Source organism: Procambarus clarkii, unplaced genomic scaffold (assembly GCF_040958095.1).
Source record: "Procambarus clarkii isolate CNS0578487 unplaced genomic scaffold, FALCON_Pclarkii_2.0 HiC_scaffold_513, whole genome shotgun sequence".
Taxonomy (NCBI): Eukaryota; Metazoa; Arthropoda; class Malacostraca; order Decapoda; family Cambaridae; genus Procambarus; species Procambarus clarkii.
In genome coordinates this window covers 74998-147086 of record NW_027189546.1, presented here as the reverse complement: position 1 = coordinate 147086, position 72089 = coordinate 74998, and the positions used below count along the sequence as shown (strand labels likewise).

The window sequence follows — 72089 nt, the reverse complement described above, 5'->3', positions numbered from 1 at the left end:
TTGAAAACTGCAGGGGGGATTGGGACAAATGTGTCCAAACGCTGCTTTCAGTACTTGGCATACGTTGTGTATAAAAAGTCGTAATTTCAAACTGCGAATACGTGCAGAAAGCCAGAATTTGGCTCCAAAATATGGCTCTGGCCTCAAAATTGGGATATTTGGGATATTTTAAAACTGCAGGGGAGTTTGTGCAAAATGTCACTCACTGCCGCTTTCAGGACTTGGCATATTTGCCTATAAAAAGTCGTAATTTCAAACTGCGAATATGTGCATAGAGCCAGAATTTGGCTCCAAAATATGGCTATGGCCTCGAAATTGGGATGTTTGGGATATTTTGAAAACTGCAGGGGAGTTTGTGCAAAATGTGACTCACTGCCGCTTTCAGTACTTGGCATATGTTGGGTATAAAAATCGAAATTTCAAACTGCGAATACGTGAAAGAGAGCCAAAATTTGGCTCCAAAGTATGGCTCAGGCCTCGAAATTGGGATATTTGGGATATTTTGAAAACTGCAGGGGAGTTTGTGCAAAATGTGACTCACTGCCGCTTTCAGTACTTGGCATATGTTGGGTATAAAAATCGAAATTTCAAGCTGCGAATACGTGAAAGAGAGCCAAAATTTGGCTCCAAAGTATGGCTCAGGACTCGAAATTGGGATATTTGGGATATTTTGAAAACTGCAGGGGAGTTTGTGCAAAATGTGACTCACTGCCGCTTTCAGTACTTGGCATATGTTGGGTATAAAAATTCGTAATTTCAAACTGCGAATACGTGCAGATAGCCAGAATTTGGTTCCGAAATATGGCTCAGGCCTCGAAATTGGGATATTTTGAAAACTGCAGGGGAGTTTGTGCAAAATGTGACTCACTGCCGCTTTCAGTACTTGGCATATGTTGGGTATAAAAATTCGTTATTTCAAACTGCGAATACATGCAGAGAGCCAGAATTTGGGTCCAAAATATGGCTCAGGCCTCGAAGTTGGGATATTTGGGATATTTTGAAAACTCCAGGGGAGTTTGTGCAAAATGTGACTCACTGCCGCTTTCAGGACTTGGCATATGTTGGGTATAAAAAGTTGTAATATCAAAATGCGAATACATGCAGAGAGCCAGAATTTGGCTCCAAAATATGGCTCAGGCCTCAAAATTGAGATGTTTGGGATATTTTGAAAACTGCAGGGGGGATTGGGACAAATGTGTCCAAACGCTGCTTTCAGTACTTGGCATACGTTGTGTATAAAAAGTCGTAATTTCAAACTGCGAATACGTGCAGAAAGCCAGAATTTGGCTCCAAAATATGGCTCTGGCCTCAAAATTGGGATATTTGGGATATTTTAAAACTGCAGGGGAGTTTGTGCAAAATGTCACTCACTGCCGCTTTCAGGACTTGGCATATTTTGCCTATAAAAAGTCGTAATTTCAAACTGCGAATATGTGCATAGAGCCAGAATTTGGCTCCAAAATATGGCTATGGCCTCGAAATTGGGATGTTTGGGATATTTTGAAAACTGCAGGGGAGTTTGTGCAAAATGTGACTCACTGCCGCTTTCAGTACTTGGCATATGTTGGGTATAAAAAGTCGTAAAATCAAACTGCGAATATGTGCAGAGAGCCAGAATTTGGCTTCAAAATATGGCTCAGGCCTCGAAATTGGGATGTTTGGGATATTTTGAAAACTGAAGGGAGGTTTGGGACAAATGTGACCAAACGCCGCTTTCAGTACTTGGCATATGTTGGGTATAAAAAAGTCGCAATTTCAAACTGCGAATACGTGCAGAGAGCCTGAATTTGGCTCCAAAATATGGCTCAGGCCTCGAAATTGAGATGTTTGGGATATTTTGAAATCTGCAGGGGGGGGATTGGGACAAATGTGTCCAAACGCCGCTTTCGGTACTTGGCATATGTTGGGTAGAAAAAGTCGTAATATCAAACTGCGAATATGTGCAGAGAGCCAGAATTTGGCTCCAAAATATGGCTCAGGCCTTGAAATTGGGATGTTTGGGATATTTTGAAAACTGCAGGGAGGTTTGGGACAAATGTGACAAAACGCCGCTTTCAGAACTTAGCATATGTTGTGTATGAAAAGTCGCAATTTCAAACTGCGAATACGTGTAGAGAGCCTGAATTTGGCTCCAAAATATGGCTCAGGCCTCAAAATTGGGATGTTTGGGATATTTTGAAAACTGCAGGGAGGTTTGGGACAAATGTGACCAAACGCCGCTTTCAGTACTTCGCATAGGTTGGGTATAAAAATTCGTAATTTCAAACTGCGAATATATGCATAGAGCCAGAATTTGGTTCCAAAATATGGCTCAGGCCTCGAAATCTGGAGATTTATGATATTTTAAAAACTGCAGGGGGAGTTTTTGCAAAATATGACTTGCTGCCGCTTTCAGTACTTGGCATATGTTGGGAATAAAAAGTCGTAATTTCAAACTGCGAATACGTGCAGAACGCCAGAATTTGGCTCCAAAATATGGCTCAGGCTACGCAATTGGGATGTTTGGGATATTTTGAAAATTGCAGGGGAGTTTTGGACAAATATGACCAAACGCCGATTTCAGTACATGGCATATGTTGAGTATAAAAAAGTCGCAATTTCAAACTGCGAATACGTGCAGAGAGCCAGAATTTGGCTCCAAAATATGGCTCAGGCCTCGAAATTTTGATGTTTGGGAGATTTTGAAAACTGCAGGCGAGTTTGGGACATATATGACCAAACGCCGCTTTCAGTACTTGGCATATGTTGGGTATAAAAGTCGTAATTTCAAACTGCGAATACGTGCAGAGAGCCTGAATTTGGCTCCAAAATATGGCTCAGGCCTCGAAATTGGGATATTTCCGATATTTTGAAAACTGCATGGGAGTGTGTGCAAAATGTGACTCACTGCCGCTTTCAGTACTTGTCATATGTTAGGTATAAAAAGTCGTAATTTCAAACTGCGAATACGTGCATAGAGTCAGAATTTGGCTCCAAAATATGGGTCAGGCCTCGAAATTGGGATGTTTCGGAGATTTTGAAAACTGCAGGGGGGATTGGGTCAAATGTGACCAAAAGCCGCTTTCAGTACTTGGCTTATGTTGGGTATAAAAAGTCGTTATTTTAAACTGCGAATACGAGCAGAGAGCCAGAATTTGACTCCAAAATATGGCTCAGGCCTCGAAATTGGGATATTTGAGATATTTTGAAAACTGCAGCGGAGTTTGTGCAAAATGTGACTCACTGCCGCATTCAGTACTTGGCATATGTTGGGTATAAAAATTCGTTATTTCAAACTGCGAATACGTGAAGAGAGCCAGAATTTGGCTCCAAAATATGGCTCAGGCCTCGAAGTTGGGATATTTGGGATATTTCGAAAACTGCAGGGGAGTTTGTGCAAAATGTGACTCACTGCCGCTTTCAGGACTTGGCATATGTTGGGTATAAAAAGTTGTAATATCAAAATGCGAATACATGCAGAGAGCCAGAATTTGGCTCCAAAATATGGCTCAGGCCTCAAAATTGAGATGTTTGGGATATTTTGAAAACTGCAGGGGGGATTGGGACAAATGTGTCCAAACGCTGCTTTCAGTACTTGGCATACGTTGTGTATAAAAAGTCGTAATTTCAAACTGCGAATACGTGCAGAAAGCCAGAATTTGGCTCCAAAATATGGCTCTGGCCTCAAAATTGGGATATTTGGGATATTTTAAAACTGCAGGGGAGTTTGTGCAAAATGTCACTCACTGCCGCTTTCAGGACTTGGCATATTTGCCTATAAAAAGTCGTAATTTCAAACTGCGAATATGTGCATAGAGCCAGAATTTGGCTCCAAAATATGGCTATGGCCTCGAAATTGGGATGTTTGGGATATTTTGAAAACTGCAGGGGAGTTTGTGCAAAATGTGACTCACTGCCGCTTTCAGTACTTGGCATATGTTGGGTATAAAAAGTCGTAATATCAAGCTGCGAATACGTGCAGAGAGCCAGAATTTGGCTCCAAAATATGGATCAGGCCTCGAAATTGAGATGTTTGGGATATTTTGAAAACTGCAGGGAGGTTTGGGACAAATGTGACCAAATGCCGCTTTCAGTACTTGGCATATGTTGGGTATAAATATTAATATTTCAAACTGCGAATACGTGCAGAGAGCCAGAATTTGGCTCCAAAATATTGCTAAGGCCTCGAAGTTGGAATATTTGCGATATTTCGAAAACTGCAAGGGAGTTTGTGCAAAATGTGACTCACTGCCGCTTTCAGTACTTGGCATATGTTGGGTATAAGAAGTCGTAATATCGAACTGCGAATACGTGCAGATAGCCAGAATTTGGCTCGAAAAAATGGATCAGGCCTCGATATTGGGATGTTTGGGATATTTTGAAAACTGCAGGGAGGTTTGGGACAAATGTGACCAAGCGCCGCTTTCAGTACTTCGCATATGTTGGGTATAAAAAGTCGTAATTTCCAACTGCGAATACGTGCATAGAGCCAGAATTTGGCTCCAAAATATAGCTCTGGCCTCGAAATTAGGATGTTTGGGATATTTTGAAAATTGCAGGGAAGTTTGGGACAAATATGACCAAACGCTGCTTTCAGTACTTGGCATATGTTGGGTATAAAAAAGTCGCAATTTCAAACTGCGAATACGTGCAGAGAGCCAGAATTTGGCTCAAAATATGGCTCAGGCCTCGAAATTGGGATGTTTGGGATATTTTAAAAACTGCAGGGGAGTTTGGGACAAATATGACCAAACGCCGCTTTCAGTACTTGGCATATGTTGGGTATAAAAAAGTCGCAATTTCAAACTGCGAATACGTGCAAAGAGATTGAATTTGGCTCCAAAATATGGCTCAGGCCTCGAAATTGAGATGTTTGGGATATTTTGAAATCTGCAGGGGGGGATTGGGACAAATGTGTCCAAACGCCGCTTTCGGTACTTGGCATATGTTGGGTAGAAAAAGTCGTAATATCAAACTGCGAATATGTGCAGAGAGCCAGAATTTGGCTCCAAAATATGGCTCAGGCCTTGAAATTGGGATGTTTGGGATATTTTGAAAACTGCAGGGAGGTTTGGGACAAATGTGACAAAACGCCGCTTTCAGAACTTAGCATATGTTGTGTATGAAAAGTCGCAATTTCAAACTGCGAATACGTGTAGAGAGCCTGAATTTGGCTCCAAAATATGGCTCAGGCCTCAAAATTGGGATGTTTGGGATATTTTGAAAACTGCAGGGAGGTTTGGGACAAATGTGACCAAACGCCGCTTTCAGTACTTCGCATAGGTTGGGTATAAAAATTCGTAATTTCAAACTGCGAATATATGCATAGAGCCAGAATTTGGTTCCAAAATATGGCTCAGGCCTCGAAATCTGGAGATTTGGGATATTTTAAAAACTGCAGGGGGAGTTTTTGCAAAATATGACTCGCTGCCGCTTTCAGTACTTGGCATATGTTGGGTATAAAAAGTCGTAATTTCAAACTGCGAATACGTGCAGAACGCCAGAATTTGGCTCCAAAATATGGCTCAGGCTACGCAATTGGGATGTTTGGGATATTTTGAAAATTGCAGGGGAGTTTTGGACAAATATGACCAAACGCCGATTTCAGTACATGGCATATGTTGAGTATAAAAAAGTCGCAATTTCAAACTGCGAATACGTGCAGAGAGCCAGAATTTGGCTCCAAAATATGGCTCAGGCCTCGAAATTTTGATGTTTGGGAGATTTTGAAAACTGCAGGCGAGTTTGGGACATATATGACCAAACGCCGCTTTCAGTACTTGGCATATGTTGGGTATAAAAGTCGTAATTTCAAACTGCGAATACGTGCAGAGAGCCTGAATTTGGCTCCAAAATATGGCTCAGGCCTCGAAATTGGGATGTTTGGGAGATTTTGAAAACTTCAGGGGGATTGGGACAAATGTGACCAAACGCCGCTTCAGTACTTCGCATATGTTGGGTATAAAAAGTCGTAATTTCAAACTGCGAATACGTGCATAGAGCCAGAATTTGGCTCCAAAATATAGCTGAGGCCTTGAAATTAGGATGTTTGGGATATTTTGAAAATTGCAGGGAAGTTTGGAACAAATGTGACAAAACGCCACTTTCAGAACTTGGCATATGTTGGGTATAAAAAGTTGTAATTTCAAACAGCGTATTCGTGCAGAAAGGCAGAATATGGCTCCAAAATATGGCTCAGGCCTCGAAATTGGGATATTTGCGATATTTTGAAAACTGCATGGGAGTTTGTGCAAAATGTGACTCACTGCCGCTTTCAGTACTTGTCATATGTTAGGTATAAAAAGTCGTAATTTCAAACTGCGAATACGTGCATAGAGCCAGAATTTGGCTCCAAAATATGGCTCAGGCCTCGAAATTGGGATGTTTCGGAGATTTTGAAAACTGCAGGGGGGATTGGGTCAAATGTGACCAAAAGCCGCTTTCAGTACTTGGCTTATGTTGGGTATAAAAAGTCGTTATTTTAAACTGCGAATACGAGCAGAGAGCCAGAATTTGACTCCAAAATATGGCTCAGGCCTCGAAATTGGGATATTTGAGATATTTTGAAAACTGCAGCGGAGTTTGTGCAAAATGTGACTCACTGCCGCATTCAGTACTTGGCATATGTTGGGTATAAAAATTTGTTATTTCGAACTGCGAATACGTGCAGAGAGCCAGAATTTGGCTCCAAAATATGGCTCAGGCCTCGAAGTTGGGATATTTGGGATATTTCGAAAACTGCAGGGGAGTTTGTGCAAAATGTGACTCACTGCCGCTTTCAGGACTTGGCATATGTTGGGTATAAAAAGTCGTAATATCAAAATGCGAATACGTGCAGAGAGCCAGAATTTGGCTCCAAAATATGGCTCAGGCCTCAAAATTGAGATGTTTGGGATATTTTGAAAACTGCAGGGGGGATTGGGACAAATGTGTCCAAACGCCGCTTTCAGTACTTGGCATACGTTGGGTATAAAAAGACTTATTTTCAAACTGCGAATACGTGCAGAAAGCCAGAATTTGGCTCAAAAATATGGCTCTGGCCTCAAAATTGGGATATTTGGGATATTTTAAAAACTGCAGGGGAGTTTGTGCAAAATGTCACTCACTGCCGCTTTCAGGACTTGGCATATTTGCCTATAAAAAGTCGTAATTTCAAACTGCGAATATGTGCATAGAGCCAGAATTTGGCTCCAAAATATGGCTCTGGCCTCGAAATTGGGATGTTTGGGATATTTTGAAAACTGCAGGGGAGTTTGTGCAAAATGTGACTCACTGCCGCTTTCAGTACTTGGCATATGTTGGGTATAAAAAGTCGTAATATCAAACTGCGAATACGTGCAGAGAGCCAGAATTTGGCTCCAAAATATGGATCAGGCCTCGAAATTGGGATGTTTGGGATATTTTGAAAACTGCAGGGAGGTTTGGGACAAATGTGACCAAATGCCGCTTTCAGTACTTGGCATATGTTGGGTATAAAAATTCATTATTTCAAATTTCGAATACGTGCAGAGAGCCAGAATTTGGCTCCAAAATATGGCTCAGGCCTCGAAGTTAGGATAATTGGGATATTTCGAAAACTGCAGGGGAGTTTGTGCAAAATGTGACTCACTGCTGCTTTCAGGACTTGGCATATGTTGGGTATAAAAAGTCGTAATATCAAAATGCGAATACGTGCAGAGAGCCAGAATTTGGCTCCAAAATATGGCTCAGGCCTCAAAATTGAGATGTTTGGGATATTTTGAAAACTGCAGGGGGGATTGGGACAAATGTGTCCAAACGCCGCTTTCAGTACTTGGCATACGTTGGGTATAAAAAGTCGTAATATCAAACTGCGAATACGTGCAGAAAGCCAGAATTTGGCTCCAAAATATGGCTCTGGCCTTAAAATTGGGATATTTGGGATATTTAAAAACTGCAGGTGAGTTTGTGCAAAATGTGACTCACTGCCGCTTTCAGTACTTGGCATATGTTGGGTATAAAAAGTCGTAATATCAAACTGCGAATACGTGCAGAGAGCCAGAATTTGGCTCGAAAATATGGATCAGGCCTCGAAATTGGGATGTTTGCGATATTTTGAAAACTGCAGGGAAGTTTGGGACAAATATGACCAAACGCCGCTTTCAGTACTTGGCATATGTTGGGTATAAAAAAGTCGCAATTTCAAACTGCGAATACGTGCAGAGAGCCAGAATTTGGCTCCAAAATATGGCTCAGGCCTCGAAATTGGGATGTTTGGGTTATTTTGAAAACTGCAGGGGAGTTTGGGACAAATATGACCAAACGCCGCTTTCAGTACTTGGCATATGTTGGGTATAAAAAGTCGTAATTTCAAACTGCGAATACGTGCAGAGAGCCTGAATTTGGCTCCAAAATATGGCTCAGGCCTCGAAATTGAGATGTTTGGGATATTTTGAAATCTGCAGGGGGGATTGGGACAAATGTGACCAAACGCCGCTTTCGGTACTTGGCATATGTTGGGTATAAAAAGTCGTAATATCAAACTGCGAATACGTGCAGAGAGCCAGAATTTGGCTCCATAATATGGCTCAGGCCTTGAAATTGGGGTGTTTGGGATATTTTAAAAACTGCAGGGAGGTTTGGGACAAATGTGACAAAACGCCGCTTTCAGAACTTGGCATATGTTGGGTATAAAAAGTCGTAATTTCAAACTGCGAATATATGCATAGAGCCAGAATTTGGCTCCTAAATATGGCTCAGGCCTCGAAATTGGGATGTTTGGGATATTTTGAAAACTGCATGGGGGGTTTGGGACAAATGTGACCAAACGCTGCTTTCAGTACTTGGCATATTTTGGGTATGAAAATTCGCAATTTCAAACTGCGAATACGTGCAGAGAGCAAGAATTTGGCTCTAAAATATGGCTCAGGCTTCGAAATTGGGATATTTTGAAAACTGCAGGGGAGTTTGTGCAAAATGTGACTCACTGCCGCTTTCAGGACTTGGCATATGTTGGGTATAAAAAGTCGTAATATCAAAATGCGAATACGTGCAGAGAGCCAGAATTTGGCTCCAAAATATGGCTCAGCCTCAAAATTGAGATGTTTGGGATATCTTGAAAACTGCAGGGGGGATTGGGACAAATGTGTCCAAACGCCGCTTTCAGTACTTGGCATACATTGGGTATAAAAAGTCGTAAATTCAAACTGCGAATACGTGCAGATAGCCAGAATTTGGCTCCAAAATATGGCTCTGGCTTCAAAATTGGGATATTTGGGATATTTTAAAAGCTGCAGGGGAGTTTGTGCAAAATGTCACTCACTGCCGCTTTCAGGACTTGGCATATTTTGCTTATAAAAAAGTCGTAATTTCAAACTGCGAAGATGTGCATAGAGCTAGAATTTGGCTCCAAAATATGGCTCTGGCCTCGAAATTGGGATGTTTTGGATATTTTGAAAACTGCAGGGGAGTTTGTGCAAAATGTGACTCACTGCCGCTTTCAGTGCTTGGCATATGTTGGGTATAAAAAGTCGTAATATCAAACTGCGAATACGTGCAGAGAGCCAGAATTTGGCTCCAAAATATGGATCAGGCCTCGAAATTGGGATGTTTCGGATATTTTGAAAGCTGCAGGGAGGTTTGGGACAAATGTGACCAAACGCCGCTTTCAGTACTTCGCATATGTTGGGTATAAAAATTCGTAATTTCAAACTGCGAATACGTGTATAGAGCCAGAATTTGGCTCCAAAATATAGCTCAGGCCTCGAAATTAGGATGTTTGGGATATTTTGAAATTTGCAGGGAAGTTTGGGACAAATATGACCAAACGCCGCTTTCAGTACTTGGCATATGTTGGGTATAGAAAAGTCGCAATTTCAAACTGCGAATACGTGCAGAGAGCCAGAATTTGGCTCCAAAATATGGCTCAGGCCTGGAAATTGGGATGTTTGGGATATTTTGAAATTTGCAGGGGAGTTTGGGACAAATATGACCAAACGCCGCTTTCAGTACTTGGCATATGTTGGGTATAAAAAAGTCGCAATTTCAAACTGCGAATACGTGCAGAGAGCCAGAAATTGGCTCCAAAATATGACTCAGGCCTCGAAATTGGGATATTTGGGATATTTCGAAAACTGCAGGGGAGTTTGTGTAAAATGTGACTCACTGCCGCTTTCAGGACTTGGCATATGTTGGGTATAAAAAGTCGTAATATGAAAATGCGAATACGTGCAGAGAGCCAGAATTTGGCTCCAAATATGGCTCATTCCTCGAAATTGGGATATTTGGGATACTTCGAAAACTGCAGGGGAGTTTGTGCAAAATGTGACTCACTGCCGCTTTCAGTACTTTGCATATGTTGGGTATAAAAAGTCGTAATATCAAACTGCGAATACGTGCAGAGAGCCAGAATTTGGCTACGAAATATGGCTCAGGCCTTGAAATTGGGATGTTTGGGATATTTTGAAAACTGCAGGGAGGTTTGGAACAAATGTGACAAAATGCCGCTTTCAGAACTTGGCATATGTTGGGTATAAAAAGTTGTAATTTTAAACAGGGTATTCGTGCAGAAAGGCAGAATATGGCTCAGGCCTCGAAATTGGGATATTTGCGATATTTTGAAAGCTGCATGGGAGTTTGTGCAAAATGGGACTCACTGCCGCTTTCAGTACTTGTCATATGTTAGGTAAAAAGTCGTAATTTCAAACTGCGAATACGTGCATAGAGCCAGAATTTGGCTCCAAAATATGGCTCAGGCCTCGAAATTGGGATGTTTGGGATATTTTGAAAGCTGCATGGGGGGTTTGGGACAAATGTGACCAAACGCTGCTTTCAGTACTTGGCATATGTTGGGTATGAAAAGTCGCAATTTCAAACTGCGAATACGTGCAGAGAGCCTGAATTTGGCTCCAAAATATGGCTCAGGCCTCGAAATTGGGATGTTTGGGAGATTTTGAAAACTGCAGGGGGGATTGGGACAAATGTGACCAAACGCCGCTTTTAGTACTTGGCTTATGTTGGGTATAAAAAGTCGTTATTTTAAACTGCGAATACGAGCAGAGAGCCAGAATTTGACTCCAAAATATGGCTCAGGCCTCGAAATTGGGATATTTGAGATATTCTGGAAACTGCAGGGGAGTTTGTGCAAAATGTGACTCACTGCCGCATTCAGTACTTGGCATATGTTGGGTATAAAAATTTGTAATTTCAAACTGCGAATACATGCAGATAGCCAGAATTTGGATCCAAAATATTGCTCAATCCTGGAAATTGGGATATTTTGAAAACTGCAGGGGAGTTTGTGCAAAATGTGACTCACTGCCGCTTTCAGTACTTGGCGTATGTTGGGTATAAAAATTCGTTATTTCAAACTGCGAATGCGTGCAGAGAGCCAGAATTTGGCTCCAAAATATGGCTCTGGCCTCAAAATTGGGATATTTTGGATATTTTAAAAACTGCAGAGGAGTTTGTGCAAAATGTCACTCACTGCCGCTTTCAGGACTTGGCATATTTTGCCTATAAAAAGTCGTAATTTCAAACTGCGAATATGTGCATAGAGCCAGAATTTGGCTCCAAAATATGGCTCTGGCCTCGAAATTGGGATGTTTGGGATATTTTGAAAACTGCAGGGGAGTTTGTGCAAAATGTGACTCACTGCCGCTTTCAGTACTTGGCATATGTTGGTTATAAAAAGTCGTAATATCAAACTGCGAATACGTGCAGAGAGCCAGAATTTGCCTCCAAAATATGGATCAGGCCTCGAAATTGGGATATTTGGGATATTTTGAAAACTGCAGGGAGGTTTGGGACAAATGTGACCAAATGCCGCTTTCAGTACTTGGCATATGTTGGGTATAAAAATTCATTATTTCAAACTGCGAATACGTGCAGAGAGCCAGAATTTGGCTCCAAAATATGGCTCAGGCCTCGAAGTTGGGATAATTGGGATATTTCGAAAACTGCAGGGGAGTTTGTGCAAAATGTGACTCACTGCCGCTTTCAGTACTTGGCATATGTTGGGTATAAAAAGTCGTAATATCAAACTGCGTATACGTGCAGAGAGCCAGAATTTGGCTCGAAATATGGATCAAGCCTCGAAATTGGGATGTTTGGGATATTTTGAAATCTGCAGGGGGGGATTGGGACAAATGTGTCCAAACGCCGCTTTCGGTACTTGGCATATGTTGGGTATAAAAAGCCGTAATATGAAACTGCGAATACGTGCAGAGAGCCAGAATTTGGCTCCAAAATATGGCTCAGGCCTTGAAATTGGGATGTTTGGGATATTTTGAAAACTGCAGGGAGGTTTGGGACAAATGTGACAAAACGCCACTTTCAGAACTTGGCATATGTTGGGTATAAAAAGTCGTAATTTCAAACTGCGAATACGTGCATAGAGCCAGAATTTGGCTCCAAAATATGGCTCAGGCCTCGAAATTGGGATGTTTTGGATATTTTGAAAACTGCATGGGGGGTTTGGGATAAATGTGACCAAACGCCGCTTTCAGTACTTGGCATATTTTGGGTATGAAAAGTCGCAATTTCAAACTGCGAATACGTGCAGAGAGCCTGAATTTGGCTCCAAAATATGGCTCAGGCCTCAAAATTGGGATGTTTGGGATATTTTGAAAACTGCAGGGAGGTTTGGGACAAATGTGACGAACCCCGCTTTCAGTACTTCGAATAGGTTGGGTATAAAAAAGTCGTAATTTCAAACTGCGAATACGTGCAGAGAGCCAGAATTTGGCTCCAAAATATGGCTCAGGCCTCGAAATTGGGATATTTGGGATATTTTGAAAACTGCAGGGGAGTTTGTGCAAAATGTGACTCACTGCCGCTTTCAGTACTTGGCATATGTTGGGTATAAAAAGTCGTAATTTCAAACTGAGAATACGTGCAGAGAGCCAGAATTTGGTTCCAAAATATGGATCAGGCCTCGAAATCTGGATATTTGGGATATTTTGAAAACTGCAGGGGAGTTTGGGACAAATTTGACCAAATGCCGATTTTAGTACATGGCATATGTTGAGTATAAAAAAAGTCGCAATTTCAAACTGCGAATACGTGCAGAAAGCCAGAATTTGGCTCCAAAATATGGCTCAGGCCTCGAAATTTTGATGTTTGGGATATTTTGAAAACTGCAGATGAGTTTGAGACATATATGACCAAACGCCGCTTTCAGTACTTGGCATATGTTGGGTATAAAAGTCGTAATTTCAAACTGCGAATACGTGCAGAGAGCCTGAATTTGGCTCCAAAATATGGCTCAGGCCTCGAAATCGGGATGTTTGGGAGATTTTGAAAACTGCAGAGTGGATTGGGACAAATGTGACCAAATGCCGCTTTCAGTACTTGGCTTATGTTGGGTATAAAAAGTCGTTATTTTAAACTGCGAATACGAGCAGAGAGACAGAATTTGACTCCAAAATATGGCTCAGGTCTCGAAATTGGGATATTTGAGATATTTTGAAAACTGCAGGGGAGTTTGTGCAAAATGTGACTCACTGCCGCATTCAGTACTTGGCATATGTTGGGTATAAAAATTCGTAATTTCAAACAGCAAATACGTGCATAGAGCCAGAATTTGGCTCAAAAATATGGCTCAGGCCTCGAAATAGGGATGTTTGGGATATTTTGAAAACTGCAGGAAGGTTTGGGACAAATGTGACAAAACGCCGCTTTCAGAACTTGGCACATGTTGGGTATAAAAAGTCGTAATTTTAAACTGCGAATACGTGCAGATAGCCAGAATTTGGTTCCAAAGTATGGCTCAGGTCTCGAAATTGGGATATTTGGGATATTTTGAAAACTGCAGAGGAGTTTGTGCAAAATATGACTCACTGCCGCTTTCAGTACTTGGCATATGTTTGGTATAAAAAGTCGTAATTTCAAACTGCAAATACGTGCATAGAGCCAGAATTTGGCTCAAAAATATGGCTCAGGCCTCGAAATAGGGATGTTTGGGACATTTTTGAAAATTGCAGGGGAGTTTGGGACAAATATGACCAAACGCCGCTTTCAGTACTTGGCAGAATTTGGGTATAAAAAAGTCGCAATATCAAACTGCGAATACGTGCAGAGAGCCAGAATTTGGCTCCAAAATATGGCTCAGGCCTCGAAATTGGGATATTTTGAAAACTGCAGTGGAGTTTGTGCAAAATGTGACTCACTGCGCTTTCAGTACTTGAAATATGTTGGGTACAAAAAAGTCGCAATTTCAAACTGCGAATACGTGCAGAGAGCCAGAATTTGGCTCCAAAATATGGCTCAGGCCTCGAAATTGGGATGTTTGGGATATTTTAAAAACTGCAGGGGAGTTTGGGACAAATATGACCAAACGCCGCTTTCAGTACTTCGCATATGTTGGGTATAAAAAGTCGTAATTTCAAACTGCGAATACGTGCAGAGAGCCTGAATTTGGCTCCAAAATATGGCTCAGGCCTCGAAATTGAGATGTTTGGGATATTTTGAAATCTGCAGGGGGGGATTGGGACAAATGTGTCCAAACGCTGCTTTCGGTACTTGGCATATGTTGGGTATAAAAAGTCGTAATATCAAACTGCGAATACGTGCAGAGAGCCAGAATTTGGCTCCAAAATATGGCTCAGGCCTTGAAATTGGGATGTTTGGGATATTTTGAAAACTGCAGGGAGGTTTGGGACAAATGTGACAAAACGCCGCTTTCAGAACTTGGCATATGTTGGGTATAAAAAGTCGTAATTTCAAACTGCGAATACGTGCATAGAGCCAGAATTTTTCTCCAAAATATGGCTCAGGCCTCGAAATTGCGATGTTTGGGATATTTTGAAAACTGCATTCGGGGTTTGGGACAAATGTGACCAAACGCCGCTTTCAGTACTTGGCATATTTTGGGTATGAAAAGTCGCAATTTCAAACTGCGAATACGTGCAGAGAGCCAGAATTTGGCTCCAAAATATGGCTCAGGCCTCGAAATTTTGATGTTTGGGATATTTTGAAAACTGCAGGTGAGTTTGGGACATATATGACCAAACGCCGCTTTCAGTACTTGGCATATGTTGGGTATAAAAGTCGTAATTTCAAACTGCGAATACGTGCAGAGAGCCTGAATTTGGCTCCAAAATATGGCTCAGGCCTCGAAATTGGGATGTTTGGGAGATTTTGAAAACTGCAGAGGGGATTGGGACAAATGTGACCAAACGCCGCTTTCAGTACTTGGCTTATGTTGGGTATAAAAAGTCGTTATTTTAAACTGCGAATACGAGCAGAGAGACAGAATTTGACTCCAAAATATGGCTCAGGTCTCGAAATTGGGATATTTGAGATATTGTGAAAACTGCAGAGGAGTTTGTGCAAAATGTGACTCACTGCCACATTTAGTACTTGGCATATGTTGGGTATAAAAATTCGTAATTTCAAACTGCGAATACGTGCAGATAGCCAGAATTTGGTTCCAAAATATGGCTCAGGTCTCGAAATTGGGGTATTTGGGATATTTTGAAAACTGCAGAGGAGTTTGTGCAAAATATGACTCACTGCCACTTTCAGTACTTGGCATATGTTTGGTATAAAAAGTCGTAATTTCAAACTGCAAATACGTGCATAGAGCCAGAATTTGGCTCAAAAATATGGCTCAGGCCTCGAAATAGGGATGTTTGGGACATTTTGAAAATTGCAGGGGAGTTTGGGACAAATATGACCAAACGCTGCTTTCAGTACTTGGCTTATGTTGGGTATAAAAAGTCGTTATTTTAAACTGCGAATACGAGCAGAGAGACAGAATTTGACTCCAAAATATGGCTCAGGTCTCGAAATTGGGATATTTGAGATATTTTGAAAACTGCAGAGGAGTTTGTGCAAAATGTGACTCACTGCCGCTTTCAGTACTTGGCATATGTTTGGTATAAAAAGTCGCAATTTCAAACTGCGAATACGTGCAGAGAGCAAAAATTTGGCTCCAAAATATGGCTCAGGCCTCGAAATTGGGATATTTTGAAAACTGCAGGGGAGTTTGTGCAAAATGTGACTCACTGCCGCTTTCAGTACTTGACATATGTTGGGTATAAAAAGTCGTAATATCAAACTGCGAATACGTGCAGAGAGCCAGAATTTGGCTCCAAAATATGGATCAGGCCTCGAAATTGGGATGTTTGGGTTATTTTGAAAACTGCAGGGAGGTTTGGGACAAATGTGACCAAACGCCGCTTTCAGTACTTCGCATATGTTGGTATAAAAAGTCGTAATTTCAAACTGCGAATACGTCCATAGAGCCAGAATTTGGCTCCAAAATATAGCTCAGGCCTCGAAATTGGGATGTTTGGGATATTTTGAAAATTGCAGGGAAGTTTGGGACAAATATGACCAAACGCCGCTTTCAATACTTGCCATACGTTATGTATAAAAAAGTCGCAATTTCAAACTGCGAATACGTGCAGAGTGCCAGAAATTGGCTCCAAAATATGACTCAGGCTTCGAAATTGGGATATTTGGGATATTTCGAAAACTGCAGGGAGTTTGTGTAAAATGTGACTCACTGCCGCTTTCAGGACTTTGCATATGTTGGGTATAAAAAGTCGTAATATCAAAATGCGAATACGTGCAGAGAGCCAGAATTTGGCTCCAAAATATGGCTCAGGCCTCGAAATTGGGATGTTTGGGATATTTGAAAACTGCATTGGGGGGTTTGGGACAAATGTGACCAAACGCCGCTTTCAGTACTTGGCATATGTTGGGTATGAAAAGTCGCAATTTCAAACTGCGAATACGTGCAGAGAGCCTGAATTTTCTCCAAAATATGGCACAGGCCTCGAAATTGGGATGTTTGGGAGATTTTGAAAACTGCAGGGGGGATTGGGACAAATGTGACCAAACGCCGCTTTTTCAGTACTTGGCTTATGTTGGGTATAAAAATTCGTTATTTCAAACTGCGAATACGTGCAGAGGTCCAGAATTTGGCTCCAAAATATGGCTCTGGCCTCGAAGTTGGGATATTTGGGATATTTCGAAAACTGCAGGGGAGTTTGTGCAAAATGTGACTCACTGCCGCTTTCAGGACTTGGCATATGTTGGGTATAAAAAGTCGTAATATCAAAATGCGAATACGTGCAGAAAGCCAGAATTTGGTTCCAAAATATGGCTCTGGCCTCAAAATTGGGATATTTGGGATATTTTAAAAAACTGCAGGGGAGTTTGTGTAAAATGTCACTCACTGCCGCTTTCAGGACTTGGCATATTTTGCGTATAGAAATTCGTAATTTCAAACTGCGAATATGTGCATAGAGCCAGAATTTGGTTCCAAAATATGGCTCTGGCCTCGAAGTTGGCATGTTTGGGATATTTTGAAAACTGCAGGGGAGTTTGTGCAAATGTGACTCACTGCCGCTTTCAGGACTTGGCATATGTTGGCTATAAAAAGTCGTAATTTCAAACTGCGAATACGTGCATGGCGCCAGAATTTGGCTCCAAAATATAGCTCAGGCCTCGAAATTAGGATGTTTGGGATATTTTGAAAATTGCAGGGAAGTTTGGGACAAATATGACCAAACGCCGCTTTCAGTACTTGGCATATGTTAGGTATAAAAAGTCGCAATTTCAAACTGCGAATACGTGCAGAGAGCCAGAATTTGGCTCCAAAATATGGCTCAGGCCTCGAAATTGCGATGTTTGGGATATTTTGAAAACTGTAGGGGAGTTTGGGACAAATATGACCAAACGCCGCTTTCAGTACTTGGCATATGTTGGGTATAAAAAAGTCGCAATTTCAAACTGTGAATACGTGCAGAGAGCCAGAAATTGGCTCCAAAATATGACTCAAGCCTCGAAATTGGGATATTTGGGATATTTTGAAAACTGCAGGGAAATTTGTGCAAAATGTGACTCACTGCCGCTTTCAGTACTTTGCATATGTTGGGTATAAAAAGTCGTAATATCAAACTGCGAATACGTGCAGAGAGCCAGAATTTGGCTCCAAAATATGGCTCAGGCCTTGATATTGGGATGTTTAAGATATTTTGAAAACTGCAGGGAGGTTTGGGACAAATGTGACAAACGCCGCTTTCAGAACTTGGCATATGTTGGGTATATAAGCCATAAATTCAAACAGCGTATTCGCGCAGATAGCCAGAATTTGGCTCCAAAATATGGCTCAGGCCTCGAAATTGGGATGTTTGGGATATTTTGAAAACTGCAGGGGAGTTTGGGACAAATATGACCAAACGCCGCTTTCAGTACTTGGCATATGTTGGGTATAAAAAGGTCGTAATATCAACTGCGAATACGTGCAGAGAGCCCGAATTTGGCTCCAAAATATGGCTCAGGCCTCGATATTGGGTTGTTTGGGATATTTTGAAAACTGCAGAGGGGATTGGGACAAATGTGACCAAACGCCGCTTTCAGTACTTGGCATATGTTGGGTATAAAAGTCGTAATTTCAAACTGCGAATACGTGCAGAGAGCCTGAATTTGGCTCCAAAATATGGCTCAGGCCTCGAAATTGGGATGTTTGGGAGATTTTGAAAACTGCAGAGGGGATTGGGACAAATGTGACCAAACGCCGCTTTCAGTACTTGGCTTATGTTGGGTATAAAAAGTCGTTATTTTAAATTGCCAATACGAGCAGAGAGACAGAATTTGACTCCAAAATATGGCTCAGGTCTCGAAATTGGGATATTTGAGATATTTTGAAAACTGCAGAGGAGTTTGTGCAAAATGTGACTCACTGCCACATTCAGTACTTGGCATATGTTGGGTATAAAAATTCGTAATTTCAAACTGCGAATACGTGCAGATAGCCAGAATTTGGTTCCAAAATATGGCTCAGGTCTCGAAATTGGGGTATTTGGGATATTTTGAAAACTGCAGAGGAGTTTGTGCAAAATATGACTCACTGCCGCTTTCAGTACTTGGCATATGTTTGGTATAAAAGTCGTAATTTCAAACTGCAAATACGTGCATAGAGCCAGAATTTGGCTCAAAAATATGGCTCAGGCCTCGAAATAGGGATGTTTGGGACATTTTGAAAATTGCAGGGGAGTTTGGGACAAATATGACCAAACGCCGCTTTCAGTATTTGGCTTATGTTGGGTATAAAAAGTCGTTATTTTAAACTGCGAATACGAGCAGAGAGACAGAATTTGACTCCAAAATATGGCTCAGGCCTCGAAATTGGGATGTTTGGGATATTTTGAAAACTGCATGGAGTGTTTGGGACAAATGTGACCAAACGCCGCTTTCAGTACTTGGCATACGTTGGGTATAAAAAGTCGTAATTTCAAACTGCGAATACGTGCAGAAAGCCAGAATTTGGTTCCAAAATATGGCTCTGGCCTCAAAATTGGGATATTTGGGATATTTTGAAAACTGCAGGGGAGTTTGTGCAAAATATGACTCACTGCCGCATTCAGTACTTGGCATATGTTGGGTATAAAAATTCGTAATTTCAAACTGCGAATACGTGTAGATAGCCAGAATTTGGTTCCAAAATATGGCTCATGCCTCGAAATTGGGATATTTTGAAAACTGCAGGGGAGTTTGTGCAAAATGTGACTCACTGCCGCTTTCAGTACTTGGCATATGTTGGGTATAAAAATTCGTTATTTCAAACTGCGAATATGTGCAGAGAGCCAGAATTTGGATCCAAAATATAGCTCAGGCCTCGAAGTTGGGATATTTGGATATTTCGAAAACTGCAGGGAAGTTTGTGCAAAATGTGACTCACTGCCGCTTTCAGGACTTGGCATATGTTGGGTATAAAAGTCATAATATAAAAATGCGAATACGTGCAGAGAACCATAATTTGGCTCTAAAATATGGCTTAGGCCGCAAAATTGAGATGTTTGGGATATTTTGAAAACTGCAGGGGGGATTGGGACAAATGTGTCCAAACGCCGCTTTCAGTACTTTGCATACGTTGGGTATAAAAAGTCGTAATTTCAAACTGCGAATACGTGCAGAAAGCCAGAATTTGGCTCCAAAATATGGCTCTGGCCTCAAAATTGGGATATTTGGGATATTTTAAAAACTGCAGGGGAGTTTGTGCAAAATGTCACTCACTGCCGCTTTCAGGACTTGGCATATTTTGCGTATAAAAAGTCGTAATTTCAAACTGTGAATATGTGCTTAGAGCCAGAATTTGGCTCCAAAATATGGCTCTGGCCTCGAAATTGGAATGTTTGGGATATTTTGAAAATTGCAGGGGAGTTTGTGCAAAATGTGACTCACTGCCGCTTTCAGGACTTGGCATATGTTGGCTATAAAAAGTCGTAATTTCAAACTGCGAATACGTGCGTAGAGCCAGAATTTGGCTCCAAAATATTGCTCAGGCCTCGAAATTAAGATGTTTGGGATATTTTGAAAATTGCAGGGAAGTTTGGGACAAATATGACCAAACGCCGCTTTCAGTACTTGGCATATGTTGGGTATAAAAAAGTCGCAATTTCAAACTGCTTTTACGTGCAGAGAGACAGAATTTGGCTCCAAAATATGGCTCAGGCCTCGAAATTGGGATGTTTGGGATATTTTGAAAACTGCAGGGGAGTTTGGGACAAATATGACCAAACGCCGCTTTCAGTACTTGGCATATGTTGGGTATAAAAAAGTCGCAATTTCAAACTGCGAATACGTGCAAAGAGCCAGAATTTGGCTCCAAAGTATGGCTGAGGCCTCGAAATTGGGAGATTTGGGATATTTCGAAAACTGCAGGGGAGTTTGTGCAAAATGTGACTCACTGCCGCTTTCAGGACTTAGGCATATGTTGGGTATAAAAAGTCGTAATATCAAACTGCGAATACGTGCATAGAGCAAATATGGCTCAGGCCTCGATATTGGGTTGTTTGGGATATTTTGAAAACTGCAGAGGGGATTGGGACAAATGTGACCAAACGCCGCTTTCAGTACTTTGCATATGTTGGGTATAAAAAGTCGTAATTTTAAACTGCGAATACGTGCAGAGAGCCAGAATTTGGCTCCAAAATATGGCTCATTCCTCGAAATTGGGATATTTGGGATATTTTGAAAAATGCAGGGGAGTTTGTGCAAAATGTGACTCACTGCCGCTTTCAGGACTTGGCATATGTTGGCTATAAAAAGTCGTAATTTCAAACTGCGAATACGTGCATAGAGCCAGAATTTGGCTCCAAAATATTGCTCAGGCCTCGAAATTAGGATGTTTGGGATATTTTGAAAATTGCAGGGAAGTTTGGGACAAATATGACCAAACGCCGCTTTCAGTACTTGGCATATGTTGGGTATAAAAAAGTCGCAATTTCAAACTGCGAATACTTGTAGAGAGCCAGAATTTGGCGTCAAAATATGGCTCAGGCCTCGAAATTGGGATGTTTGGGATATTTTGAAAACTGCAGGGGAGTTTGGGACAAATATGACCAAACGCCGCTTTCAGTACTTGGCATATGTTGGGTATAAAAAAGTCGCAATTTCAAACTGCGAATACGTGCAGAGAGCCTGAATTTGGCTCCAAAATATGGCTGAGGCCTCGAAATTGGGAGATTTGGGATATTTCGAAAACTGCAGGGGAGTTTGTGCAAAATGTGACTCACTGCCGCTTTCAGTACTTGGCATATGTTGGGTATAAAAAGTCGTAATATCAAACTGCGAATACATGCAGAGAGCCAGAATTTGGCTCCAAAATATGGCTCAGGCCTCGAAATTGGGATGTTTGGGTTATTTTGAAAACTGCATGGGGGGTTTGGGACAAATGTGACCAAACGCGGCTTTCAGTACTTGGCATATGTTGGGTATGAAAAGTCGCAATTTCAAACTGCGAATACGTGCAGAGAGCCTGAATTTGGCTCCAAAATATGGCACAGGCCTCGAAATTGGGATGTTTGGGAGATTTTGAAAACTGCAGTGGGGATTGGGACAAATGTGACCAAACGCCGCTTTTTCAGTACTTGGCTTATGTTGGGTATAAAAAGTCATTATTTTAAACTGCGAATACGAGCAGAGAGCCAGAATTTGACTCCAAAATATGGCTCAGGCCTCGAAATTGGGATATTTTGAAAACTGCAGGGGAGTTTGTGCAAAATGTGACTCACTGCCGCTTTCAGTACTTGACATATGTTGGGTATAAAAAGTCGTAATATCAAACTGCGAATACGTGCAGAGAGCCAGAATTTGGCTCCAAAATATGGATCAGGCCTCGAAATTGGGATGTTTGGGATATTTTGAAAACTGCAGGGAGGTTTGGGACAAATGTGACCAAACGCCGCTTTCAGTACTTCGCATATGTTTGGTATAAAAAGTCGTAATTTCAAACTGCGAATACGTGCATAGAGCCAGAATTTGGCTCCAAAATATAGCTCAGGCCTCGAAATTGGGATGTTTGGGATATTTTGAAAATTGCAGGGAAGTTTGGGACAAATATGACCAAACGACGCTTTTTCAGTATTTGGCTTATGTTGGGTATAAAAAGTCATTATTTTAAACTGCGAATACGAGCAGAGAGCCAGAATTTGACTCCAAAATATGGCTCAGGCCTCGAAATTGGGATATTTGAGATATTTTGAAAACTGCAGGGGAGTTTGTGCAAAATGTGACTCCCTGCCACTTTCAGGACTTGGCATATGTTGGGTATAAAAAGTCGTAATATCAAAATGCGAATACGTGCAGAGAGCCAGAATTTGGCTCCAAAATATGGCTCAGGCCTCGAAATTGGGATGTTTGGGATATTTTGAAAACTGCATGGGGGGTTTGGGACAAATGTGACCAAACGCCGCTTTCAGTACTTGGCATATGTTGGGTATGAAAAGTCGCAATTTCAAACTGCGAATACGTGCAGAGAGCCTGAATTTGGCTCCAAAATATGGCACAGGCCTCGAAATTGGGATGTTTGGGAGATTTTGAAAACTGCAGGGGGGATTGGGACAAATGTGACCAAACGACGCTTTTTCAGTACTTGGCTTATGTTGGGTATAAAAAGTCATTGTTTTAAACTGCGAATACGAGCAGAGAGCCAGAATTTGACTCCAAAATATGGCTCAGGCCTCGAAATTGGGATATTTGAGATATTTTGAAAACTGCAGGGGAGTTTGTGCAAATGTGACTCACTGCCGCTTTCAGTACTTGGCATATGTTTGGTATAAAAATTCGTTATTTCAAACTGCGAATACGTGCAGAGGTCCAGAATTTGGCTCCAAAATATGGCTCAGGCCTCGAAGTTGGGATATTTGGGATATTTCGAAAACTGCTGGGGAGTTTGTGCAAAATGTGACTCACTGCCGCTTTCAGGACTTGGCATATGTTGGGTATAAAAAGTCGTAATATCAAAATGCGAATACGTGCAGAGAGCCAGAATTTGGCTCCAAAATATGGCTCAGGCCTCAAAATTGAGATGTTTGGGATATTTTGAAAACTGCAAAGGGGATTGGGACAAATGTGTCCAAACGCCGCTTTCAGTACTTGGCATACGTTGGGTATAAAAAGTCGTAATTTCAAACTGCGAATACGTGCATAAAGCCAGAATTTGGTTCCAAAATATGGCTCTGGCCTCAAAATTGGGATATTTGGGATATTTTGAAAACTGCATGGGAGTTTGTGTAAAATGTCACTCACTGCCGCTTTCAGGACTTGGCATATTTTGCGTATAAAAAGTCGTAATTTCAAACTGCGAATATGTGCATAGAGCCAGAATTTGGTTCCAAAATATGGCTCTGGCCTCGAAATTGGCATGTTTGGGATATTTTGAAAACTGCAGGGGAGTTTGTGCAAAATGTGACTCACTGCCTCTTTCAGTACTTGGCATATGTTGGGTATAAAAAGTCGTGATATCAAACTGCGAATACGTGAAGAGAGCCAGAATTTGGCTCCAAAATATGGATCAGGCCTCGAAATTGGGATGTTTGGGATATTTTGAAAACTGCAGGGGAGTTTGGGACAAATATGACCAAACGCCGCTTTCAGGACTTGGCATATGTTGGGTATAAAAAGTCGTAATATCAAACTGCGAATACGTGCATAGAGCCCGAATTTGGCTCCAAAATATGGCTCAGGCCTCGATATTGGGTTGTTTGGGATATTTTGAAAACTGCAGAGGGGATTGGGACAAATGTGACCAAACGCCGCTTTCAGTACTTGGCATATGTTGGGTATAAAAAGTCGCAATTTCAAACTGCGAATACGCGCAGAGAGAGTGAATTTGGCTCCAAAATATGGCTCAGGCCTCGAAATTGGGATATTTGAGATATTTTGAAAACTGCAGGGGAGTTTGTGCAAAATATGACTCACTGCCGCATTCAGTACTTGGCATATGTTGGGTATAAAAATTCGTAATTTCAAACTGCGAATACGTGTAGATTGCCAGAATTTGGTTCCAAAATATGGCTCATGCCTCGAAATTGGGATATTTTGAAAACTGCAGAGGAGTTTGTGCAAAATGTGACTCACTGCCGCTTTCAGTACTTGGCATATGTTGGGTATAAAAATTCGTTATTTCAAACTGCGAATATGTGCAGAGAGCCAGAATCTGGCTCCAAAATATGGCTCAGGCCTCGAAGTTGGAATATTTGGATATTTCGAAAACTGCAGGGAAGTTTGTGCAAAATGTGACTCACTGCCGCTTTCAGGACTTGGCATATGTTGGGTATAAAAAGTCATAATATAAAAATGCGAATACGCGCAGAGAGCCATAATTTGGCTCTAAAATATGGCTTAGGCCTCAAAATTGAGATGTTTGGGATATTTCGAAAACTGCAGGGGGGATTGGGACAAATGTGTATAAACGCCGCTTTCAGTACTTGGCATACGTTGGGTATAAAAAAGTCGCAATTTCAAACTGCTTTTACGTGCAGAGAGCCAGAATTTGGCTCCAAAATATGGCTCAGGCCTCGAAATTGGGATGTTTGGGATATTTTGAAAACTGCAGGGTAGTTTGGGACAAATATGACCAAACGCCGCTTTCAGTACTTGGCATATGTTGGGTATAAAAAAGTCGCAATTTCAAACTGCGAATACATGCAGAGAGCCAGAATTTGGCTCCAAAGTATGGCTGAGGCCTCGAAATTGGGAGATTTGGGATATTTCGAAAACTGCAGGGGAGTTTGTGCAAAATGTGACTCACTGCCGCTTTCAGGACTTAGCATATGTTGGGTATAAAAAGTCGTAATATCAAACTGCGAATACGTGCATAGAGCAAATATGGCTCAGGCCTCGATATTGGGTTGTTTGGGATATTTTGAAAACTGCAGAGGGGATTGGGACAAATGTGACCAAACGCCGCTTTCAGTACTTTGCATATGTTGGGTATAAAAAGTCGTAATTTCAAACTGTGAATACGTGCAGAGAGCCAGAATTTGGCTCCAAAATATGGCTCATTCCTCGAAATTGGGATATTTGGGATATTTTGAAAAATGCAGGGGAGTTTGTGCAAAATGTGACTCACTGCCGCTTTCATGACTTGGCATATGTTGGCTATAAAAAGTCGTAATTTCAAACTGCGAATACGTGCATAGAGCCAGAATTTGGCTCCAAAATATTGCTCAGGCCTCGAAATTAGGATGTTTGGGATATTTTGAAAATTGCAGGGAAGTTTGGGACAAATATGACCAAACGCCGCTTTCAGTACTTGGCATATGTTGGGTATAAAAAAGTCGCAATTTCAAACTGCGAATACGTGCAGAGAGCCTGAATTTGGCTCCAAAATATGGCTGAGGCCTCGAAATTGGGAGATTTGGGATATTTCGAAAACTGCAGGGGAGTTTGTGCAAAATGTGACTCACTGCCGCTTTCAGTACTTTGCATATGTTGGGTATAAAAAGTCGTAATATCAAACTGCGAATATGTGCATAGAGCCAGAATTTGGCTCCAAAATATGGCTCAGGCCTCGAAATTGGGATGTTTGGGATATTTTGAAAACTGCATGGGGGGTTTGGGACAAATGTGACCAAACGCCGCTTTCAGTACTTGGCATATGTTGGGTATGAAAAGTCGCAATATCAAACTGCGAATACGTGCAGAGAGCCTGAATTTGGCTCCAAAATATGGCACTGGCCTCGAAATTGGGATGTTTGGGAGATTTTGAAAACTGCAGGGGGGATTGGGACAAATGTGACCAAACGCCGCTTTTTCAGTACTTGGCTTATGTTGGGTATAAAAAGTCATTATTTTAAACTGCGAATACGAGCAGAGAGCCAGAATTTGACTCCAAAATATGGCTCAGGCCTCGAAATTGGGATATTTGAGATATTTTGAAAACTGCAGGGGAGTTTGTGCAAAATGTGACTCACTGCCGCTTTCAGTACTTGGCATATGTTTGGTATAAAAATTCGTTATTTCAAACTGCGAATACGTGCAGAGGTCCAGAATTTGGCTCCAAAATATGGCTCAGGCCTCGAAGTTGGGATATTTGGGATATTTCGAAAACTGCTGGGGAGTTTGTGCAAAATGTGACTCACTGCCGCTTTCAGGACTTGGCATATGTTGGGTATAAAAAGTCGTAATATCAAAATGCGAATACGTGCAGAGAGCCAGAATTTGGCTCCAAAATATGGCTCAGGCCTCAAAATTGAGATGTTTGGGATATTTTGAAAACTGCAAAGGGGATTGGGACAAATGTGTCCAAATGCCGCTTTCAGTACTTGGCATACGTTGGGTATAAAAAGTCGTAATTTCAAACTGCGAATACGTGCAGAAAGCCAGAATTTGGTTCCAAAATATGGCTCTGGCCTCAAAATTGGGATATTTGGGATATTTTAAAAACTGCATGGGAGTTTGTGTAAAATGTCACTCACTGCCTCTTTCAGGACTTGGCATATTTTGCGTATAAAAAGTCGTAATTTCAAACTGCGAATATGTGCATAGAGCCCGAATTTGGCTCCAAAATATGGCTCAGGCCTCGATATTGGGTTGTTTGGGATATTTTGAAAACTGCAGAGGGGATTGGGACAAATATGACCAAACGCCGCTTTCAGTACTTGGCATATGTTGGGTATAAAAAAGTCGCAATTTCAAACTGTGAATACGTGCAGAGAGCCAGAAATTGGCTCCAAAATATGACTCAGGCCTCGAAATTGGGATATTTGGGATATTTTGAAAACTGCAGGGAAATTTGTGCAAAATGTGACTCACTGCCGCTTTCAGTACTTTGCATATGTTGGGTATAAAAAGTCGAAATATCAAACTACGAATACGTGCAGAGAGCCAGAATTTGGCTCCAAAATATGGCTCAGGCCTTGAAATTGGGATGTTTGGGATATTTTGAAAACTGCAGGGAGGTTTGGGACAAATGTGACAAAACGCCGCTTTCAGAACTTGACATATGTTGGGTATAAAAAGTCGTAATTTCAAACAGCGTATTCGTGCAGAAAGCCAGAATTTGGCTCCAAAATATGGCTCAGGCCTCGAAATTGGGATGTTTGGGATATTTTGAAAACTGCAGGGGAGTTTGGGACAAATATGACCAAACGCCGCTTTCAGTACTTGGCATATGTTGGGTATAAAAAGTCGTAATATCAAACTGCGAATACGTGCATAGAGCCCGAATTTGGGTCCAAAATATGGCTCAGGCCTCGATATTGGGATGTTTGGGATATTTTGAAAACTGCATGGAGGGTTTGGGACAAATGTGACCAAACGCCGCTTTCAGTACTTGGCATATGTTGGGTATGAAAAGTCGCAATTTCAAACTGCGAATACGCGCAGAGAGAGTGAATTTGGCTCCAAAATATGGCTCAGGCCTCGAAATTGGGATATTTGAGATATTTTGAAAACTGCAAGGGAGTTTGTGCAAAATATGACTCACTGCCGCATTCAGTACTTGGCATATGTTGGGTATAAAAATTCGTAATTTCAAACTGCGAATACGTGTAGATAGCCAGAATTTGGTTCCAAAATATGGCTCATGCCTCGAAATTGGGATATTTTGAAAACTGCAGGGGAGTTTGTGCAAAATGTGACTCACTGCCGCTTTCAGTACTTGGCATATGTTGGGTATAAAAATTCGTTATTTCAAACTGCGAATATGTGCAGAGAGCCAGAATTTGGCTCCAAAATATGGCTCAGGCCTCGAAGTTGGGATATTTGGATATTTCGAAAACTGCAGGGAAGTTTGTGCAAAATGTGACTCACTGTCGCTTTCAGGACTTGGCATATGTTGGGTATAAAAAGTCATAATATAAAAATGCGAATACGTGCAGAGAGCCATAATTTGGCTCTAAAATATGGCTTAGGCCTCAAAATTGAGATGTTTGGGATATTTTGAAAACTGCAGGGGGGATTGGGACAAATGTGTCCAAACGCCGCTTTCAGTACTTGGCATACGTTGGGTATAAAAAGTCGTAATTTCAAACTGCGAATCAGTGCAGAAAGCCAGAATTTGGCTCCAAAATATAGCTTTGGCCTCAAAATTGGGATATTTGGGATATTTTAAAAACTGCAGGGGAGTTTGTGCAAAATGTCACTCACTGCCGCTTTCAGGACTTGGCATATTTTGCGTATAAAAAGTCGTAATTTCAAACTGTGAATATGTGCTTAGAGCCAGAATTTGGCTCCAAAATATGGCTCTGGCCTCGAAATTGGGATGTTTGGGATATTTTGAAAATTGCAGGGGAGTTTGTACAAAATGTGACTCACTGCCGCTTTCAGGACTTGGCATATGTTGGCTATAAAAAGTCGTAATTTCAAACTGCGAATACGTGCATAGAGCCGGAATTTGGCTCCAAAATATTGCTCAGGCCTCGAAATTAAGATGTTTGGGATATTTTGAAAATTGCAGGGAAGTTTGGGACAAATATGACCAAACGCCGCTTTCAGTACTTGGCATATGTTGGGTATAAAAAAGTCGCAATTTCAAACTGCTTTTACGTGCAGAGAGCCAGAATTTGGCTCCAAAATATGGCTCAGGCCTCGAAATTGGGATGTTTGGGATATTTTGAAAACTGCAGGGGAGTTTGGGACAAACATGACCAAACGCCGCTTTCAGTACTTGGCATATGTTGGGTATAAAAAAGTAGCAATTTCAAACTGCGAATACGTGCAGAGAGCCAGAATTTGGCTCCAAAGTATGGCTGAGGCCTCGAAATTGGGAGATTTGGGATATTTCGAAAACTGCAGGGGAGTTTGTGCAAAATGTGACTCACTGCCGCTTTCAGGACTTAGCATATGTTGGGTATAAAAAGTCGTAATATCAACTGCGAATACGTGCATAGAGCAAATATGGCTCAGGCCTCGATATTGGGTTGTTTGGGATATTTTGAAAACTGCAGAGGGGATTGGGACAAATGTGACCAAACGCCGCTTTTAGTACTTTGCATATGTTGGGTATAAAAAGTCGTAATTTCAAACTGCGAATACGTGCAGAGAGCCAGAATTTGGCTCCAAAATATGGCTCATTCCTCGAAATTGGGATATTTGGGATATTTTGAAAAATGCAGGGGAGTTTGTGCAAAATGTGACTCACTGCCGCTTTCAGTACTTTGCATATGTTGGGTATAAAAAGTCGTAATATCAAACTGCGAATATGTGCATAGAGCCAGAATTTGGCTCCAAAATATGGCTCAGGCCTTGAAATTGGGAAGTTTGGGATATTTTGAAAACTGCAGGGAGGTTTGGGACAAATGTGACTCACTGCCGCTTTCAGTACTTGGCATATGTTGGGTATAAAAAGTCGTAATATCAAACTGCGAATACATGCAGAGAGCCAGAATTTGGCTCCAAAATATGGATCAGGCCTCGAAATTGGGATGTTTGGGATATTTTGAAAACTGCAGGGAGGTTTGGGACAAATGTGACCAAACGCCACTTTCAGTACTTCGCATTTGTTGGGTATAAAAAATTCGCAATTTCAAACTGTGAATACATGCAGAGAGCCAGAATTTGGCTCCAAAATATGGCTCAGGCCTCGAAATTGGGATGTTTAGGATATTTTGAAAACTGCAGGGGAGTTTGGGACAAATATGACCAAACGCCTCTTTCAGTACTTGGCATATGTTGGGTAAAAAAAGTCGTAATATCAAACTGCGAATACATGCAGAGAGCCAGAATTTGGCTCCAAAATATGGATCAGGCCTCGAAATTGGGATGTTTGGGATATTTTGAAAACTGCAGGGAGGTTTGGGACAAATGTGACCAAACGCCACTTTCAGTACTACGCATTTGTTGGGTATAAAAAAGTCGCAATTTCAAACTGCGAATACGTGCAGAGAGCCAGAAATTGGCTGCAAAATATGACTCAGGCCTCGAAATTGGGATATTTGGGATATTTCGAAAACTGCAGGGGAGTTTGTGTAAAATGTGACTCACTGCCGCTTCAGGACTTGGCATATGTTGGGTATAAAAAGTCGTAATATCAAAATGCGAATACGTGCAGAGAGCCAGAATTTGGCTCCAAAATATGGCTGAGGCCTCGAAATTGGGAGATTTGGGATATTTCGAAAACTGCAGGGGTGTTTGTACAAAATGTGACTCACTGCCGCTTTCAGGACTTAGCATATGTTGGGTATAAAAAGTCGAAATATCAAACTGCGAATACGTGCATAGAGCCCGAATTTGGCTCCAAAATATGGCTCATTCCTCGAAATTGGGATATTTGGGATATTTTGAAAACTGCAGGGGAGTTTGTCCAAAATGTGACTCACTGCCGCTTTCAGTACTTTGCATATGTTGGGTATAAAAAGTCGTAATATCAAACTGCGAATACATGCAGATAGCCAGAATTTGGTTCCAAAATATGGCTCAGGCCTCGAAATTGGGATATTTTGAAAACTGCAGCGAAGTTTGTGCAAAATGTGACTCACTGCCGCTTTCAGTACTTGGCATATGTTGGGTATAAAAATTCGTTATTTCAAACTGGGAATATGTGCAGAGAGCCAGAATTTGGCTCCAAAATATGGCTCAGGTATCGAAGTTGGGATATTTGGGATATTTCGAAAACTACAGGGGAGTTTGTGCAAAATGTGACTCACTGCCGCTTTCAGGACTTGGCATATGTTGGGTATAAAAAGTCGTAATATAAAAATGCGAATACGTGCAGAGAGCCAGAATTTGGCTCCAAAATATGGCTCAGGCCTCAAAATTGAGATGTTTGGGATATTTTGAAAACTGCAGGGGGGATTGGGACAAATGTGTCTAAACGCCGCTTTCAGTACTTGGCATACGTTGGGTATAAAAAGTCGTAATTTCAAACTGCGAATACGTGCAGAAAGCCAGAATTTGGCTCCAAAATATGGCTCAGGCCTCGAAATTGGGATATTTGCGATATTTTGAAAACTGCATGGGAGTTTGTGCAAAATGTGACTCACTGCCACTTTCAGTACTTGTCATATGTTAGGTATAAAAAGTCGTAACTTCAAACTGCGAATACGTGCAAAGAGCCAGAATTTGGCTCCAAAATATGGCTCAGGCCTCGAAATTGGGATGTTTGGGAGATTTTGAAAACTGCAGGGGGGATTGGGACAAATGTGACCAAACGCCGCTTTCAGTACTTGGCATATGTTGGGTATAAAAAGTCGTAATTTCAAATTGCGAATACGTGCAGAGAGCCAGAATTTGGCTCCAAAATATGGCTCATTCCTCGAAATTGGGATATTTGGGATATTTTGAAAACTCCAGGGGAGTTTGTGCAAAATGTGACTCACTGCCGCTTTCAGTACTTTGCATATGTTGGGTATAAAAAGTCGTAATATCAAACTGCGAATACGTGCAGAGAGCCAGAATTTGGCTCCAAAATATGGCTCAGGCCTTGAAATTGGGATGTTTGGGATATTTTGAAAACTGCAGGGAGGTTTGGCACAAATGTGACAAAACGCCGCTTTCAGAACTTGGCATATGTTGGGTATAAAAAGTCGTGATTTCAAACAGCGTATTCGTGCAGAAAGCCAGAATTTGGCTCCAAAATATGGCTCAGGCCTCGAAATTGGGATATTTGCGATATTTTGAAAACTGCATGGGAGTTTATGCAAAATGTGACTCACTGCCACTTTCAGTACTTGTCATATGTTAGGTATAAAAAGTCATAATTTCAAACTGCGAATACGTGCATAGAGCCAGAATTTGGCTCCAAAATATGGCTCAGGCCTCGAAATTGGGATATTTGATATATTTTGAAAACTGCAGGGGAGTTTGTGCAAAATATGACTCACTGCCGCATTCAGTACTTGGCATATGTTGGGTATAAAAATTCGTAATTTCAAACTGCGAATACGTGTAGATAGCCAGAATTTGGTTCCAAAATATGGCTCATGCCTCGAAATTGGGATATTTTGAAAACTGCAGGGGAGTTTGTGCAAAATGTGACTCACAGCCGCTTTCAGTACTTGGCATATGTTGGGTATAAAAATTCGTTATTTCAAACTGCGAATATATGCAGAGAGCCAGAATTTGGCTCCAAAATATGGCTCAGGCCTCGAAGTTGGGATATTTGGATATTTCGAAAACTGCAGTAAATTTGTGCAAAATGTGACTCACTGCCGCTTTCAGGACTTGGCATATGTTGGGTATAAAAAGTCATAATATAAAAATGCGAATACGTGCAGAGAGCCATAATTTGGCTCTAAAATATGGCTTAGGCCTCAAAATTGAGATGTTTGGGATATTTTGAAAACTGCAGGTGGGATTGGGACAAATGTGTCCAAACGCCGCTTTCAGTACTTGGCATACTTTGGGTATAAAAAGTCGTAATTTCAAACTGCGAATACGTGCAGAAAGCCAGAATTTGGCTCCAAAATATGGTTCTGGCCTCAAAATTGGGATATTTGGGATATTTTAAAAACTGCAGGGGAGTTTGTGCAAAATGTCACTCACTGCCGCTTTCAGGACTTGGCATATTTTGCATATAAAAAGTCGTAATTTCAAACTGTGAATATGTGCTTAGAGCCAGAATTTGGCTCCAAAATATGGCTCTGGCCTCGAAATTGGGATGTTTGGGTATTTTGAAAATTGCAGGGGAGTTTGTGCAAAATGTGACTCACTGCCGCTTTCAGGACTTGGCATATGTTGGCTATAAAAAGTCGTAATTTCAAACTGCGAATACGTGCATAGAGCCAGAATTTGGCTCCAAAATATTGCTCAGGCCTCGAAATTAAGATGTTTGGGATATTTTGAAAATTGCAGGGAAGTTTGGGACAAATATGACCAAACGCCGCTTTCAGTACTTGGCATATGTTGGGTATAAAAAAGTCGCAATTTCAAACTGCGAATATGTGCAGAGAGCCAGAATATGGCTCCAAAGTATGGCTGAGGCCTCGAAATTAGGAGATTTGGGATATTTCGAAAACTGCAGGGGAGTTTGTGCAAAATGTGACTCACTGCTGCTTTCAGGACTTAGCATATGTTGGGTATAAAAAATTCGTAATATCAAACTGCGAATACGTGCATAGAGCAAATATGGCTCAGGCCTCGATATTGGGTTGTTTGGGATATTTTGAAAACTGCAGAGGGGATTGGGACAAATGTGACCAAACGCCGCTTTCAGTACTTTGCATATGTTGGGTTTAAAAAGTCGTAATTTCAAACTGCGAATACGTGCAGAGAGCCAGAATTTGGCTATAAAATATGGCTCATTTCTCGAAATTGGGATATTTGGGATATTTTGAAAAATGCAGGGGAGTTTGTGCAAAATGCGACTCACTGCCGCTTTCAGGACTTGGCATATGTTGGCTATAAAAAGTCGTAATTTCATACTGCGAATACGTGCATAGAGCCAGAATTTGGCGTCAAAATATGGCTCAGGCCTCGAAATTGGGATGTTTGGGATATTTTGAAAACTGCAGGGGAGTTTGGGACAAATATGACCAAACGCCGCTTTCAGTACTTGGCATATGTTGGGATTAAAAAAATTCGCAATTTCAAACTGCGAATACGTGCAGAGAGCCTGAATTTGGCTCCAAAATATGGATCAGGCCTCGAAATTGGGATGCTTGGGATATTTTGAAAACTGCAGGGAGGTTTGGGACAAATGTGACCAAACGCCACTTTCAGTACTTCGCATTTGTTCAGTATAAAAAAGTCGCAATTTCAAACTGCGAATAGGTGCAGAGAGCCAGAAATTGGCTGCAAAATATGACTCAGGCCTCGAAATTGGGATATTTGGGATATTTCGAAAACTGCAGGGGAGTTTGTGTAAAATGTGACTCACTGCCGCTTTCAGGACTTGGCATATGTTGGGTATAAAAAGTCGTAATATCAAAATGCGAATACGTGCAGAGAGCTAGAATTTGGCTCAAAATATGGCTGAGGCCTCGAAATTGGGAGATTTGGGATATTTCGAAAACTGCAGGGGAGTTTGTACAAAATGTGACTCACTGCCGCTTTCAGGACTTAGCATATGTTGGGTATAAAAAGTCGAAATATCAAACTGCGAATACGTGCATAGAGCCCGAATTTGGCTCCAAAATATGGCTCAGGCCTCGATATTGGGTTGTTTGGGATATTTTGAAAACTGAAGATGGGATTGGGACAAATGTGACCAAACGCTGCTTTCAGTATTTGGCATATGTTTGGGTATAAAAAGTCGTAATTTCAAACTGCGAATAAGTGCAGAGAGCCAGAATTTGGCTGCAAACATATGGCTCATTCCTCGAAATTGGGATATTTGGGATATTTTGAAAACTGCAGGGGAGTTTGTCCAAAATGTGACTCACTGCCGCTTTCAGTACTTTGCATATGTTGGGTACAAAAAGTCGTAATATCAAACTGCGAATACATGCAGATAGCCAGAATTTGGTTCCAAAATATGGCTCATGCCTCGAAATTGGGATATTTTGAAAACTGCAGGGGAGTTTGTGCAAAATGTGACTCACTGCCGCTTTTAGTACTTGGCATATGTTGGGTCTAAAAATTCGTTATTTCAAACTGCGAATATGTGCAGAGAGCCAGAATTTGGCTCCAAAATATGGCTCAGGCCTCGAAGTTCATGGGTGAGGTGATATGGTACCAAAGTTTTGGGTAAGGTGATTGACATTTACACAAGATAAAACACGAACCAATGGGAATAAAAACATAAGAATGGAAGTAACTGCAGAAGGCCTATTGGCCCATAACACAAGCACTTCCTCTTGATGCTTCTATATTGGTTCGGAGTCTTGAAGCTATAATATATATATATATATATATATATATATATATATATATATATATATATATATATATATATGCACACTAGTGCATATAGTGTGGTTCTCGCTTTAGGTACGACATAAACGTATACCTAAGTTGAGAGAGAAAAAGATTCGCACTCAAACATGCATATCGATTGCCAGTCCTGAATTCTGGGTAGATATTCGTGTCCTCCCTTTTCATTTACCATCATTTGGATACTATCAAAACAGCTCTGAGAAGGATAAAATGAATAAAACGGGTAGCTCACTCATGTAAAAAGGAAGAGTTGGGAAAGATCTCTCTCTCTCTCTCCCCCTCCCCACCAATGATCCTGCTCTGCTAGTATATAACGTAACAAACCTTCCCCCCCCCCCCCTCCCTCCCCCAATCAGAGTCCCTTTAAGCATGCGAGGATAAAAAATAGATTTCATAAGACCCAATGTGCTAGCTGATATCAAAACAATTTATGTTATCGTCTATTAAGCCCTTCAGTAAAAAGTATAGGGACCTAATTAGGTCCCGTTTTGAGGTGGTGGTGGGTGGAATCGATGGATTAGCCAAGCTCTTATCCGCCGAATCCGTAGAGGGTACGACCCTGGCGCTTCAGAGCGTACACCACGTCCATGGCAGTGACGGTCTTCCTCTTGGCGTGTTCCGTGTAGGTTACAGCATCACGGATGACGTTCTCGAGGAACACCTTCAGGACGCCACGGGTCTCTTCGTAGATGAGACCCGAAATACGCTTGACGCCGCCACGACGAGCTAAGCGACGAATAGCGGGCTTGGTGATGCCCTGGATGTTGTCACGTAGCACCTTACGATGACGCTTGGCGCCACCCTTTCCGAGTCCCTTGCCTCCCTTGCCGCGTCCAGTCATGGTGTTGTAGTTGTGTGAATCGAATTGACGAATGCCCGCACGATTTCCCGACTATATCCCATCAAGCGGACGTACTAGTAGCATTGCAACTCCTGCCTGCCCTTACTTTACGCTTGTGGTCGAATAGACACGGCTTTCTCACAACGCTTTCAAAACTGCAGTTGCCTACTCGTCTGTTTCACGTCCCTGTGAAATGACTTTTGCACAAATCCAAAAATAGAGCAAAATCAGCGATAATAGTGATTGAGGTGAGCCGCCTGTTGGCTGCAGCCAGAGGAAGGAGGGGAGGGGCAACGGGGTGACGTAGGCGAGTCGAGCAGCCAATGGCGCTCGAGCAAGCGCCTCGAGACGGCGTATATAAGCAAAAATTTTTCGGCGCCGGCCATCACAAACCACAGTTGTTCACCATGGCTCGCACCAAGCAGACTGCTCGCAAGTCCACGGGAGGCAAGGCTCCTCGTAAGCAGCTGGCCACCAAGGCAGCACGCAAGTCTGCTCCTGCCACAGGGGGTGTGAAGAAGCCTCACCGTTACAGGCCCGGAACGGTCGCCCTGCGTGAGATCCGTCGTTACCAGAAGAGCACCGAGTTGCTCATCAGGAAACTTCCCTTCCAGCGTCTGGTGCGCGAGATTGCCCAGGACTTCAAGACCGATCTTCGCTTCCAGTCGTCTGCCGTCATGGCTTTACAGGAGGCATCCGAGGCTTACCTGGTCGGTCTCTTCGAGGACACTAACCTCTGTGCCATCCACGCCAAGCGTGTCACCATCATGCCAAAGGACATTCAGCTTGCTCGCCGTATCCGTGGAGAGCGTGCATAAGCTAAATCGACCACCCTAGTATACACCAAACTCGGCCCTTCTCAGGGCCAAAATATCCTTCTAAGGAGATTTCAGACATTCCTAGCATCAGTCATATGAATTAACCTTCATCTACACATATAATAAATAAATAAATAAATAAATAAACAATACACTAATTTAGGTGTCATACATACACGTGATATCAATAAATCAAGTCATTTGTAGTACAACCTGTTCTCTTACAAACAAAACGCCGTCGCTTTTCGCTCTTATGCACTGTCAAGGATCACCCACCCCCCCCACCCCCCCAAAATAAAAATTGTCATACTGTACTAGAAATAAAAGCAGCTTGTATAAGTGACATACTGTCCAGTCCTGTTTTATTCTGTTTTCGGTCCTCTGGCTTAATCTGTTAAGTTAGGAGATGACATTTTAAATTAACCGTTTTCTTGACATTTTCAAACCTAAGAGGGTGGCCTGCATAGTAATCCTAATGTGGAACATAACAATGAATCTCTAATCTCTAGAAAAAGATACCGAGTGCTTATATGTGTTGAGAGAGAGAGAGAGAGAGAGAGAGAGAGAGAGAGAGAGAGAGAGAGAGAGAGAGAGAGAGAGAGAGAGAGAGAGAGAGAGAGAGAGAGACACAGACAGACAGACAGACAGACAGACAGACAGACAGACAGACAAGACAGACAGACAGACAGACAGACAGACAGACAGACAGACAGACAGAGACTGAGAGAGAGAAACACACACAGACAGTTTCATAAATATTCTCATTTTATAGCTATTTGCTTTCAGTGACAGAGGTTTTTGTTATAATAGTATTGGTGTCTAACACTCACAATCTCTTTAGAAATTAAAGTGTGGCTCCAATGGAGCCGAGTTTGTTGGTTTGAGGCCAAGCCACCACCACAGGGCAGTAAGTAAGCCGTTTACTTGGAGGAGGTGTACTTGGTGACGGCCTTAGTGCCCTCAGAGACGGCGTGCTTGGCCAGTTCTCCGGGCAACAGGAGCCTTACAGCCGTCTGGATCTCCCGACTGGTAATGGTGGAACGCTTGTTGTAGTGGGCCAGGCGAGAAGCCTCGGCGGCGATGCGCTCGAAGATGTCGTTCACGAACGAGTTCATGATCGACATGGCTTTGGAAGAGATACCAGTGTCGGGGTGGACCTGCTTCAGCACTTTGTAGATGTAGATGCTGTAGCTCTCCTTCCTCCTGCGCTTCTTTTTCTTATCGCCCTTGGCAATGGCCTTCTGGGCCTTTCCGGCCTTCTTGGCAGCCTTTCCAGATGCCTTGGGTGGCATGATGATGCTCGTGCTGGCTGGCGTTGCGATACAATAATGAACTTTTGCGCGAGTCGAGCTTTCCTTTTATATCCCGCTCGCGACTCAGCTCAGAGCGGGTCGCGTGGCGGAGCGCGCTGATTGGTCAGTGGCGGACTCCCTTGATCCTGAGCGGGGTATATAACACGAAGCTCGATCTGCGGGACCACAAACCCACAACAGCAGCAGCAATGTCAGGACGCGGCAAGGGAGGCAAAGTGAAGGGCAAGTCAAAGTCTCGCTCCAGCAGGGCCGGACTTCAGTTCCCCGTGGGCAGAATTCACCGTCTGCTGCGTAAGGGCAACTACGCCGAACGCGTCGGTGCTGGCGCTCCTGTCTACCTGGCAGCCGTCATGGAATACCTCGCTGCCGAAGTTCTCGAGCTCGCCGGTAACGCCGCACGTGACAACAAGAAGACCCGTATCATCCCACGTCACTTGCAGTTGGCCATCCGCAACGACGAAGAACTCAACAAACTTCTGTCTGGCGTAACCATTGCACAGGGAGGTGTTCTTCCAAACATTCAGGCAGTTCTTTTGCCAAAGAAGACAGAGAAGAAGTAAGCACTTCTGCCACCCACCGCGACAAATACCATAACCAGGCTCCATCCGGAGCCACACACACTTTAATAGAGAGATTCAAGTAGACAATCAACTTTCAAACATTAATAATAACATTTATATTGATTTCATTTGGAATGTGTACATAACAAACAAACAAAACAAAATTATAGGGGATATTCAGCATCACTTGGAATATTAACCAATCATATAAATCCAATATATATTTTATATTTTACTTTAAGCGAGGAATTCATATTCTATCCATTTTTAATCATACAAATGAACAAAAGCAATTCTTCACTAGACGTAATGAATGAATAAATGATCAAGGTTTTAATGTGTTTCATGAATATATATATATATATATATATATATATATATATATATATATATATATATATATATATATATATATATATATATATATATATTAATACTTGTGAACCAGAATATGTTTGAGCAGCAGCGATCGTGCCTGCCATTGGCCGAAGTGCAACAATTCAAATAATTTAAAGGGCCTGCTCGGGTATATTAAGAGAGGCTGGGAGACTGGGGCCGGTGATGGGTGATGAGTGATGGTGTGGTGTGGTGTGGTGTTGTTAAGAGTTGATTTACGGCCAGCCAGCCAGCCAGCCAGCCAGCCAGCTGCAGCCAAGGCAAGGCAAGGCAAGGCAAGGCAAGGCAAGGCAAGGCAAGGCAAGGCAGGCAGGCAGGCAGGCAGGCAGGCAGGCAGGCAGGCAGGCAGGCAGCCAGGCAGCCAGACAGGCAGGCAGGCAGGCAGGCAGGCAGGCAGGCAGGCAGGCAGGCAGGCAGGCAGGCAGGCAGCCAGGCAGCCAGGCAGCCAGGCAGGCAGGCAGGCAGGCAGCCAGGCAGGCAGGCAGGCAGGCAGGCAGCCAGCCAGCCAGCCAGGCAGGCAGGCAGGCAGGCAGGCAGGCAGGCAGCCAGCCAGCCAGCCAGCCAGCCAGCCAGCCAGCCAGCCAGCCAGCCACTCTCACTTTGTATTTATATGCATTCAATTTATATTCAAACATTATATATGTTAAGGGCCTTGTTTTAGTGTTTATTTTAAAAATGACAAACATCGAGTCGTTTTACCAGTCCTTTAGCGTTAACGGTGATGCATTTTAAAACTGAACATAAATCGCCTTTTCTGGATATATCAAATATCGAATCCGCTTAATGTGCCTACAATACAATCATTCAAAAAATACATAATTTACATTATGCCTTTTCATAGAACAGACAATAAGATTTGTACATGCAAAAAAAAACAAAAAAAAAAAAATCCTTTAAGTTATCAATACAATGTGAGAGAACTTTACTTTTATAACTAAAGTTGCACAATTATACCAACTCTATGGTGGCTGGGTGGTAAGGTGTGTGGCTGGTGTTTTGGAAGTCGCGAGTTCGAACGACCCAATGGGAATAATACTTTTTTTTTTTTTGCCATACAATCTTCCTAATACTATTATGTAGGTGTGTGTGTGTGTGTGTGTTTTTATTCATTCTTTGGTTTTATAGATGACATACATATTGACTCCTTTTACCGGTCCTTAATTAGGCTCTGGGGAAGCAATGGTGGTGGTGGTGCATTTAAAACTAAACCAAAAATCACCAGTTCTGGACGCGTCAAATATCATATCCGCTTAATGTGTCTACAACCTAATTACTTAAAACTACACTATTTAATTCATTCATATCATGTGCATATTGGTCATTATGCTCATACAACCGACATAACAATTTATTTTCATTATTAGAATCATACATTTCATCAAGTAATACAGATACAAAGAGATTTTCTTTCTGAGAAGACCGTTAGTATTGGCTGGCAGGCAGGCAGGCAGGCAGGCAGGCATTTGAGGGTTATTATTTCGCCTGTTGATTGGGGGGAGGGTTGATGTGTTAGGGGGTTTTCGGTTAGGTGTGGTGGTGGTGATTGGTGGTGATTGGTGGTGATTGGTGGTGATTGGTGGTGGTGGTGAGTGGTGGTGAGTGGTGGTGAGTGGTGGTGAGTGGTGGTGGTGGTGGTGGTGGTGGTGGTGGTGGTGGTAGTGGTAGTAGGTGGGAGGGGGGAAGGGGAGGGGAATGATGGTCTGTGGATTCCTTCTCCGTACCCCTTACATATAAGCAAAAATATGCCTTCCTGTGGGTATAGAAACATTAACACAAATTATATCAGTAACTGATATTGTAGCCTTTTAAACAGAAAAGATTTGTACATACAAATACTTTTAAATTATCATTTATTTGTGGAAATGGCATTTACGTCATTAAATTGATACCTCAGCATCAAGTGTCCTGCAGCAGTGGTCCAGTGGTAAAGTGTATATAAGTGATGCGTATTCTTGGAGTTGCGAGTTCAAACCCGGATTAAGCTATATATATATATATATATATATATATATATATATATATATATATATATATATATATATATATATATATATATATATATATATATACACAAAACATGTTTGGTTTTGGTTGTTTATTTTTGTATAAAGCCTCACACACTATCTATATTAAGCGAGTTTGTTTTAAACATGACATACATATTAATTCATTTTACCAGGCCTTATTCCACACAACTCCGTGAATTTCCCGTGGAGCCAGCCATTCAAACAAAAACAAAACGAAACAAAACAAAAAACATTATTGCCAACAGCATTTGGTGTTCCCAGGCGGTCACCCATCCAAGTACTAACCAAACCCAACGTTGCTTAACTTCGCTGATCGGACGAGAAGCGGTGTTCTCAACGTGGTATGGCCGTTGGCATGAGACTGCCTACACATTGTGGCTAATAACCAACTCTTTTAGTCATCACGGCAGGATACGGACCTGCTTGTGGTGTCTTAATGGTAATTGTATCCTAACATATTTTTGTCTCCTTGGCATGGATATTTAACATCGTTTATTCAGTCTTGGGTTTATGTTCTTTCGCCATTTACAGACATTTTACATCTACCTACTTCCTCAGCCTGCCCTGCCAATTTCTAATGAATTTGTGGATTTTCTTTTGTAATACAAACATGTGTGTGCTCATCTGCTCTTCAGTTTTTATGATATTTGTCTCATCTGTCCTGCTTTATGATACTTTTACAAAGAACATGAACAAATGCTTCTATTTTAGAGAAGATATGGGATCCAGGTTTCGGAGCCGTAAAACCAACCGTCGTGATTGGTGGACGAGTTGCCAGGTTGCAGCTTCTGTACCGTGCCGGCACATAAATAGGTTCGGCTCAAGCGGCGGCAGCATCATTCCCCCGTGACTGTCTGAGCGTCTCTCATCACCTTGGTTGGTTCATCATCATCATCATGGTAGAAGCAAAGCCTACCAAGAAGGCTGCGGCTGCTGCTGCTGTGGTGGCCACCACCAGGAAACCTCGCGTCCAGGTTGCTCACCCGAAAACTAGTCAAATGGTTCTAGCCGCGGTCGCAGCACTCAAAGACCGTAAGGGCTCGTCTCTACAAGCAATCAAGAAGTACGTTGTTGCCAACAACAAAGTCGAGGCTGCCAAGATCGCCATTTACATCCGAAGATTTCTCAAGAAAGCAGTGGCTGACGGCATTCTTGTTCAGACCAAGGGAAGTGGAGCTAGTGGATCATTCAAGCTGGCCGTAGCAGAGAAGAGGGCCGTTCTAACTCCCAAGAAAGCCACCACAACCAAGAAACCATCTACAGCAGCAAAGAAGGCCGTGGTAACTCCCAAGAAAGCCGCCACAAGCAACAAACCACCTACAGCCTTGAAAAAGAAGCAGCAGCAGCAGCAGCAGCTTGTTGTTGGGAACAAAAAGCCCAAAATAAAGAGAGCTTCAAAATCTCCCAAACCACCCAAGGCAAAGAAAGCTGTCAAAAAAACAACAAAGGCAAAATAAACGACGACATGCAAGCAGCATGAATACACATGACAATAAACATCCAGGCCTCCCCCCTCAGTGGAGGGGCCTCATATGATTCCAAAAAAGAGTTTAGTTTTGTAGACAAATAAATCATTACTTTTGGGGTAGATTTACTCTGTATATTATATATATATATATATATATATATATATATATATATATATATATATATATATATATATATATATATATATAATATACATCTATATTATATATATATATATATATATATATATATATATATAATATACATCTATATTATATATATATATATAATATACATATATATATATATATATATATATATATATATATATATATATATATATATATATACATGGGTGAGGTGATATGGTACCAAAGTTTTGGGTAAGGTGATTGACATTTACACAAGATAAAACACGAACCAATGGGAATAAAAACATAAGAATGGAAGTAACTGCAGAAGGCCTATTGGCCCATAACACAAGCACTTCCTCTTGATGCTTCTATATTGGTTCAGAGTCTTGAAGCTATAATAATAATAATATATATATATATATATATATATATATATATATATATATATATATATATATATATATATATATATATATATATATATATATATATATATACACACAAAACTAAATAGTCTTGTTAGACAAATTGCCCCTATTAGAGGCAAGTTGACTAACAAGCCGAATGACTGGCAATTGTTTTGAATTTGAGTTAAATCTAACATAGAAATGTAATCAAACCTAACCTAACCTATGCTAACCCAAGCTAAGCTAACCTAACCTAACCTAAGCTAACCCAAGCTAAGCTAAGCTAACCTAACCTAACCTAAGCTAAGCTAACCTAACCTAACCCAGCAATTCATGATCTTAATATAATACTGTTAATTGGATAAACCAATTTGGAAAGAAATGTTCGAAAATAACAAAATTAACTGTGCTTGTTAGGAAAATTGGGCCTTGCATACTTGTCCCAATAGTGTGGTTCTCGCTTTTAGGTACGACATAAACGTATACCTAAGTTGAGAGAGAAAAAGATTCTCACTCAAACATGCATATCGATTGCCAGTCCTGAATTCTGGGTAGATATTCGTGTCCTCCCTTTTCATTTACCATCATTTGGATACTATCAAAACAGCTCTGAGAAGGATAAAATGAATAAAACGGGTAGCTCACTCATGTAAAAAGGAAGAGTTGGGAAAGATCTCTCTCTCTCTCTCTCCCCCTCACACCCCCCCCCCCCAACAATGATCCTGCTCTGCTAGTATATAACGTAACAAACCTTCCCCCCCCCCCCCCCAATCAGAGTCCCTTTAAGCATGCGAGGATAAAAAATAGATTTCATAAGACCCAATGTGCTAGCTGATATCAAAACAATTTATGTTATCGTCTATTAAGCCCTTCAGTAAAAAAGTATAGGGACCTAATTAGGTCCCGTTTTGAGGTGGTGGTGGGTGGAATCGATGGATTAGCCAAGCTCTTATCCGCCGAATCCGTAGAGGGTACGACCCTGGCGCTTCAGAGCGTACACCACGTCCATGGCAGTGACGGTCTTCCTCTTGGCGTGTTCCGTGTAGGTTACAGCATCACGGATGACGTTCTCGAGGAACACCTTCAGGACGCCACGGGTCTCTTCGTAGATGAGACCCGAAATACGCTTGACGCCGCCACGACGAGCTAAGCGACGAATAGCGGGCTTGGTGATGCCCTGGATGTTGTCACGTAGCACCTTACGATGACGCTTGGCGCCACCCTTTCCGAGTCCCTTGCCTCCCTTGCCGCGTCCAGTCATGGTGTTGTAGTTGTGTGAATCGAATTGACGAATGCCATTCATTCATTTAAATATAGGTCAAGATACCCTAATGGGTGAGCGTGGAAGTGGGGATAGGGGAAGAATTAGTGGGGGTGAGAGGAAGGGTTTTCAGTATGAGGTAAAGTGCCAGGGCTAGACCCAGCTGCATGGCATTGAAATCGTTATGACCAGACTAGGCAGTGAAGGCAAGGAATCGGATCTGTGACAACATTTCGTCTTTTCTGAGCACCCACGGAGACAGCAGTCCTCAGCTGGGTGTGCCCTGGAGGCTCACACCAGATGTGGTCTTTGATCTGTTAATCAGCATCGCGGCCCACCCAAGGCACCAGAAAACGGGAGCTAGTTGGTCCCCCCCTAAAGAGGGGGGAGAAGAGTTAGGAGGTTATAGTTGGAAGTTTGGTGATTTGAGTAGTGATATTATAGGAGAGGGGTTATGTAAAGGACGGAGCAGGAGGTGGATCGTCGATCAGGTTAAAGAGGTTGTGCGTATGTCTGGGTCTGCTTAGGACGTTTCTGAGGAACGTGTCGTAGTTGTCATGATAGGTGAGAATTCTGTCAATCTGTTTCTTCCCCATAGTATCCCAGGTTATGTTCAGAGGTGGGATGTTCGCCCTCTCATGCAGGGCCTCACTGGTGGTGAAGTCCTGCCAATGGGTATCGAACACCCATCTCAGAGCCCTGTTCTGGGTACGCTGGAGTTTCTTCCTATTTGTTGGTGCTGCAAGTGTGAGTGGGATCGGTGCATATGTTAGGAGTGGGAGAATAAGTGTTTTGTATAAGTAGAGCTTGGTGGCTTGGGAGGCATGTTTAAGTGGGTAGAGTTTTGATAGGGCGTTTGAGGCTATAGCTTTCTTGGGTGTTATGTGTGTGTGAAAGCGAAGGTTAAAGTCTAGTGTGAGTCCAAGTACTGTGGTTTTGTTGACTCTTGGGATCTGTGTTGCATCTGGTGATTGAGAGTAGAGTTTTACTGGGTCAGGGTTACGTCGTTTGTTGTAGAAAAAGTATGTTATTTTTGACTTGTTGGGGTTTGTTTTTATTCGCCAGTCGTGTTCCCAGAGGGTGACTTTGTCTATTTCTTGTTGTGCTTTCCGTGTGAGGGCGTTAATCGTATAGTCTGTGATCAGTTGGGTTACGTCGTCAGCGTAGCAAAGGGTCATTGATGTCCAGTATACTGGGTCAGGGATGTCGTTTATATAGAGTATGTATAAGGTTGGTGAAAGAACTGAGCCCTGAGGGACACCTGCATTTAGGTTGAAATAACCCGACAGCTTGCTGAGGAACTTGATCTGCATCTTTCTATTTGTTAGAAAGCTGCAAAGTAGCCTCTGCATGTTATCAGATAGTTGAAACAGAGTGCAGAGTTTGTAACGCAGGCCGTCGTGCCATACGGTGTCAAAAGCTTTTTCGACGTCCTTTGCAATGAGGGCCGTCTTGGCCCTTTGGTGTTTATTTATGGAGAGGTAGTTTGTTATTATGTTCAGTGCGTCTTGTGTTGAGCGGTGTTGTCTGAAGCCAAATTGTTTGTCTGTCAATATGTTTTTGTGTTCTAGGTGATTCCTGAGTTTATGATTAATGAGTTTTTCGTATACTTTTCCTAATGTCTCTAGTAAGCTGATCGGTCTGTAGTTCTTAGGGTCTGTCGGGGATTTTTGGGGTTTTGGAATGAGGATTGCTGTGGCTTCTTTGAATGGGCTTGGGAAATATCCTGATGCTAGTGAGGCGTTGTAGACGTCTGTGAGTGCAAAGATTAGGGGGTCTGGAAGTTGCTTGAGGAGAGCTTGGCCAATGCCAGAGGCTCCTGGGGCTTTACGTCTGGTGTTCTTGAGCATGAGTTTAACTTCTTCAGGTAGTATTGATTCTGTGAGGTCACTTTCTAAGTCGTCTAGTGTCGTGAGGTCAATGGTAGGGTAGTGTGTGATGGCATGAGGGTTGTGTCGTATCCATGTTTCTACTCTGTTTATGTTTTGTATTGCTGTTGGTTGTGGGGGGTGGGGATTGAAGATGTCCTGCCAGTGTTGTTTAAATATGCCTATTACTTCTGAGGGATCGGTGTAGTTTTGATTGTTGTGAGTGATGTATGTAAAGGCAGAAGAGGAGGAGTTTCCTCTGATCCTCTTTATGAAGTTCCAGAATTGTTGTGGAGTTGTTTTTCTTTGTATTTCAGCTTTATGTATGAGTTTCTCCCAGTTGTTAGCATGGTCTTGGTCAAGGCTGTTGAGTATGTGGTTTTTGAGTATAGTGAGGTCTGTGTTTACTTGATTGTATCTGTGAAGGTTGTGGGTGAATCTGTTGTGATAGCAGGAGAGTAGCCTTTTTGTTCTGATCGAAGGAAAAAAGGAGTATCTAGTTTTGTGGGTTGTTTTTGGAATGGTAGCATCAGCTGCTTGTATGATGTTATTCTGGATGGTGAGGACTTGGGAATCTATGTCTGTGTGTGGTTTGTCTTGGAAGTTGTAGGGCTGTGTGCTGGCAGTTAGGTGTTGTTTGAAGGCTTCCCAGTCTGCATTTTGATAGTCATATTGTGGGGTGGCTGGGATGAGTATGCCAGAAGAACAGAATAATACAGGAGAAGATGCCCATAGGGGCGAGCTTGGAAGTGGGGACAGAAGAAGATAAGGGGGGGTGAGAGGAAGAAGATTTGTAAGAGAAAAAGTGCCAGGGCTAAACCCAGCTGCGTGTCGTTAGGTTGCGGCTTTCGAGGCAGGGACTCAGTCGGGTGTTTTCAGTGACAACATCGGGACATCACAAACTCACAACATCACAGTGATTGGCTCAAGAGCGTCAGGGCTGAACTTTTTTACGGATTGTTTGTGCTGGTTGTTGAGAGCTGAATATGTAATGATAGTGGATGCTGGGTGTTGAGAGCTAAAGTTTAACGAAATACAGAGTTAGGAAGAGGATCATGGATGGTAGAGAAGAGGTCATGATTGTTTCGTGGTAGTCTGAGAGTGTGTAGGAGAAAATCAATGTGTTGTTCATGATGAGTGAGTAGTCTATCGATTTGTTTGTCTGATAGAGTTTTCCAGTAGGTATTTAGGGCAGGAATGTTAGTACTTTCATGGAGACTTTGATTGGTATTTAACTCTTGCCATCGGGTGTTGAGTACCCATCTTAGTGCTCTGTTCTGTATTCTTTGAAGTTTTATTTTGTTAGTGCGTGCAGATAGAGAAAGAGCTAGTGGAGCGTATGTTAGGAGAGGTCTAATGAGTGCTTTGTAAAGGTGCATTTTTGTGTCAGGTTTTGCAAATCTAAGTCTGTATAGTTTCTTCATGGCTTGAAGAGCTATTGCATGTTTCTGTGTTATGTGTGTGTGAAAGAGTAGTTGTCGATCAAATGTGAGTCCCAGGACTGTGGAGGAGGGAGATACAGAGATGTAAGTAGGATTTTGAGTGTATGAATAGAGTTTGAGAGGAATTGGGCGAATAGTTCTTTTACAGAAAAAGTAGGTGATTTTAGATTTGCTGGAGTTGGTTTTTATACGCCATTTGTACTCCCACTCAGTGACAACATCAAGTTCTGTTTGTGCTCTGTTTGTTAGTGTATCAATGGTGTTGCTGGTGACAAGGTGAGAGACATCATCAGCATAACATATGGTTAATGAAGTGTGATGAACAGGGTCAGGAATGTCGTTTATGTATAGGATGTAGAGTGTTGGGGCAAGAACAGAACCTTGGGGAACACCGGCGTGTAAGTTGAAGTAGTCAGAGTGTTGTTGGAGGAACTTAATTCGCATTGTCCTATTGTCTAAGTAGTTCGAAAGAAGTTTGGTGGTGATGAGAGGAAGATTAAAGTTGTTGCATAGTTTGAATTTTAAGCCGTCATGCCAAACAGTGTCAAAGGCCTTCTCAACGTCCTTAGTGATGAGTGCAGTCTTAAGTCTTTGGTGCTGATTGATACTGAGGTAGTTAGTCATGATGTTTAAGGCGTCGTGAGTGGACCGGTGAGGCCGAAATCCAAACTGTTTGTTAGTGAGTAAGTCATTGTGTTCAAGGTGCGTTCTAAGTCTCTGGTTGATCAGCCTTTCAAAGACTTTGCCAAGTGTCTCTAGAAGGCTGATGGGTCTATAGTTCTTTGGGTCAGTGTGGGGTTTCCCAGGTTTTGGAATAAGAACGGCTGTGGCAGACTTAAAGTTGAGTGGAAAGTACCCAGAGGCAAGGGAGGCGTTGAATAGGTTAGTGATAGCAGTAATGATAGAAGCAGGGAGTTGTCTAAGAAGGATATGTCCAATGCCAGACGCACCAGGGGCTCTACGACGAGTGCCCATGAGAGCTGTCTTGACATCAGCTAGAGTTAGGGGAGTCTGTAGTTCAGTGTTTGAATTGAGATTTTCAAGGTGAATGAGGTCGTCTGGTGTAGTTGCTTGTCTATTTTGGTGTATCCAGTCTTCGACTATTTCAATGTTGGGGCGTGCAAATGGTTCAGGAGGATGTGGGTGAAAGATTTGTTCCCAGTGGTGTTTAAAAATGTTGAGAACTGCTTCAGGATCAGTGATTTTGTTGTTATTATTTAGAAGGTATTTAAACGGTGTGTGAGTTGATCCTTGTAATCGTTTGATTCGTTTCCAGAATTCTTGAGGTGTCAGTTTTCTGTATTGTTCTGCTTGTTCTATAAGGTGTTTCCAATGTTTTGTGTGGTCTTCATCTAGGCTGTTAAGGATATGGTTTTTTAATGCTGTTAGGTCCCATAGTATTTGTCCATGACGATGTATGTTTTGTAAGAATCTAGTGTGATAGCAAGCTAAGAGGCGTTTGGAGCGAATGGAGGGGGTGAAAGTGAAATGTGGTTTGTGTGCTGTTTTAGGGATGGAGATGTTTGCTGCATGAATGATGGTGTCTTGTATGTTGCGTGCTTGTGTGTCGATGTCAGTGTGATGTTTGTCATTGTATTCATAAGTGAGATCAGTGTCATCAATGTGTTGTTTGAACATGTCCCAGTTTGCCCTATGGTATGAGAATTGAGGAGTGCTGGGGATGAGAATAGGATTTGTGGAGACTGTGAGAATTAAGGGAATATGATCAGAGCCCGTAATGGGCCCTGGTGAAATGAAGTGTTGCAAGTTGCTGCCGTGTCTGTTGGTGAATATGAGATCAGGCCGGCCAGAACCTGTATGTGTGAAACAAGTGGGGAAATCAGGGCCAAGAAAGAATAGATGTTTTTGGGTGTATATTTGGTGAAGCTGTCTGCCATGCTGATTTGTGGTATTGTGGTGGAATGTAGGGTGTTGTGCATTGAGGTCTGCAAGCAGAAAAACAGGCAAGTGAGAGTTGTTGAAGAGAGTTATGAAATCTTGCATGGGAATGTCGGTGTTAGGACGGGTGTAGGTTGTGCAGATGATGAGAGACCCCATTTGTGTATGAACTTTAATGGCTAGGAAATGTTTGTGAAGCCAATGAGTGTGTAAGAGTTCGTGTTTGTATGAAGAACGGATGAGTATTGCAACTCCTTCATGTGCTTCATCTGGTGACTGGTAAGAGGTGTAGCCATAATGTTTGATTTTATATGAGTTCGTGATGTATGTGCTATTTAATAATAGCACATCAGGTCTCTCGATCTCAATAAAATCTGACACCATGTGTCTAATGTTGAAATATGCCCGCACATTAAACTGTATGATCTTTATGAATTTTTAGGTTTTGATGGGGTGCTGGTGGGGTTTTGTGCATGTACAAGAGCATGAGGGTTGCGTGATTCAATGAGTTGGGCAGTTATTGAGGAGGGTGCATCTTGGAGGATGGTGGTAGGAATTGTAGGATATTTACAGCGGGAGGTGGGAGTAAGACAACGGGTTGCTGAACGGGCTCGGGACGAGACAAGATGAGTTACAGAAGAAATGACTGAAGTTGTTGGGGGATGGAGGGAGACAGAAGGCTTGTTGACAGGGACCGGGTGAGAGGTATCAGAGGTTGTAGTGTTAGTAGTCAGATTGGAAGTGGAGAGGACAATGTTGGGAGAAGAGGTTGAAAGTGCCTTTGACATGGATGCTTCAGTTTGGGATAGTCCAGGATGTGCTGTTTGGTCAGTGGCACCGTTTTCTGTAGCAGTCAGGAGTGGGTTGGTAGGAGATTGTGGGGGAACTGTAGTATTTTCTTCAGCTGAAGTCATGGTGTTTTGTGGAGTGAGGACTGTGGGCGAGAATGGAGCAGAGCGCAATAGTTGAGTAGGAGGAACAGAGATACTAGGAAGGCCGTTATGAGTGAGAAAGATTGGAAGATAGTCAGCAAAGTCACGGCCATCGTCCTTGGCCTTCAAGTAAGCAGCTTGTACACAGGCAGTGACTCGTTCATATGCAAGGTTCTGAAGAGGAGAATAAGGTGGAGGTGGTGGGTGAGGGAAGAGAGGTGGAGAGGACTGAGTTTGTTGTGCAGTATTATGATGATGTTGCTGGTGAGGTGAAGCATTAAGGACACTGGCATAGGACATTGATGTGGCTGATGCTGTTTGGTGATGAGATAGGTTATGGGAGGTTGAAGAAGAGGAATGAGGGTGTGCTTGAGTGCGAGGTTGGTTATTGCGAAGAGATTTTAGGGTTTGCTTTCTCAAAGGGCAAGATTTGTCAACTGCTGAATGACCTCCTTGGCAATTGATGCATTTTAAAGTGTTGGCAGAGCACTGAGTGTAAAAATGGCCTTCTACAGAACATTTTGAACAAATTTGTGGGCTTTTACATTTCCGGGTTTCATGACTGTATTTGTAGCATTTAAAGCATTGCAGCAAAGGAAGATAGTCAACTGGACTAATGAGATAGGGAGGAGTGCTGGTGTGGAGGATTTTAATTCCATGGTGCAAGAGTTTTTGAGCTTCTGTAGGGGAGGAACATTGGATCTTGAGGTGTTTTGTATTGGGCACTGGGTATATCTCCATTACAGTAATAGCATTCCTGTGAGAGATGTCTTGAGAGAGATTGATAGTAGTAGGTGCTGAAAGGACAGAGCTGTCGACATTTCTTACAAGTACAGAGCATTTAGTTTTTTGTTCAATAGTGAGAACAGGAGTAAGTGAAGCTTGTGTGAGTTTTCTGAAAGTAGGTTCCTTGAAACAGGCAAAAAGGTCGTCTTCAGAGGCAATGAGAAATTTGATGGTGTTTGTGTTGGCATGTTTTATATGGTTAGTGGCTGGTGTGCCAGTGGCATTGTAAAAGGTAGTGATGCAGTCAACTGTGTCTATGGGTGTATTCCCAGTGTAGGTCATCCGTAGACAGTGAGCCATTGTGACTCACTGTCTACTGACAGTCCCGTGTCTTGTGCCAATCACTGCGATTCCATTAGCTCAGTGGGGGGGTCAGTGTGCTCGTGAGCTGTGGGTTGGAGCTCGGTTGTCAGAGGCGTAATTCCGGGTTCCTAGCAGGCTAATTGAACCCGGTTCGGCACAAATACAAAGTATTCGTGAGTCCTGAAGGTGTTACTCAAGGGCAACCCCCACTGCTAGTTGACTCGCACTATCACGAGGTTCTAGCAGTGGATCGGCATAGCAAACAAGCCAGGCAGGGAGACACAGGGCGCAAGCACGTGCTGTGACCCCACCTGGGAGGAAAGGACGAATACCCCACTGCACTTTCACCGCACAGGGGGTAGGTCCCGGCCTGAAGAGGAAGAAATGTTTAGCAGAGGAGAGAAAGAGTGCTATGCACGGCAATACACATTACGTAAGTTAGGCCATCCAGCTGTCCCTGGTTTTATTCAGGGTGGCAGTACGGGTTGGCCCACTAGGGTAATGTATCTTTGCACGTTATATCACTGATAGAGCTGTAACATAAACCGTGAACACGCCGAGAGGAAGAGCCGTCGTTGCCTGAAAAAGAGGTGTGTGCCAGTTTGCCTGGGTGTTGCCTTGGATGGAAGATGGCTGTGATAAGGATGTGGCCCCAGGTAGGGTTACCACGAGAGTATGCTCGTCTGGGCCGACCAAGCGGCCCTGACCTTGCAAGTTAGCAACAGGTGCTACTAGCGCTCTGCATCTCTGGCTGTTGTTAAATCGATGCTGTTGGATCACTGTGGTGGTTGTGATGTCAGATGCCTCAAAACGGTGGTCCCATGTAACTGCAATAATGCAGAGGCAGGTGGTTGCAGGTGCGGGGGCGCTCAAACAGCGTATCGCCTAGATCTCACTGCGAGCGCGACGTGCTGCTGCTTCCGTTGCCAATGAAAAGATGTGAGTATGCCCGCACGATTTCCCGACTATATCCCATCAAGCGGACGTACTAGTAGCATTGCAACTCCTGCCTGCCCTTACTTTACGCTTGTGGTCGAATAGACACGGCTTTCTCACAACGCTTTCAAAACTGCAGTTGCCTACTCGTCTGTTTCACGTCCCTGTGAAATGACTTTTGCACAAATCCAAAAAATAGAGCAAAATCAGCGATAATAGTGATTGAGGTGAGCCGCCTGTTGGCTGCAGCCAGAGGAAGGAGGGGAGGGGCAACGGGGTGACGTAGGCGAGTCGAGCAGCCAATGGCGCTCGAGCAAGCGCCTCGAGACGGCGTATATAAGCAAAAATTTTTCGGCGCCGGCCATCACAAACCACAGTTGTTCACCATGGCTCGCACCAAGCAGACTGCTCGCAAGTCCACGGGAGGCAAGGCTCCTCGTAAGCAGCTGGCCACCAAGGCAGCACGCAAGTCTGCTCCTGCCACAGGGGGTGTGAAGAAGCCTCACCGTTACAGGCCCGGAACGGTCGCCCTGCGTGAGATCCGTCGTTACCAGAAGAGCACCGAGTTGCTCATCAGGAAACTTCCCTTCCAGCGTCTGGTGCGCGAGATTGCCCAGGACTTCAAGACCGATCTTCGCTTCCAGTCGTCTGCCGTCATGGCTTTACAGGAGGCATCCGAGGCTTACCTGGTCGGTCTCTTCGAGGACACTAACCTCTGTGCCATCCACGCCAAGCGTGTCACCATCATGCCAAAGGACATTCAGCTTGCTCGCCGTATCCGTGGAGAGCGTGCATAAGCTAAATCGACCACCCTAGTATACACCAAACTCGGCCCTTCTCAGGGCCAAAATATCCTTCTAAGGAGATTTCAGACATTCCTAGCATCAGTCATATGAATTAACCTTCATCTACACATATAATAAATAAATAAATAAATAAATAAACAAATACACTAATTTAGGTGTCATACATACACGTGATATCAATAAATCAAGTCATTTGTAGTACAACCTGTTCTCTTACAAACAAAACGCCGTCGCTTTTCGCTCTTATGCACTGTCAAGGATCACCCACCCCCCCCACCCCCCCAAAATAAAAATTGTCATACTGTACTAGAAATAAAAGCAGCTTGTATAAGTGACATACTGTCCAGTCCTGTTTTATTCTGTTTTCGGTCCTCTGGCTTAATCTGTTAAGTTAGGAGATGACATTTTAAATTAACCGTTTTCTTGACATTTTCAAACCTAAGAGGGTGGCCTGCATAGTAATCCTAATGTGGAACATAACAATGAATCTCTAATCTCTAGAAAAAAGATACCGAGTGCTTATATGTGTTGAGAGAGAGAGAGAGAGAGAGAGAGAGAGAGAGAGAGAGAGAGAGAGAGAGAGAGAGAGAGAGAGAGAGAGAGAGAGAGAGAGAGAGAGAGAGAGAGAGAGAGAGAGAGAGAGAGAGAGAGAGAGAGACACAGACAGACAGACAGACAGACAGACAGACAGACAGACAAGACAGACAGACAGACAGACAGACAGACAGACAGACAGACAGACAGACAGACAGACAGAGACTGAGAGAGAGAAACACACACAGACAGTTTCATAAATATTCTCATTTTATAGCTATTTGCTTTCAGTGACAGAGGTTTTTGTTATAATAGTATTGGTGTCTAACACTCACAATCTCTTTAGAAATTAAAGTGTGGCTCCAATGGAGCCGAGTTTGTTGGTTTGAGGCCAAGCCACCACCACAGGGCAGTAAGTAAGCCGTTTACTTGGAGGAGGTGTACTTGGTGACGGCCTTAGTGCCCTCAGAGACGGCGTGCTTGGCCAGTTCTCCGGGCAACAGGAGCCTTACAGCCGTCTGGATCTCCCGACTGGTAATGGTGGAACGCTTGTTGTAGTGGGCCAGGCGAGAAGCCTCGGCGGCGATGCGCTCGAAGATGTCGTTCACGAACGAGTTCATGATCGACATGGCTTTGGAAGAGATACCAGTGTCGGGGTGGACCTGCTTCAGCACTTTGTAGATGTAGATGCTGTAGCTCTCCTTCCTCCTGCGCTTCTTTTTCTTATCGCCCTTGGCAATGGCCTTCTGGGCCTTTCCGGCCTTCTTGGCAGCCTTTCCAGATGCCTTGGGTGGCATGATGATGCTCGTGCTGGCTGGCGTTGCGATACAATAATGAACTTTTGCGCGAGTCGAGCTTTCCTTTTATATCCCGCTCGCGACTCAGCTCAGAGCGGGTCGCGTGGCGGAGCGCGCTGATTGGTCAGTGGCGGACTCCCTTGATCCTGAGCGGGGTATATAACACGAAGCTCGATCTGCGGGCCGGCATTATCTGCAGATCAAACTTCTACCAGGCAATCTTATGCAATCCATACTCAACCTATTCAACGCTATGCTGGCATCGGGTCACATTCCTGTAGCATTCAAGTCAGCCAAGATGATATTCATTCCCAAACCCAAGAAAGACCCCCACCAACCTGGCAACTACCGACCAATCTCACTCTTAGACTCAATAGGCAAGTGCTTTGAAAAAATCATGTCAAACCGCCTTAACTACTACATGGAGTACAACAACCTCTTCACAGAAAAGCAGTTTGGCTTTCGAGCACATAGATCAACCCAGCACGCAATTAACATCATCTACGACGCCTTAAGCTCAATTCGCAAGCAAAAACAGGTAGCCTTGATTGCGACGAGGGACGTACACAAGGCCTTCGACAGCCTGTGGCACGATGGTCTGGTGTACAAATTAGCAGACTTACCAGCGCAAAACTGGACCCTCCTCAGGCTGATCAGTAATTTCCTTAAGAATAGGCAAGTTACCCCCAGCTTCAAGGCAAACGAGGCCGCAGCCTTCACCCCAACAGCTGGAGTCCCCCAAGGATCATGCTTGAGCCCGGTTCTCTTCAACATCTTTGTAAATGACCTGCCCCAACCAGAGTATAGGGACACCATTATCGTGCAATTTGCGGACGACGTAACACACGTAATAACATCTAACCCTAGCAGCCAAGCGGCCAAACACGCAACTGCAACCCGTAAGGCAAACGTAGAACTAGCAAGGACTGCTAACTGGGAAAGGAAATGGAGGATCACCACTAACCCAGAAAAGATTCAAATAAGCACTGTCGGCTGTATGGCCTTCTCAATTGAAAATGAGGGGGGAATAAGAATCAGGGGTGAACCCATAGCCATCTCAAACTCCAACACAGTGCTCGGTTACAACTTCAACAGGCTACTCAACTCCTCCCAGTACGTATCCCAGAAGACAGCGATGGCCCGGGGCTCACTGGCGAGGCTCTTCCGTTTCAACCAAGCCCCATCCCACATCAAGCTCCACCTGTACAGAATGATCATAAGGCCTAGCTTGGAATACCCATACGTTCCCCTGAACCTCACCAACAAATCCAACATGTTGAAGATTCAACGAGTACAAAACAAAGCACTTCGCTTTGCAGAGGGCCTGACTCTGAGGGACAGGGTGAGAACCGACCTGATCCATGAGACGCTCAACATGAAGCCAATGAACATTAGGCTCAGCTACCTGGCCAGAAGACAGCTGTACCGTATGAAGAACATGTATGTCCCAGACCCAGAAGATCCCTTCGTAGCAGAAAACACCACCAGCGACTACGAGATCCACGAACCACCACACAGAACCAGAAGAATCACTCTCCAACAAAAAGTGATCAGACATATCCATGATGAGGCCTTCCCAAGCCCTCAGATACTAAGCGGTCTGCCAGACGATCCAGATGAGTGGCCCATCCCGGACCCAATCTACACCAAATGAAGAATAAAGAAAGAAAGAAAAGAAAGAAAAAAAAAAAATAATAAATATAAAAAAAAAAAAAAAAAAATAAAAAAATAAATAAATAAATAAATAAATAAAAAAAAAAAAAAAAAAAAAAAAAAAATATATATAAATAAAACACCTACAAAAAAAATATAAAACCAAAAAACCATTTGTCGTGGCGTCAGAAGTGTAACTACCCTGATGTTTCTAAGATTAGCCTCCTTCAGCCAACTCCATCGGCTCTAGTGCTTTAGGACACCAACAAGGTCACAAACACTAGCCACCCCAGCCAATGTACTGACAACCCAACATAACACACACGCAAACAAACAACACATACAAAAATGTCAACCCATGGTGGACAGGCCACCGAACTTTCAAACCTCCTCTCTCTCTACACCCGCATCCTCTTCCTGAATTTCATCTCCCCATCCCTCTACCTCCCCCATCCTTTCCATTCCCTATGGACATCAAAGCAAAGCCGGCATTAAAACACCACAAACCCACAACAGCAGCAGCAATGTCAGGACGCGGCAAGGGAGGCAAAGTGAAGGGCAAGTCAAAGTCTCGCTCCAGCAGGGCCGGACTTCAGTTCCCCGTGGGCAGAATTCACCGTCTGCTGCGTAAGGGCAACTACGCCGAACGCGTCGGTGCTGGCGCTCCTGTCTACCTGGCAGCCGTCATGGAATACCTCGCTGCCGAAGTTCTCGAGCTCGCCGGTAACGCCGCACGTGACAACAAGAAGACCCGTATCATCCCACGTCACTTGCAGTTGGCCATCCGCAACGACGAAGAACTCAACAAACTTCTGTCTGGCGTAACCATTGCACAGGGAGGTGTTCTTCCAAACATTCAGGCAGTTCTTTTGCCAAAGAAGACAGAGAAGAAGTAAGCACTTCTGCCACCCACCGCGACAAATACCATAACCAGGCTCCATCCGGAGCCACACACACTTTAATAGAGAGATTCAAGTAGACAATCAACTTTCAAACATTAATAATAACATTTATATTGATTTCATTTGGAATGTGTACATAACAAACAAACAAAACAAAATTATAGGGGATATTCAGCATCACTTGGAATATTAACCAATCATATAAATCCAATATATATTTTATATTTTACTTTAAGCGAGGAATTCATATTCTATCCATTTTTAATCATACAAATGAACAAAAGCAATTCTTCACTAGACGTAATGAATGAATAAATGATCAAGGTTTTAATGTGTTTCATGAATATATATATATATATATATATATATATATATATATATATATATATATATATATATATATATATATATATATATATATATATATATATATATATATATATTAATACTTGTGAACCAGAATATGTTTGAGCAGCAGCGATCGTGCCTGCCATTGGCCGAAGTGCAACAATTCAAATAATTTAAAGGGCCTGCTCGGGTATATAAGAGAGGCTGGGAGACTGGGGCCGGTGATGGGTGATGAGTGATGGTGTGGTGTGGTGTGGTGTTGTTAAGAGTTGATTTACGGCCAGCCAGCCAGCCAGCCAGCCAGCCAGCTGCAGCCAAGGCAAGGCAAGGCAAGGCAAGGCAAGGCAAGGCAAGGCAAGGCAAGGCAGGCAGGCAGGCAGGCAGGCAGGCAGGCAGGCAGGCAGGCAGGCAGCCAGGCAGCCAGACAGGCAGGCAGGCAGGCAGGCAGGCAGGCAGGCAGGCAGGCAGGCAGGCAGGCAGGCAGGCAGCCAGGCAGCCAGGCAGCCAGGCAGCCAGGCAGGCAGGCAGGCAGGCAGCCAGGCAGGCAGGCAGGCAGGCAGGCAGCCAGCCAGCCAGCCAGGCAGGCAGGCAGGCAGCCAGCCAGCCAGCCAGCCAGCCAGCCAGCCAGCCAGCCAGCCAGCCAGCCAGCCACTCTCACTTTGTATTTATATGCATTCAATTTATATTCAAACATTATATATGTTAAGGGCCTTGTTTTAGTGTTTATTTTAAAAATGACAAACATCGAGTCGTTTTACCAGTCCTTTAGCGTTAACGGTGATGCATTTTAAAACTGAACATAAATCGCCTTTTCTGGATATATCAAATATCGAATCCGCTTAATGTGCCTACAATACAATCATTCAAAAAATACATAATTTACATTATGCCTTTTCATAGAACAGACAATAAGATTTGTACATGCAAAAAAAAACAAAAAAAAAAAAATCCTTTAAGTTATCAATACAATGTGAGAGAACTTTACTTTTATAACTAAAGTTGCACAATTATACCAACTCTATGGTGGCTGGGTGGTAAGGTGTGTGGCTGGTGTTTTGGAAGTCGCGAGTTCGAACGACCCAATGGGAATAATACTTTTTTTTTTTTTGCCATACAATCTTCCTAATACTATTATGTAGGTGTGTGTGTGTGTGTGTGTTTTTATTCATTCTTTGGTTTTATAGATGACATACATATTGACTCCTTTTACCGGTCCTTAATTAGGCTCTGGGGAAGCAATGGTGGTGGTGGTGCATTTAAAACTAAACCAAAAATCACCAGTTCTGGACGCGTCAAATATCATATCCGCTTAATGTGTCTACAACCTAATTACTTAAAACTACACTATTTAATTCATTCATATCATGTGCATATTGGTCATTATGCTCATACAACCGACATAACAATTTATTTTCATTATTAGAATCATACATTTCATCAAGTAATACAGATACAAAGAGATTTTCTTTCTGAGAAGACCGTTAGTATTGGCTGGCAGGCAGGCAGGCAGGCAGGCAGGCATTTGAGGGTTATTATTTCGCCTGTTGATTGGGGGGAGGGTTGATGTGTTAGGGGGTTTTCGGTTAGGTGTGGTGGTGGTGATTGGTGGTGATTGGTGGTGATTGGTGGTGATTGGTGGTGGTGGTGAGTGGTGGTGAGTGGTGGTGAGTGGTGGTGAGTGGTGGTGGTGGTGGTGGTGGTGGTGGTGGTGGTAGTGGTAGTAGGTGGGAGGGGGGAAGGGGAGGGGAATGATGGTCTGTGGATTCCTTCTCCGTACCCCTTACATATAAGCAAAAATATGCCTTCCTGTGGGTATAGAAACATTAACACAAATTATATCAGTAACTGATATTGTAGCCTTTTAAACAGAAAAGATTTGTACATACAAATACTTTTAAATTATCATTTATTTGTGGAAATGGCATTTACGTCATTAAATTGATACCTCAGCATCAAGTGTCCTGCAGCAGTGGTCCAGTGGTAAAGTGTATATAAGTGATGCGTATTCTTGGAGTTGCGAGTTCAAACCCGGATTAAGCTATATATATATATATATATATATATATATATATATATATATATATATATATATATATATATATATATATATATATATATATATATATATACACAAAACATGTTTGGTTTTGGTTGTTTATTTTTGTATAAAGCCTCACACACTATCTATATTAAGCGAGTTTGTTTTAAACATGACATACATATTAATTCATTTTACCAGGCCTTATTCCACACAACTCCGTGAATTTCCCGTGGAGCCAGCCATTCAAACAAAAACAAAACGAAACAAAACAAAAAACATTATTGCCAACAGCATTTGGTGTTCCCAGGCGGTCACCCATCCAAGTACTAACCAAACCCAACGTTGCTTAACTTCGCTGATCGGACGAGAAGCGGTGTTCTCAACGTGGTATGGCCGTTGGCATGAGACTGCCTACACATTGTGGCTAATAACCAACTCTTTTAGTCATCACGGCAGGATACGGACCTGCTTGTGGTGTCTTAATGGTAATTGTATCCTAACATATTTTTGTCTCCTTGGCATGGATATTTAACATCGTTTATTCAGTCTTGGGTTTATGTTCTTTCGCCATTTACAGACATTTTACATCTACCTACTTCCTCAGCCTGCCCTGCCAATTTCTAATGAATTTGTGGATTTTCTTTTGTAATACAAACATGTGTGTGCTCATCTGCTCTTCAGTTTTTATGATATTTGTCTCATCTGTCCTGCTTTATGATACTTTTACAAAGAACATGAACAAATGCTTCTATTTTAGAGAAGATATGGGATCCAGGTTTCGGAGCCGTAAAACCAACCGTCGTGATTGGTGGACGAGTTGCCAGGTTGCAGCTTCTGTACCGTGCCGGCACATAAATAGGTTCGGCTCAAGCGGCGGCAGCATCATTCCCCCGTGACTGTCTGAGCGTCTCTCATCACCTTGGTTGGTTCATCATCATCATCATGGTAGAAGCAAAGCCTACCAAGAAGGCTGCGGCTGCTGCTGCTGTGGTGGCCACCACCAGGAAACCTCGCGTCCAGGTTGCTCACCCGAAAACTAGTCAAATGGTTCTAGCCGCGGTCGCAGCACTCAAAGACCGTAAGGGCTCGTCTCTACAAGCAATCAAGAAGTACGTTGTTGCCAACAACAAAGTCGAGGCTGCCAAGATCGCCATTTACATCCGAAGATTTCTCAAGAAAGCAGTGGCTGACGGCATTCTTGTTCAGACCAAGGGAAGTGGAGCTAGTGGATCATTCAAGCTGGCCGTAGCAGAGAAGAGGGCCGTTCTAACTCCCAAGAAAGCCACCACAACCAAGAAACCATCTACAGCAGCAAAGAAGGCCGTGGTAACTCCCAAGAAAGCCGCCACAAGCAACAAACCACCTACAGCCTTGAAAAAGAAGCAGCAGCAGCAGCAGCAGCTTGTTGTTGGGAACAAAAAGCCCAAAATAAAGAGAGCTTCAAAATCTCCCAAACCACCCAAGGCAAAGAAAGCTGTCAAAAAAACAACAAAGGCAAAATAAACGACGACATGCAAGCAGCATGAATACACATGACAATAAACATCCAGGCCTCCCCCCTCAGTGGAGGGGCCTCATATGATTCCAAAAAAGAGTTTAGTTTTGTAGACAAATAAATCATTACTTTTGGGGTAGATTTACTCTGTATATTATATATATATATATATATATATATATATATATATATATATATATATATATATATATATATATATATATATATATATATATATATATATATAATATACATCTATATTATATATATATATATATATATATATATATATATATATATATATATATATATATATATAATATACATCTATATTATATATATATATATAATATACATATATATATATATATATATATATATATATATATATATATATATATATATATATATACATGGGTGAGGTGATATGGTACCAAAGTTTTGGGTAAGGTGATTGACATTTACACAAGATAAAACACGAACCAATGGGAATAAAAACATAAGAATGGAAGTAACTGCAGAAGGCCTATTGGCCCATAACACAAGCACTTCCTCTTGATGCTTCTATATTGGTTCAGAGTCTTGAAGCTATAATAATAATAATATATATATATATATATATATATATATATATATATATATATATATATATATATATATATATATATATATATATATATATATATATATATATATATATATATATATACACACAAAACTAAATAGTCTTGTTAGACAAATTGCCCCTATTAGAGGCAAGTTGACTAACAAGCCGAATGACTGGCAATTGTTTTGAATTTGAGTTAAATCTAACATAGAAATGTAATCAAACCTAACCTAACCTATGCTAACCCAAGCTAAGCTAACCTAACCTAACCTAAGCTAACCCAAGCTAAGCTAAGCTAACCTAACCTAACCTAAGCTAAGCTAACCTAACCTAACCCAGCAATTCATGATCTTAATATAATACTGTTAATTGGATAAACCAATTTGGAAAGAAATGTTCGAAAATAACAAAATTAACTGTGCTTGTTAGGAAAATTGGGCCTTGCATACTTGTCCCAATAGTGTGGTTCTCGCTTTTAGGTACGACATAAACGTATACCTAAGTTGAGAGAGAAAAAGATTCTCACTCAAACATGCATATCGATTGCCAGTCCTGAATTCTGGGTAGATATTCGTGTCCTCCCTTTTCATTTACCATCATTTGGATACTATCAAAACAGCTCTGAGAAGGATAAAATGAATAAAACGGGTAGCTCACTCATGTAAAAAGGAAGAGTTGGGAAAGATCTCTCTCTCTCTCTCTCCCCCTCACACCCCCCCCCCCCCCCCACCAATGATCCTGCTCTGCTAGTATATAACGTAACAAACCTTCCCCCCCCCCCCCCCCCAATCAGAGTCCCTTTAAGCATGCGAGGATAAAAAATAGATTTCATAAGACCCAATGTGCTAGCTGATATCAAAACAATTTATGTTATCGTCTATTAAGCCCTTCAGTAAAAAAGTATAGGGACCTAATTAGGTCCCGTTTTGAGGTGGTGGTGGGTGGAATCGATGGATTAGCCAAGCTCTTATCCGCCGAATCCGTAGAGGGTACGACCCTGGCGCTTCAGAGCGTACACCACGTCCATGGCAGTGACGGTCTTCCTCTTGGCGTGTTCCGTGTAGGTTACAGCATCACGGATGACGTTCTCGAGGAACACCTTCAGGACGCCACGGGTCTCTTCGTAGATGAGACCCGAAATACGCTTGACGCCGCCACGACGAGCTAAGCGACGAATAGCGGGCTTGGTGATGCCCTGGATGTTGTCACGTAGCACCTTACGATGACGCTTGGCGCCACCCTTTCCGAGTCCCTTGCCTCCCTTGCCGCGTCCAGTCATGGTGTTGTAGTTGTGTGAATCGAATTGACGAATGCCCGCACGATTTCCCGACTATATCCCATCAAGCGGACGTACTAGTAGCATTGCAACTCCTGCCTGCCCTTACTTTACGCTTGTGGTCGAATAGACACGGCTTTCTCACAACGCTTTCAAAACTGCAGTTGCCTACTCGTCTGTTTCACGTCCCTGTGAAATGACTTTTGCACAAATCCAAAAAATAGAGCAAAATCAGCGATAATAGTGATTGAGGTGAGCCGCCTGTTGGCTGCAGCCAGAGGAAGGAGGGGAGGGGCAACGGGGTGACGTAGGCGAGTCGAGCAGCCAATGGCGCTCGAGCAAGCGCCTCGAGACGGCGTATATAAGCAAAAATTTTTCGGCGCCGGCCATCACAAACCACAGTTGTTCACCATGGCTCGCACCAAGCAGACTGCTCGCAAGTCCACGGGAGGCAAGGCTCCTCGTAAGCAGCTGGCCACCAAGGCAGCACGCAAGTCTGCTCCTGCCACAGGGGGTGTGAAGAAGCCTCACCGTTACAGGCCCGGAACGGTCGCCCTGCGTGAGATCCGTCGTTACCAGAAGAGCACCGAGTTGCTCATCAGGAAACTTCCCTTCCAGCGTCTGGTGCGCGAGATTGCCCAGGACTTCAAGACCGATCTTCGCTTCCAGTCGTCTGCCGTCATGGCTTTACAGGAGGCATCCGAGGCTTACCTGGTCGGTCTCTTCGAGGACACTAACCTCTGTGCCATCCACGCCAAGCGTGTCACCATCATGCCAAAGGACATTCAGCTTGCTCGCCGTATCCGTGGAGAGCGTGCATAAGCTAAATCGACCACCCTAGTATACACCAAACTCGGCCCTTCTCAGGGCCAAAATATCCTTCTAAGGAGATTTCAGACATTCCTAGCATCAGTCATATGAATTAACCTTCATCTACACATATAATAAATAAATAAATAAATAAATAAACAAATACACTAATTTAGGTGTCATACATACACGTGATATCAATAAATCAAGTCATTTGTAGTACAACCTGTTCTCTTACAAACAAAACGCCGTCGCTTTTCGCTCTTATGCACTGTCAAGGATCACCCACCCCCCCCACCCCCCCAAAATAAAAATTGTCATACTGTACTAGAAATAAAAGCAGCTTGTATAAGTGACATACTGTCCAGTCCTGTTTTATTCTGTTTTCGGTCCTCTGGCTTAATCTGTTAAGTTAGGAGATGACATTTTAAATTAACCGTTTTCTTGACATTTTCAAACCTAAGAGGGTGGCCTGCATAGTAATCCTAATGTGGAACATAACAATGAATCTCTAATCTCTAGAAAAAAGATACCGAGTGCTTATATGTGTTGAGAGAGAGAGAGAGAGAGAGAGAGAGAGAGAGAGAGAGAGAGAGAGAGAGAGAGAGAGAGAGAGAGAGAGAGAGAGAGAGACACAGACAGACAGACAGACAGACAGACAGACAGACAGACAGACAAGACAGACAGACAGACAGACAGACAGACAGACAGACAGACAGACAGACAGAGACTGAGAGAGAGAAACACACACAGACAGTTTCATAAATATTCTCATTTTATAGCTATTTGCTTTCAGTGACAGAGGTTTTTGTTATAATAGTATTGGTGTCTAACACTCACAATCTCTTTAGAAATTAAAGTGTGGCTCCAATGGAGCCGAGTTTGTTGGTTTGAGGCCAAGCCACCACCACAGGGCAGTAAGTAAGCCGTTTACTTGGAGGAGGTGTACTTGGTGACGGCCTTAGTGCCCTCAGAGACGGCGTGCTTGGCCAGTTCTCCGGGCAACAGGAGCCTTACAGCCGTCTGGATCTCCCGACTGGTAATGGTGGAACGCTTGTTGTAGTGGGCCAGGCGAGAAGCCTCGGCGGCGATGCGCTCGAAGATGTCGTTCACGAACGAGTTCATGATCGACATGGCTTTGGAAGAGATACCAGTGTCGGGGTGGACCTGCTTCAGCACTTTGTAGATGTAGATGCTGTAGCTCTCCTTCCTCCTGCGCTTCTTTTTCTTATCGCCCTTGGCAATGGCCTTCTGGGCCTTTCCGGCCTTCTTGGCAGCCTTTCCAGATGCCTTGGGTGGCATGATGATGCTCGTGCTGGCTGGCGTTGCGATACAATAATGAACTTTTGCGAATCAGAATCAGAATAATACAGGAGAAGATGCCCTTAGGGGCGAGTTTGGAAGTGGGGACAGAAGAAGATAAGGGGGGGTGAGAGGAAGAAGATTTGTAAGAGAAAAAGTGCCAGGGCTAAACCCAGCTGCGTGTCGTTAGGTTGCGGCTTTCGAGGCAGGGACTCAGTCGGGTGTTTTCAGTGACAACATCGGGACATCACAAACTCACAACATCACAGTGATTGGCTCAAGAGCGTCAGGGCTGAACTTTTTTACGGATTGTTTGTGCTGGTTGTTGAGAGCTGAATATGTAATGATAGTGGATGCTGGGTGTTGAGAGCTAAAGTTTAACGAAATACAGAGTTAGGAAGAGGATCATGGATGGTAGAGAAGAGGTCATGATTGTTTCGTGGTAGTCTGAGAGTGTGTAGGAGAAAATCAATGTGTTGTTCATGATGAGTGAGTAGTCTATCGATTTGTTTGTCTGATAGAGTTTTCCAGTAGGTATTTAGGGCAGGAATGTTAGTACTTTCATGGAGACTTTGACTGGTATTTAACTCTTGCCATCGGGTGTTGAGTACCCATCTTAGTGCTCTATTCTGTATTCTTTGAAGTTTTATTTTGTTAGTGCGTGCAGATAGAGAAAGAGCTAGTGGAGCGTATGTTAGGAGAGGTCTAATAAGTGCTTTGTAAAGGTGCATTTTTGTGTCAGGTTTTGCAAATCTAAGTCTGTATAGTTTCTTCATGGCTTGAAGAGCTATTGCATGTTTCTGTGTTATGTGTGTGTGAAAGAGTAGTTGTCGATCAAATGTGAGTCCCAGGACTGTGGAGGAGGGAGATACAGAGATGTAAGTAGGATTTTGAGTGTATGAATAGAGTTTGAGAGGAATTGGGCGAATAGTTCTTTTACAGAAAAAGTAGGTGATTTTAGATTTGCTGGAGTTGGTTTTTATACGCCATTTGTACTCCCACTCAGTGACAACATCAAGTTCTGTTTGTGCTCTGTTTGTTAGTGTATCAATGGTGTTGCTGGTGACAAGGTGAGAGACATCATCAGCATAACATATGGTTAATGAAGTGTGATGAACAGGGTCAGGAATGTCGTTTATGTATAGGATGTAGAGTGTTGGGGCAAGAACAGAACCTTGGGGAACACCGGCGTGTAAGTTGAAGTAGTCAGAGTGTTGTTGGAGGAACTTAATTCGCATTGTCCTATTGTCTAAGTAGTTCGAAAGAAGTTTGGTGGTGATAAGAGGAAGATTAAAGTTGTTGCATAGTTTGAATTTTAAGCCGTCATGCCAAACAGTGTCAAAGGCCTTCTCAACGTCCTTAGTGATGAGTGCAGTCTTAAGTCTTTGGTGCTGATTGATACTGAGGTAGTTAGTCATGATGTTTAAGGCGTCGTGAGTGGACCGGTGAGGCCGAAATCCAAACTGTTTGTTAGTGAGTAAGTCATTGTGTTCAAGGTGGGTTCTAAGTCTCTGGTTGATCAGCCTTTCAAAGACTTTGCCAAGTGTCTCTAGAAGGCTGATGGGTCTATAGTTCTTTGGGTCAGTGTGGGGTTTCCCAGGTTTTGGAATAAGAACGGCTGTGGCAGACTTAAAGTTGAGTGGAAAGTATCCAGAGGCAAGGGAGGCGTTGAATAGGTTAGTGATAGCAGTAATGATAGAGGCAGGGAGTTGTCTAAGAAGGATATGTCCAATGCCAGACGCACCAGGGGCTCTACGACGAGTGCCCATGAGAGCTGTCTTGACATCAGCTAGAGTTAGGGGAGTCTGTAGTTCAGTGTTTGAATTGAGATTTTCAAGGTGAATGAGGTCGTCTGGTGTAGTTGCTTGTCTATTTTGGTGAATCCAGTCTTCGACTATTTCAATGTTGGGGCGTGCAAATGGTTCAGGAGGATGTGGGTGAAAGATTTGTTCCCAGTGGTGTTTAAAAATGTTGAGAACTGCTTCAGGATCAGTGATTTTGTTGTTATTATGTAGAAGGTATTTAAACGGTGTGTGAGTTGATCCTTGTAATCGTTTGATTCGTTTCCAGAATTCTTGAGGTGTCAGTTTTCTGTATTGTTCTGCTTGTTCTATAAGGTGTTTCCAATGTTTTGTGTGATCTTCATCTAGGCTGTTAAGGATATGGTTTTTTAATGCTGTTAGGTCCCATAGTATTTGTCCATGTCGATGTATGTTTTGTAAGAATCTAGTGTGATAGCAAGCTAAGAGGCGTTTGGAGCGAATGGAGGGGGTGAAAGTGAAATGTGGTTTGTGTGCTGTTTTAGGAATGGAGATGTTTGCTGCATGAATGATGGTGTCTTGTATGTTGAGTGCTTGTGTGTCGATGTCAGTGTGATGTTTGTCATTGTATTCATAAGTGAGATCAGTGTCATCAATGTGTTGTTTGAACATGTCCCAGTTTGCCCTATGGTATGAGAATTGAGGAGTGCTGGGGATGAGAATAGGATTTGTGGAGACTGTGAGAATTAAGGGAATATGATCAGAGCCCGTAATGGGCCCTGGTGAAATGAAGTGTTGCAAGTTGCTGCCGTGTCTGTTGGTGAATATGAGATCAGGCCGGCCAGAACCTGTATGTGTGAAACAAGTGGGGAAATCAGGGCCAAGAAAGAATAGATGTTTTTGGGTGTATATTTGGTGAAGCTGTCTGCCATGCTGATTTGTGGTATTGTGGTGGAATGTAGGGTGTTGTGCATTGAGGTCTGCAAGCAGAAAAACAGGCAAGTGAGAGTTGTTGAAGAGAGTTATGAAATCTTGCATGGGAATGTCGGTGTTAGGACGGGTGTAGGTTGTGCAGATGATGAGAGACGCGAGTCGAGCTTTCCTTTTATATCCCGCTCGCGACTCAGCTCAGAGCGGGTCGCGTGGCGGAGCGCGCTGATTGGTCAGTGGCGGACTCCCTTGATCCTGAGCGGGGTATATAACACGAAGCTCGATCTGCGGGCCGGCATTAAAACACCACAAACCCACAACAGCAGCAGCAATGTCAGGACGCGGCAAGGGAGGCAAAGTGAAGGGCAAGTCAAAGTCTCGCTCCAGCAGGGCCGGACTTCAGTTCCCCGTGGGCAGAATTCACCGTCTGCTGCGTAAGGGCAACTACGCCGAACGCGTCGGTGCTGGCGCTCCTGTCTACCTGGCAGCCGTCATGGAATACCTCGCTGCCGAAGTTCTCGAGCTCGCCGGTAACGCCGCACGTGACAACAAGAAGACCCGTATCATCCCACGTCACTTGCAGTTGGCCATCCGCAACGACGAAGAACTCAACAAACTTCTGTCTGGCGTAACCATTGCACAGGGAGGTGTTCTTCCAAACATTCAGGCAGTTCTTTTGCCAAAGAAGACAGAGAAGAAGTAAGCACTTCTGCCACCCACCGCGACAAATACCATAACCAGGCTCCATCCGGAGCCACACACACTTTAATAGAGAGATTCAAGTAGACAATCAACTTTCAAACATTAATAATAACATTTATATTGATTTCATTTGGAATGTGTACATAACAAACAAACAAAACAAAATTATAGGGGATATTCAGCATCACTTGGAATATTAACCAATCATATAAATCCAATATATATTTTATATTTTACTTTAAGCGAGGAATTCATATTCTATCCATTTTTAATCATACAAATGAACAAAAGCAATTCTTCACTAGACGTAATGAATGAATAAATGATCAAGGTTTTAATGTGTTTCATGAATATATATATATATATATATATATATATATATATATATATATATATATATATATATATATATATATATATATATATATATATATATATATTAATACTTGTGAACCAGAATATGTTTGAGCAGCAGCGATCGTGCCTGCCATTGGCCGAAGTGCAACAATTCAAATAATTTAAAGGGCCTGCTCGGGTATATAAGAGAGGCTGGGAGACTGGGGCCGGTGATGGGTGATGAGTGATGGTGTGGTGTGGTGTGGTGTTGTTAAGAGTTGATTTACGGCCAGCCAGCCAGCCAGCCAGCCAGCCAGCTGCAGCCAAGGCAAGGCAAGGCAAGGCAAGGCAAGGCAAGGCAAGGCAAGGCAAGGCAGGCAGGCAGGCAGGCAGGCAGGCAGGCAGGCAGGCAGGCAGGCAGCCAGGCAGCCAGACAGGCAGGCAGGCAGGCAGGCAGGCAGGCAGGCAGGCAGGCAGGCAGGCAGGCAGCCAGGCAGCCAGGCAGCCAGGCAGGCAGGCAGGCAGGCAGCCAGGCAGGCAGGCAGGCAGGCAGGCAGCCAGCCAGCCAGCCAGGCAGGCAGGCAGGCAGGCAGGCAGCCAGCCAGCCAGCCAGCCAGCCAGCCAGCCAGCCAGCCAGCCAGCCAGCCAGCCAGCCAGCCACTCTCACTTTGTATTTATATGCATTCAATTTATATTCAAACATTATATATGTTAAGGGCCTTGTTTTAGTGTTTATTTTAAAAATGACAAACATCGAGTCGTTTTACCAGTCCTTTAGCGTTAACGGTGATGCATTTTAAAACTGAACATAAATCGCCTTTTCTGGATATATCAAATATCGAATCCGCTTAATGTGCCTACAATACAATCATTCAAAAAATACATAATTTACATTATGCCTTTTCATAGAACAGACAATAAGATTTGTACATGCAAAAAAAAACAAAAAAAAAAAATCCTTTAAGTTATCAATACAATGTGAGAGAACTTTACTTTTATAACTAAAGTTGCACAATTATACCAACTCTATGGTGGCTGGGTGGTAAGGTGTGTGGCTGGTGTTTTGGAAGTCGCGAGTTCGAACGACCCAATGGGAATAATACTTTTTTTTTTTTTGCCATACAATCTTCCTAATACTATTATGTAGGTGTGTGTGTGTGTGTGTGTTTTTATTCATTCTTTGGTTTTATAGATGACATACATATTGACTCCTTTTACCGGTCCTTAATTAGGCTCTGGGGAAGCAATGGTGGTGGTGGTGCATTTAAAACTAAACCAAAAATCACCAGTTCTGGACGCGTCAAATATCATATCCGCTTAATGTGTCTACAACCTAATTACTTAAAACTACACTATTTAATTCATTCATATCATGTGCATATTGGTCATTATGCTCATACAACCGACATAACAATTTATTTTCATTATTAGAATCATACATTTCATCAAGTAATACAGATACAAAGAGATTTTCTTTCTGAGAAGACCGTTAGTATTGGCTGGCAGGCAGGCAGGCAGGCAGGCAGGCATTTGAGGGTTATTATTTCGCCTGTTGATTGGGGGGAGGGTTGATGTGTTAGGGGGTTTTCGGTTAGGTGTGGTGGTGGTGATTGGTGGTGATTGGTGGTGATTGGTGGTGATTGGTGGTGGTGGTGAGTGGTGGTGAGTGGTGGTGAGTGGTGGTGAGTGGTGGTGGTGGTGGTGGTGGTGGTGGTGGTGGTGGTAGTGGTAGTAGGTGGGAGGGGGGAAGGGGAGGGGAATGATGGTCTGTGGATTCCTTCTCCGTACCCCTTACATATAAGCAAAAATATGCCTTCCTGTGGGTATAGAAACATTAACACAAATTATATCAGTAACTGATATTGTAGCCTTTTAAACAGAAAAGATTTGTACATACAAATACTTTTAAATTATCATTTATTTGTGGAAATGGCATTTACGTCATTAAATTGATACCTCAGCATCAAGTGTCCTGCAGCAGTGGTCCAGTGGTAAAGTGTATATAAGTGATGCGTATTCTTGGAGTTGCGAGTTCAAACCCGGATTAAGCTATATATATATATATATATATATATATATATATATATATATATATATATATATATATATATATATATATATATATATATATATATATATATACACAAAACATGTTTGGTTTTGGTTGTTTATTTTTGTATAAAGCCTCACACACTATCTATATTAAGCGAGTTTGTTTTAAACATGACATACATATTAATTCATTTTACCAGGCCTTATTCCACACAACTCCGTGAATTTCCCGTGGAGCCAGCCATTCAAACAAAAACAAAACGAAACAAAACAAAAAACATTATTGCCAACAGCATTTGGTGTTCCCAGGCGGTCACCCATCCAAGTACTAACCAAACCCAACGTTGCTTAACTTCGCTGATCGGACGAGAAGCGGTGTTCTCAACGTGGTATGGCCGTTGGCATGAGACTGCCTACACATTGTGGCTAATAACCAACTCTTTTAGTCATCACGGCAGGATACGGACCTGCTTGTGGTGTCTTAATGGTAATTGTATCCTAACATATTTTTGTCTCCTTGGCATGGATATTTAACATCGTTTATTCAGTCTTGGGTTTATGTTCTTTCGCCATTTACAGACATTTTACATCTACCTACTTCCTCAGCCTGCCCTGCCAATTTCTAATGAATTTGTGGATTTTCTTTTGTAATACAAACATGTGTGTGCTCATCTGCTCTTCAGTTTTTATGATATTTGTCTCATCTGTCCTGCTTTATGATACTTTTACAAAGAACATGAACAAATGCTTCTATTTTAGAGAAGATATGGGATCCAGGTTTCGGAGCCGTAAAACCAACCGTCGTGATTGGTGGACGAGTTGCCAGGTTGCAGCTTCTGTACCGTGCCGGCACATAAATAGGTTCGGCTCAAGCGGCGGCAGCATCATTCCCCCGTGACTGTCTGAGCGTCTCTCATCACCTTGGTTGGTTCATCATCATCATCATGGTAGAAGCAAAGCCTACCAAGAAGGCTGCGGCTGCTGCTGCTGTGGTGGCCACCACCAGGAAACCTCGCGTCCAGGTTGCTCACCCGAAAACTAGTCAAATGGTTCTAGCCGCGGTCGCAGCACTCAAAGACCGTAAGGGCTCGTCTCTACAAGCAATCAAGAAGTACGTTGTTGCCAACAACAAAGTCGAGGCTGCCAAGATCGCCATTTACATCCGAAGATTTCTCAAGAAAGCAGTGGCTGACGGCATTCTTGTTCAGACCAAGGGAAGTGGAGCTAGTGGATCATTCAAGCTGGCCGTAGCAGAGAAGAGGGCCGTTCTAACTCCCAAGAAAGCCACCACAACCAAGAAACCATCTACAGCAGCAAAGAAGGCCGTGGTAACTCCCAAGAAAGCCGCCACAAGCA

The 72089-nt window shown here is 42.8% G+C and overlaps 3 non-coding genes across 3 annotated transcripts; all 3 read right to left on the bottom strand.

The window, feature by feature from the left end:
• Positions 1-41183: 41183 nt before the first annotated feature.
• LOC138361612 (5S ribosomal RNA) lies at positions 41184-41302 on the bottom strand. The gene has a single exon (XR_011227071.1). It is a non-coding gene; the product is annotated as a 5S ribosomal RNA (ribosomal RNA).
• Positions 41303-59745: 18443 nt separating this feature from the next.
• On the bottom strand, positions 59746-59864 carry LOC138361611 (5S ribosomal RNA). Its single transcript, XR_011227070.1, has one exon. It is a non-coding gene; the product is annotated as a 5S ribosomal RNA (ribosomal RNA).
• Positions 59865-71017: 11153 nt separating this feature from the next.
• On the bottom strand, positions 71018-71136 carry LOC138361610 (5S ribosomal RNA). Its single transcript, XR_011227069.1, has one exon. It is a non-coding gene; the product is annotated as a 5S ribosomal RNA (ribosomal RNA).
• Between the last annotated feature and the right edge of the window lie 953 nt (positions 71137-72089).